The sequence below is a fragment of the Vipera ursinii genome (genome assembly GCF_947247035.1).
Source record: "Vipera ursinii genome assembly, chromosome: W".
In the NCBI taxonomy this organism is placed as follows: domain Eukaryota; kingdom Metazoa; phylum Chordata; class Lepidosauria; order Squamata; family Viperidae; genus Vipera; species Vipera ursinii.
The window spans coordinates 12109564-12181652 of record NC_139522.1 but is presented as its reverse complement, the minus strand read 5'-3'; positions in this window follow the sequence as shown (position 1 = coordinate 12181652).

The window sequence follows — 72089 nt, the reverse complement described above, 5'->3', positions numbered from 1 at the left end:
TTCCCGTTGTTGTCTTTTCCCCTTATTTTTATATACCTCTCATCACAGCCTTAGCTGTATCCCAATTGTTTTGTACTGAGGTGTCTATAGCTTTATTTTCCTTAAAGAAAAAACTTAGTTCTCTCTCCATCTTAGATTTGAATTCGTCTTCTTTTAAAATTACTCTTTGAAGCGTCCATCTGGATATTTTTTTGGAACCTTTCCAGATAAGTTTAATAGGATTGTGATCTGCCCAGGTACCTGTCGCTATATGTACCTCATCTATTTCTGAACTAATTTCTTTCGTCATCCACACCATGTCTATTCTAGACCATGAGTTATGTCGGTTGGAGTAATATGTATATTGTCTAGCCTTACGATTTCTTTCCCTCCAGACATCTTGGATATTTAGTTCCTCAGCCAAGTTAAGAAAAGATCTCGGTAGAGTTCTTCTCTTCTTTTTCCTAAGCGTCTTTCCCATATAATCCAAATTTATATCTAGGATAGCATTAAAATCTCCTATTAAACAAATCTCCTCATAATCAATGCTACATATCTTATTGTGAAGTGTTTTGAAAAATTGTTCTTGGTTATGGTTTGGGGCATATATCTCTACCATCATGACCTTCCTGTGATTTATTATAACCTCGACTATCAGTATTCTACCCTCTTTATCGTTATAAATTAGTTTTGCAGTCAATTTTGGGTTTACATATAGTGCCACTCCTCTCTTTTTCTTGTGTCGGTCTAAGGAAACGAATAGGTTCCCTATTCTTGGTTGTACTAACAAATATTTTTGTTGTTCCTTTATATGGACTTCTTGTATTGCCACGATATCCAATTGTTGGTGAATAAGCCTATTAAAAAATTTCCGCCTTTTCACTGGCGAATTCAATCCATTAATATTCACAGACATAATACTACACTCACCTCCCTTCATCTTACTTATTTCTGGTTTTTGTGGATCTCGTGATTCGGGGCTCTCTCTCTTCCTTGTCTCTAGTTCCATGTTTCTCTGTTAACTCACCGGATTTGTTCCTTCTATCCTCTGTAGCTAAGATCTTCCCATCCATTGCCACACGTATTGTATCTCTTTCTCTTACCTCCCTTCCATCTTGATCTTCTAAATCTACTTCCTCTTGGCTATGGAAGTGGCGTTTGTAAAAATCTTCTGCCTTCTCTATCGTGTCCAGTCTATGCCTTCTATCCTGCCACGTAACAAGAATACCCTCTGGAGTTAGCCATCTAAAGTTTACATTTTCTCTTATTAGTTTGGATGTTAAGAATTGATAGCCGCGTCTCAGATCCCTCATCCTTTTAGGTATCTGTTTAAGGATGGTGATTGGTTGGCCCCGAAATTCTAATGGTTCCTCTCTAGATCTATGCAGAAGCTCATCCCGAATTGATTTTTTAACTAACCTTACATGTACTTCTTTTGGGAGGTTGTGCCTTCTCGCATAATTAGTTTGGACCCTGTATGTTTCATCAATTTCCGCCAGCATTTCCTCCTTCCCTACACCGAGTGCCTTTGCCATCAGTTCTGCCATCATGACCAACAGATCTTCCCCTCTTTTTTCTTGAACGTTCTGGAAGCGTAGATAATGAGCAGCCTTTTCTGCTTCCAGAAAAATGACTGTTGTTTCTAATTCCTTATTAGCCTGAAGGAGTGTTTCATTTAAATCATCTACTCTCTTTTCCTCTTTTTCCATTCTAGCTTCCATATCTTGAAGTCTTTGTTCATTTTTGACTAATTGCTGTTGAATCCCTTCAAATTTATCATCTATCGCTTGGATTTTCCCCTTTAATTCACCAGTGTCGTTTCTTATTTGGCCTATTTCTCTCTTCATCTCCTCGTGGTTTTTGGCCATTGCCTCGTGTAGGTTTTGCAAAAGGGCATGTAAATCTTTAAAGGAATTCGAGTTAGATCTTTCCCTTTGCAGCATATCCTCTATAGATTTCTGATTGGAGGGACTTGAGGCCATCCCCTGTCCCTGTGCTGCTGCCTTTTTGCCAGCGCTAGGCTTAGTTGCTCCCGAGATACTTGTCATGTTTCCCCAATTTTAACAGCGTTTTATCAATGTATAATACCCTGAGTCTTATATAAACCTTTTAACTCTATGACAAAAGATATATAAAACAGTTACCACCAGATACTTATTACCAACTAAGCAATTTATATAATAAAATTCTATAGTATGAATATAATCAAAGTCACGTTCTTCTTCTTCCCCCCCCCCGTTTCCGGCGCAGAAATTGGCACCTTTTCCGTCTTCCTCTGCTGTCAAAGACCAGTAGGTGTCCCACTAAACAAACCTCCAGTTACTAAATTGCTATATCAAATGGCCGCCCGTGACAAGTAGAGTAGAATTTCAAAAGTTTCAAAAGTTCACAAATTCAAAATTTACCAGGATAGACCAGACTAGACCAAGCTGATCGCTTTCCACGCCCGACAATCCAGAGTTCAGTCTCTAAGGCTCCAAAGCTCAGACTTTGACTTGTTGTAGCTTTTTTCCAGCTAGAATACAGTCATATAGTCTTCGGCTTTCTTTCCCTTGCTGTTTTTGCCAAACGCCTCCCTCAAGACTTCTATCGCCGCTTATTCCCTCTCCGTGAGGCTCCCACTTCGAACCAGTACCTCTTTCACAAGCGCTTCCTATTTAATATTCGGATACACTCTCCGTCAGCTCCGCTCTACCGTTGTCCCGCTGCTTACGTGCTAGCTCCGTCCCTCTGTCAGATCTTCATGTCGGCCATTACTGGCCTCCTTCTCCCCGGTTCGCTCGCATCAGACTTTCTCCGGATCTTCAACACGAACTGCCGCTCATGAAGGTTCTCCGGGCTGCCTGCAACTTCGGATGTCCCTACAGGACCTCCTGAAGCTCCGAAAAGCCCCCGCGAACACTGGGTGAGAGGTTGTGCGAGGAGAGAGCTCCGTTCACACAGCCGCCCGCTCTGACAGTTGGCTCCGCCCCCCCGCAATTTGCACTTTTCATGGTATAAGGGATTTTTCCTAAGAAATGCGAGATATGCCCTGGGCCAACTCCACAGGGAAAGACCAGATCCAGAAAACTCTTTTTGGAGGGCTTCCCAGACCTGGGGGAACATAAATATGTGTTTGTTCTTCAAATTTGAGTTCAATCTGCAATTTGCACTTTTCATTGTATAAGGAATTTTTCCTAACAATTGCGAGATATGCTCTGGGGCAACTCCACAGGGACAGATCAGATGCTGAAAACTCATGTTTTTTGGGTTTCCCTGACCCAGGGGAATATGAATATGTCTTTCTTTTTCGAATTTCAGCTCTATCTGCAATTTGCACTATTGATGGTATACGCGATTTTTCCTAAGAAATGTGAGATATGCCCTGGGCCAACTCCACAGGGACACATCAGATCCAGGAAACCCATGTTTTTTGGGCTTCCCTGAACCGGGGAATGTGAATATGTCTTTCTTTTTCGAATTTGAGCTCTATCTCCAATTTCCACTTTTCATGGTATATAGGATTGTTCCTAACATATGCGAGATATGCTCTGGGCCAACTCCACAGGGACATATCCGAACCAGAAAACTCATATTTTTTTGGGCTTCCCTGAACAGGGGAACGTGAATATGTCTTTCTTTTTCGAATTTGAGCTCTATCTCCAATTTCCACTTTTCATGGATTTTTCCTAACAAATGTGAGTTATGCCCTGTGCCAACTCCACAGGGACAGATCAGATCCCAGAAACCCATGTTTTTTTTTTGTTTCCCTGACCAGGGTGCACATGAATATGTCTTTGTTTTTCAAATTTGACCTCTATCTGCAATTTGCACTATTGATGGTACAAGGGATTTTTCCTAAGAAATGTGAGATATGCCCTGGGCCAACTCCACAGGGAAAGACCAGATCCAGAAAACTCTTTTTGGAGGGCTTCCCAGACCTGGGGGAACATAAATATGTGTTTGTTCTTCAAATTTGAGTTCAATCTGCAATTTGCACTTTTCATTGTATAAGGAATTTTTCCTAACAAATGCGAGATATGCCCTGGGCCAACTCCAAAGGGAAAGATCAGGTCCCAAAAACTCATGTTTTTTTGGGTTTCCGAGACCCGGGGGAACATGAATATGCCTTTGTTTTTCGAATTTGACCACTATCTGCAATTTGCACTATTGATGGTATAAGGGATTTTTCCTAAGAAATGTGAGATATGCCCTGGGCCAACTCCACAGGGACAGATCAGATCCAGGAAACTCATGTTTTCTGGGCTTCCCTGAACCGGGGAATGTGAATATGTCTTTCTTTTTCGAATTTGAGCTCTATCTCCAATTTCCACTTTTCATGGATTTTTCCTAACAAATGTGAGTTATGCCCTGTGCCAACTCCACAGGGAAAGATCAGATCCCAGAAACTCATGGTTTTTTTGGTTTTTGTTTTTTGGGCTTCCCTGAACCGGGGAACGTGAATATGTCTTTCTTTTTCGAATTTGAGCTCTATCTGCAATTTGCACTATTGATGGTATAAGTGATTTTTCCTAAGAAATGCGAGTTATGCCCTGGGCCCACTCCAAAGGGAAAGATCAGATCCCAAAAACTCAAGTTTTTCTGGCTTCCTTGACCCAGGGGAACATGAATATGTGCTTGTTTTTCGAATTTGAGCTCTATCTGCAATTTCCACTTTTCATGGATTTTTCCTAAGAAATGTGAGTTACACCCTGTGGGACAGATCAGATCCCAGAAACTCACATTTTTTTTTCGTTTCCCTGACCAGGGGGCACATGAATATGTCTTTGTTTTTCAAATTTGACCTCTATCTGCAATTTTCAATATTGTTGGTACAAGGGATTTTTCCTAACAAATGCGAGATATGCTCTGGGCCAACTCCACAGGGACACATCAGATCCAGGAAACCCATGTTTTTTGGGCTTCCCTGAACCGGGGAATGTGAATATGTCTTTCTTTTTCGAATTTGAGCTCTATCTCCAATTTCCACTTTTCATGGTATATAGGATTGTTCCTAACATATGCGAGATATGCTCTGGGCCAACTCCACAGGGACATATCCGAACCAGAAAACTCATATTTTTTTGGGCTTCCCTGAACAGGGGAACGTGAATATGTCTTTCTTTTTCGAATTTGAGCTCTATCTCCAATTTCCACTTTTCATGGATTTTTCCTAACAAATGTGAGTTATGCCCTGTGCCAACTCCACAGGGACAGATCAGATCCCAGAAACCCATGTTTTTTTTGTTTCCCTGACCAGGGGGCACATGAATATGTCTTTGTTTTTCAAATTTGACCTCTATCTGCAATTTGCACTATTGATGGTACAAGGGATTTTTCCTAAGAAATGTGAGATATGCCCTGGGCCAACTCGACAGGGAGAGATCAGATCCGAAAAAGTCATTTTTGGGGGGGCTTCCCTGAACTGGTGGAACATAAATATGTCTTTGTTCTTCAAATTTGAGCTCTATCTGCAATTTGCACTTTTCATAGTATATGGGATTTTTCCTAACAAATGCGAGATATGCCATGGGCCAACTGCACAGGGACAGATAAGATCCAGAAAACTCATGTGTTTTTGGGTTTCCCTGACCCGACGGAACATGAATATATCTCTGTTTTTTGAATATGTGTTTGTTCTTCAAGTTTGAGCTCTATTTGGTACAGATCAGGTCCCGAAAACTCATGTTTTTTCCTAAAAAATGCGAGACATGCCCTCAGCTAACTCCACAGGGACAGATCAGATCTGGAGAATTCATGTTTTTTTGGGCTTCCCTGAAACGGGGGAATATGAATATGTCTTTGTTTTTTGAATTTGAGCTCTATCTCTTATGTGCACTTTTCCTGGTATATGGGATTTTTCCTAACAAATGCGAGTTATACCCTGGGCCAACTCCAAAGGGACAGATCAGATCCTAAATATTCATGTTTGTTTGGGCTTCCCTGACCCAGGGGAATATGAATATGTCTTTCTTTTTCGAATTTGAGCTCTATCTGCAATTTGCACTATTGATGGTATAAGTGATTTTTCCTAAGAAATGTGAGATATGCCCTTGGCCAACTCCACAGGGACAGATAAGATCCAGGAAACTCATGTTTTTTTGGGTTTCCCTGACCCGGGGGAACATGAATTTGTCTTTGTTTTTCGAATTTCAACTCTGTCTCCTATTTTTATGGTATAATGGCTTTTTCCTAACAAATGCGAGTTATACCCTGGGCAAAGTCGAAAGGGACAGATCAGATCCTAAATATTCATGTTTTTTGGGCTTCCCTGACGTAGGGGAATATGAATATGTGTTTGTTTTTCGAATTTCGAATTTGAACTAACTAACTATGTTCACTTTTCATGGTATAATGGAGTTTTCCAAACAAATGCGAGATATGTCCTGGGCCAACTGCACAGGGACAGATAAGATCCAGAAAACTCATGTATTTTTGGGTTTCCCTAACCGGGGGGAACATGAATATGTCTTTGTTTTTCGAATTTGAGTTCAATCTGCAATTTGCACTTTTGATTGTATTAGGAATTTTTCCTAACAAATGCGACATATGTTCTTGGACAACTCCACAGGGACAGATCAGATGCTGGGTTTTTTGGGTTTCCCTGACCCAGGGGAATATGAATATGTCTTTCTTTTTCGAATTTGAGCTCTATCAGCAATTTGCACTATTGATGGTATACGTGATTTTTCCTAAGAAATGTGAGATATGCCCTGGGCCAACTCCAAAAAGACAGATCAGATCCAGGAAACTCATTTTTTTTGGGTTTCCCTTACCCAGTGGAATATGAATATGTCTTTTTTTTTAATTTGAGCTCTATCTCCAATTTTCACTTTACATCATATAAGGGAATTTTTCCTAACAAAATAAAGTTATACCCCGGGCCATCTCCAAAGGGACAGATCAGATCCTAAATATTCATGTTTTTTGGGCTTCCCTGACCCAGGGGAATATGAATATGTGTTTGTTTTTCAAATTTGAGCTCTATCTCCTATGTGCACTTTTCAAGGTATAATGGATTTTTCCTAACAAATGCGAGATATGAGTTGGGCCAACTCCAAAGGGACAGACCAGATCCAGAAAACTCTATTTTGGAGGGTTTCCGTGACCTGCGGGAACATAAATATGTGTTTCTTCTTCAAATTTGAGCTCTATCTGTAATTTGCACTTTTCATGGTATATGGGATTTTTCCTAACATATGCAAGTTATGCCCTGGGCCAACTCCAAAGGGAAAGATCAGGTCCCAAAAACGCATGTTTTTCTGGGTTTCCGAGACCCGGGGGAACATGAATATGCCTTTGTTTTTCGAATTTGACCTCTATCTGCAATTTTCAATATTGTTGGTACAAGGGATTTTTCCTAACAAATGCGAGATATGCTCTAGGCCAACTCCACAGGGACAGATCAGATGCTGAAAACTCATGTTTTTTGGGTTTCCCTGACCCAGGAGAATATGAATATGTCTTTCTTTTTCGAATTTGAGCTCTATCTGCAATTTGCACTATTGATGGTATACGTGATTTTTCCTAAGAAATGTGAGATATGCCCTGGGCCAACTCCACAGGGACAGATCAGATCCAGGAAACTCATGTTTTTTGGGCTTCCCTGAACCGGGGAATGTGAATATGTCTTTCTTTTTTGAATTTGAGCTCTATCTCCAATTTCCACTTTTCATGGATTTTTCCTAAGAAATGTGAGTTATGCCCTGTGCCAACTCCACAGGGAAAGATCAGATCCCAGAAACTCATGGTTTTTTTGGTTTTTGTTTTTTGGGCTTCCCTGAACCGGGGAACATGAATATGTCTTTCTTTTTCGAATTTGAGCTCTATCTGCAATTTGCACTATTGATGGTATAAGTGATTTTTCCTAAGAAATGCGAGTTATGCCCTGGGCCCACTCCAAAGGGAAAGATCAGATCCCAAAAACTCAAGTTTTTCTGGCTTCCTTGACCCAGGGGAACATGAATATGTGCTTGTTTTTCGAATTTGAGCTCTATCTGCAATTTCCACTTTTCATGGATTTTTCCTAACAAATGTGAGTTACACCCTGTGGGACAGATCAGATCCCAGAAACTCACATTTTTTTTCGTTTCCCTGACCAGGGGGCACATGAATATGTCTTTGTTTTTCAAATTTGACCTCTATCTGCAATTTTCAATATTGTTGGTACAAGGGATTTTTCCTAACAAATGCGAGATATGCTCTAGGCCAACTCCACAGGGATAGATCAGATGCCGAAAACTCATGTTTTTTGGGTTTCCCTGACCCAGGGGAATATGAATATGTCTTTCTTTTTCGAATTTGAGCTCTATCTGCAATTTGCACTATTGATGGTATAAGTGATTTTTCCTAAGAAATGTGAGATATGCCCTTGGCCAACTCCACAGGGACAGATAAGATCCAGGAAACTCATGTTTTTTGGGCTTCCCTGACCCAGGGGAATAGGAATATGTCTTTTTTTTTAAATTTGAGCTCTATCTCCAATTTTCACTTTTCATCAAATATGGGATTTTTCCTAACAAAGATATGCCATGCGCCAACTGCACAGGGAAAGATCATGTCCCGAACATGAATATGTCTTTGTTTTTCGAATTTGACCTCTATCTGCAATTTTCAATATTGATGGTATAATGGATTTTTCCTAACAAATGCGAGTTATACCCTGGGCCAAGTCGAAAGGGACACATCAGATCCTAAATATTCATGTTTTTTGGGCTTCCCTGACGTAGGGGAATATGAATATGTGTTTGTTTTTCGAATTTGAGCTCTATCTCCTATGTGCACTTTTCAAGGTATAATGGATTTTTCCTAACAAATGCGAGATATGAGTTGGGCCAACCCCAAAGGGAGAGACCAGATCCAGAAAACTCTATTTTGGAGGGGTTCCGTGACCTGCGGGAACATATATATGTGTTTCTTCTTCAAATTTGAGCTCTATCTGTAATTTGCACTTTTCATGGTATATGGGATTTTTCCTAACATATGCAAGTTATGCTCTGGGCCAACTCCACAGGGACATATCCGAACCATAAAACTCATGTTTTTTGGGCTTCCCTGAACCGGGGAACGTGAATATGTCTTTCTTTTACGAATTTGACCTCTATCTGCAATTTGCAATATTGATGGTATAAGGGATTTTTCCTAAGAAATGTGAGATATGCCCTGGGCCAACTCCAGAGGAACAGATCAGATCAAGGAAACTAATGTGTTTTTTTTTTCCTCGACCTAGGGGAGCATGAATATGTCTTTCTTTTTTGAATTTGAGCTCTATCTGCAATTTGCACTATTGATGGTATAAGTGATTTTTCCTAAGAAATGTGAGATATGCCCTTGGCCAACTCCACAGGGACAGATCAGATCCCAGAAACCCATGTTTTTTTTTTGTTTCCCTGACCAGGGTGCACATGAATATGTCTTTGTTTTTCAAATTTGACCTCTATCTGCAATTTGCACTATTGATGGTACAAGGGATTTTTCCTAAGAAATGTGAGATATGCCCTGGGCCAACTCCAAAGGGAGAGACCAGATCCAGGAAACTCATGTATTTTTGGGTTTCCCTGACCCAGGGGAATATGAATATGTCTTTCTTTTTCGAATTTGAGCTCTATCTGCAATTTGCACGATTGATGGTATAAGGGATTTTTCCTAACAAATGCGAGTTATGCCCTGGGCCAACTCGACAGGGAGAGATCAGATCCGAAAAAGTCATTTTTGGGGGGGCTTCCCTGAACTGGTGGAACATAAATATGTCTTTGTTCTTCAAATTTGAGCTCTATCTGCAATTTGCACTTTTCATAGTATATGGGATTTTTCCTAACAAATGCGAGATATGCCATGGGCCAACTGCACAGGGACAGATAAGATCCAGAAAACTCATGTGTTTTTGGGTTTCCCTGACCCGACGGAACATGAATATATCTCTGTTTTTTGAATATGTGTTTGTTCTTCAAGTTTGAGCTCTATTTGGTACAGATCAGGTCCCGAAAACTCATGTTTTTTCCTAACAAATGCGAGACATGCCCTCAGCTAACTCCACAGGAACAGATCAGATCTGGAGAATTCATGTTTTTTTGGGCTTCCCTGAACCGGGGGAATATGAATATGTCTTTGTTTTTTGAATTTGAGCTCTATCTCTTATGTGCACTTTTCCTGGTATATGGGATTTTTCCTAACAAATGCGAGTTATACCCTGGGCCAACTCCAAAGGGACAGATCAGATCCTAAATATTCATGTTTGTTTGGGCTTCCCTGACCCAGGGGAATATGAATATGTCTTTCTTTTTCGAATTTGAGCTCTATCTGCAATTTGCACTATTGATGGTATAAGTGATTTTTCCTAAGAAATGTGAGATATGCCCTTGGCCAACTCCACAGGGACAGATAAGATCCAGGAAACTCATGTTTTTTTGGGTTTCCCTGACCCGGGGGAACATGAATTTGTCTTTGTTTTTCGAATTTCAACTCTGTCTCCTATTTTTATGGTATAATGGATTTTTCCTAACAAATGCGAGTTATACCCTGGGCAAAGTCGAAAGGGACAGATCAGATCCTAAATATTCATGTTTTTTGGGCTTCCCTGACGTAGGGGAATATGAATATGTGTTTGTTTTTCGAATTTCGAATTTGAACTAACTAACTATGTTCACTTTTCATGGTATAATGGAGTTTTCCAAACAAATGCGAGATATGTCCTGGGCCAACTGCACAGGGACAGATAAGATCCAGAGAACTCATGTATTTTTGGGTTTTCCTAACCGGGGGGAACATGAATATGTCTTTGTTTTTCGAATTTGAGTTCAATCTGCAATTTGCACTTTTGATTGTATAAGGAATTTTTCCTAACAAATGCGACATATGTTCTTGGCCAACTCCACAGGGACAGATCAGATGCTGGGTTTTTTGGGTTTCCCTGACCCAGGGGAATATGAATATGTCTTTCTTTTTCGAATTTGAGCTCTATCAGCAATTTGCACTATTGATGGAATAAGTGATTTTTCCTAACAAATGCGAGATATGCCCTGGGCCAACTCCAAAAAGACAGATCAGATCCAGGAAACTCATTTTTTTGGGTTTCCCTTACCCAGTGGAATATGAATATGTCTTTTTTTTTAATTTGAGCTCTATCTCCAATTTTCACTTTACATCATATAAGGGAATTTTTCCTAACAAAATAAAGTTATACCCCGGGCCATCTCCAAAGGGACAGATCAGATCCTAAATATTCATGTTTTTTGGGCTTCCCTGACCCAGGGGAATATGAATATGTGTTTGTTTTTCAAATTTGAGCTCTATCTCCTATGTGCACTTTTCAAGGTATAATGGATTTTTCCTAACAAATGCGAGATATGAGTTGGGCCAACTCCAAAGGGACAGACCAGATCCAGAAAACTCTATTTTGGAGGGTTTCCGTGACCTGCGGGAACATAAATATGTGTTGGTTCTTCAAATTTGAGCTCTATCTGTAATTTGCACTTTTCATGGTATATGGGATTTTTCCTAACATATGCAAGTTATGCCCTGGGCCAACTCCAAAGGGAAAGATCAGGTCCCAAAAACTCATGTTTTTTTGGGTTTCCGAGACCCGGGGGAACATGAATATGTCTTTGTTTTTCGAATTTGACCACTATATGCAATTTGCACTATTGATGGTATAAGTGATTTTTCCTAAGAAATGTGAGATATGCCCTGGGCCAACTCCACAGGGACAGATCAGATCCAGGAAACTCATGTTTTTTGGGCTTCCCTGAACCGGGGAATGTGAATATGTCTTTCTTTTTCGAATTTGAGCTCTATCTCCAATTTCCACTTTTCATGGATTTTTCCTAACAAATGTGAGTTACACCCTGTGGGACAGATCAGATCCCAGAAACTCACATTTTTTTTTCGTTTCCCTGACCAGGGGGCACATGAATATGTCTTTGTTTTTCAAATTTGACCTCTATCTGCAATTTTCAATATTGTTGGTACAAGGGATTTTTCCTAACAAATGCGAGATATGCTCTGGGCCAACTCCAAAGGGACATATCCGAACCAGAAAACTCATGTTTTTTTGGGCTTCCCTGAACCGGGGAACGTGAATATGTCTTTCTTTTTCGAATTTGAGCTCTATCTCCAATTTCCACTTTTCATGGATTTTTCCTAACAAATGTGAGTTATGCCCTGTGCCAACTCCACAGGGACAGATCAGATCCCAGAAACCCATGTTTTTTTTTTGTTTCCCTGACCAGGGTGCACATGAATATGTCTTTGTTTTTCAAATTTGACCTCTATCTGCAATTTGCACTATTGATGGTACAAGGGATTTTTCCTAAGAAATGTGAGATATGCCCTGGGCCAACTCCAAAGGGAGAGACCAGATCCAGGAAACTCATGTATTTTTGGGTTTCCCTAACCCGGGGGAACATGAATATGTCTTTTTTTTCGAATTTTAGCTCTATTTGCAATTTGCACTTTTCATGGTATAAGGGATTTTTCCTAAGAAATGCGAGATATGCCCTGGGCCAACTCCACAGGGAAAGACCAGATCCAGAAAACTCTTTTTGGAGGGCTTCCCAGACCTGGGGGAACATAAATATGTGTTTGTTCTTCAAATTTGAGTTCAATCTGCAATTTGCACTTTTCATTGTATAAGGAATTTTTCCTAACAATTGCGAGATATGCTCTGGGGCAACTCCACAGGGACAGATCAGATGCTGAAAACTCATGTTTTTTGGGTTTCCCTGACCCAGGGGAATATGAATATGTCTTTCTTTTTCGAATTTCAGCTCTATCTGCAATTTGCACTATTGATGGTATACGCGATTTTTCCTAAGAAATGTGAGATATGCCCTGGGCCAACTCCACAGGGACACATCAGATCCAGGAAACCCATGTTTTTTGGGCTTCCCTGAACCGGGGAATGTGAATATGTCTTTCTTTTTCGAATTTGAGCTCTATCTCCAATTTCCACTTTTCATGGTATATAGGATTGTTCCTAACATATGCGAGATATGCTCTGGGCCAACTCCACAGGGACATATCCGAACCAGAAAACTCATATTTTTTTGGGCTTCCCTGAACAGGGGAACGTGAATATGTCTTTCTTTTTCGAATTTGAGCTCTATCTCCAATTTCCACTTTTCATGGATTTTTCCTAACAAATGTGAGTTATGCCCTGTGCCAACTCCACAGGGACAGATCAGATCCCAGAAACCCATGTTTTTTTTGTTTCCCTGACCAGGGGGCACATGAATATGTCTTTGTTTTTCAAATTTGACCTCTATCTGCAATTTGCACTATTGATGGTACAAGGGATTTTTCCTAAGAAATGTGAGATATGCCCTGGGCCAACTCCACAGGGAGAGACCAGATCCAGGAAACTCATGTATTTTTGGGTTTCCCTAACCTGGGGGAACATGGATATGTCTTTGTTTTTCGAATTTTAGCTCTATTTGCAATTTGCACTTTTCATGGTATAAGGGATTTTTCCTAACAAATGCGAGATATGCCCTGGGCCAACTCCACAGGGAAAGACCAGATCCAGAAAACTCTTTTTGGAGGGCTTCCCAGACCTGGGGGAACATAAATATGTGTTTGTTCTTCAAATTTGAGTTCAATCTGCAATTTGCACTTTTCATTGTATAAGGAATTTTTCCTAACAAATGCGAGATATGCTCTGGGGCAACTCCACAGGGACAGATCAGATGCTGAAAACTCATGTTTTTTGGGTTTCCCTGACCCAGGGGAATATGAATATGTCTTTCTTTTTCGAATTTGAGCTCTATCTGCAATTTGCACGATTGATGGTATAAGGGATTTTTCCTAACAAATGCGAGTTATGCCCTGGGCCAACTCGAGAGGGAGAGATCAGATCCGAAAAAGTCATTTTTGGGGGGGCTTCCCTGAACTGGTGGAACATAAATATGTCTTTGTTCTTCAAATTTGAGCTCTATCTGTAATTTGCACTTTTCATGGTATATGGGATTTTTCCTAACATATGCAAGTTATGCCCTGGGCCAACTCCAAAGGGAAAGATCAGGTCCCAAAAACTCATGTTTTTTTGGGTTTCCGAGACCCGGGGGAACATGAATATGCCTTTGTTTTTCGAATTTGACCACTATCTGCAATTTGCACTATTGATGGTATAAGTGATTTTTCCTAAGAAATGTGAGATATGCCCTGGGCCAACTCCACAGGGACAGATCAGATCCAGGAAACTCATGTTTTCTGGGCTTCCCTGAACCGGGGAATGTGAATATGTCTTTCTTTTTCGAATTTGAGCTCTATCTCCAATTTCCACTTTTCATGGATTTTTCCTAACAAATGTGAGTTATGCCCTGTGCCAACTCCACAGGGAAAGATCAGATCCCAGAAACTCATGGTTTTTTTGGTTTTTGTTTTTTGGGCTTCCCTGAACCGGGGAACGTGAATATGTCTTTCTTTTTCGAATTTGAGCTCTATCTGCAATTTGCACTATTGATGGTATAAGTGATTTTTCCTAAGAAATGCGAGTTATGCCCTGGGCCCACTCCAAAGGGAAAGATCAGATCCCAAAAACTCAAGTTTTTCTGGCTTCCTTGACCCAGGGGAACATGAATATGTGCTTGTTTTTCGAATTTGAGCTCTATCTGCAATTTCCACTTTTCATGGATTTTTCCTAAGAAATGTGAGTTACACCCTGTGGGACAGATCAGATCCCAGAAACTCACATTTTTTTTTCGTTTCCCTGACCAGGGGGCACATGAATATGTCTTTGTTTTTCAAATTTGACCTCTATCTGCAATTTTCAATATTGTTGGTACAAGGGATTTTTCCTAACAAATGCGAGATATGCTCTGGGCCAACTCCACAGGGACACATCAGATCCAGGAAACCCATGTTTTTTGGGCTTCCCTGAACCGGGGAATGTGAATATGTCTTTCTTTTTCGAATTTGAGCTCTATCTCCAATTTCCACTTTTCATGGTATATAGGATTGTTCCTAACATATGCGAGATATGCTCTGGGCCAACTCCACAGGGACATATCCGAACCAGAAAACTCATATTTTTTTGGGCTTCCCTGAACAGGGGAACGTGAATATGTCTTTCTTTTTCGAATTTGAGCTCTATCTCCAATTTCCACTTTTCATGGATTTTTCCTAACAAATGTGAGTTATGCCCTGTGCCAACTCCACAGGGACAGATCAGATCCCAGAAACCCATGTTTTTTTTGTTTCCCTGACCAGGGGGCACATGAATATGTCTTTGTTTTTCAAATTTTACCTCTATCTGCAATTTGCACTATTGATGGTACAAGGGATTTTTCCTAAGAAATGTGAGATATGCCCTGGGCCAACTCGACAGGGAGAGATCAGATCCGAAAAAGTCATTTTTGGGGGGGCTTCCCTGAACTGGTGGAACATAAATATGTCTTTGTTCTTCAAATTTGAGCTCTATCTGCAATTTGCACTTTTCATAGTATATGGGATTTTTCCTAACAAATGCGAGATATGCCATGGGCCAACTGCACAGGGACAGATAAGATCCAGAAAACTCATGTGTTTTTGGGTTTCCCTGACCCGACGGAACATGAATATATCTCTGTTTTTTGAATATGTGTTTGTTCTTCAAGTTTGAGCTCTATTTGGTACAGATCAGGTCCCGAAAACTCATGTTTTTTCCTAACAAATGCGAGACATGCCCTCAGCTAACTCCACAGGGACAGATCAGATCTGGAGAATTCATGTTTTTTTGGGCTTCCCTGAAACGGGGGAATATGAATATGTCTTTGTTTTTTGAATTTGAGCTCTATCTCTTATGTGCACTTTTCCTGGTATATGGGATTTTTCCTAACAAATGCGAGTTATACCCTGGGCCAACTCCAAAGGGACAGATCAGATCCTAAATATTCATGTTTGTTTGGGCTTCCCTGACCCAGGGGAATATGAATATGTCTTTCTTTTTCGAATTTGAGCTCTATCTGCAATTTTCACTATTGATGGTATAAGTGATTTTTCCTAAGAAATGTGAGATATGCCCTTGGCCAACTCCACAGGGACAGATAAGATCCAGGAAACTCATGTTTTTTTGGGTTTCCCTGACCCGGGGGAACATGAATTTGTCTTTGTTTTTCGAATTTCAACTCTGTCTCCTATTTTTATGGTATAATGGCTTTTTCCTAACAAATGCGAGTTATACCCTGGGCAAAGTCGAAAGGGACAGATCAGATCCTAAATATTCATGTTTTTTGGGCTTCCCTGACGTAGGGGAATATGAATATGTGTTTGTTTTTCGAATTTCGAATTTGAACTAACTAACTATGTTCACTTTTCATGGTATAATGGAGTTTTCCAAACAAATGCGAGATATGTCCTGGGCCAACTGCACAGGGACAGATAAGATCCAGAAAACTCATGTATTTTTGGGTTTCCCTAACCGGGGGGAACATGAATATGTCTTTGTTTTTCGAATTTGAGTTCAATCTGCAATTTGCACTTTTGATTGTATTAGGAATTTTTCCTAACAAATGCGACATATGTTCTTGGACAACTCCACAGGGACAGATCAGATGCTGGGTTTTTTGGGTTTCCCTGACCCAGGGGAATATGAATATGTCTTTCTTTTTCGAATTTGAGCTCTATCAGCAATTTGCACTATTGATGGTATACGTGATTTTTCCTAAGAAATGTGAGATATGCCCTGGGCCAACTCCAAAAAGACAGATCAGATCCAGGAAACTCATTTTTTTTGGGTTTCCCTTACCCAGTGGAATATGAATATGTCTTTTTTTTTAATTTGAACTCTATCTCCAATTTTCACTTTACATCATATAAGGGAATTTTTCCTAACAAAATAAAGTTATACCCCGGGCCATCTCCAAAGGGACAGATCAGATCCTAAATATTCATGTTTTTTGGGCTTCCCTGACCCAGGGGAATATGAATATGTGTTTGTTTTTCAAATTTGAGCTCTATCTCCTATGTGCACTTTTCAAGGTATAATGGATTTTTCCTAACAAATGCGAGATATGAGTTGGGCCAACTCCAAAGGGACAGACCAGATCCAGAAAACTCTATTTTGGAGGGTTTCCGTGACCTGCGGGAACATAAATATGTGTTTCTTCTTCAAATTTGAGCTCTATCTGTAATTTGCACTTTTCATGGTATATGGGATTTTTCCTAACATATGCAAGTTATGCCCTGGGCCAACTCCAAAGGGAAAGATCAGGTCCCAAAAACGCATGTTTTTCTGGGTTTCCGAGACCCGGGGGAACATGAATATGCCTTTGTTTTTCGAATTTGACCTCTATCTGCAATTTTCAATATTGTTGGTACAAGGGATTTTTCCTAACAAATGCGAGATATGCTCTAGGCCAACTCCACAGGGACAGATCAGATGCTGAAAACTCATGTTTTTTGGGTTTCCCTGACCCAGGAGAATATAAATATGTCTTTCTTTTTCGAATTTGAGCTCTATCTGCAATTTGCACTATTGATGGTATACGTGATTTTTCCTAAGAAATGTGAGATATGCCCTGGGCCAACTCCACAGGGACAGATCAGATCCAGGAAACTCATGTTTTTTGGGCTTCCCTGAACCGGGGAATGTGAATATGTCTTTCTTTTTTGAATTTGAGCTCTATCTCCAATTTCCACTTTTCATGGATTTTTCCTAAGAAATGTGAGTTATGCCCTGTGCCAACTCCACAGGGAAAGATCAGATCCCAGAAACTCATGGTTTTTTTGGTTTTTGTTTTTTGGGCTTCCCTGAACCGGGGAACATGAATATGTCTTTCTTTTTCGAATTTGAGCTCTATCTGCAATTTGCACTATTGATGGTATAAGTGATTTTTCCTAAGAAATGCGAGTTATGCCCTGGGCCCACTCCAAAGGGAAAGATCAGATCCCAAAAACTCAAGTTTTTCTGGCTTCCTTGACCCAGGGGAACATGAATATGTGCTTGTTTTTCGAATTTGAGCTCTATCTGCAATTTCCACTTTTCATGGATTTTTCCTAACAAATGTGAGTTACACCCTGTGGGACAGATCAGATCCCAGAAACTCACATTTTTTTTCGTTTCCCTGACCAGGGGGCACATGAATATGTCTTTGTTTTTCAAATTTGACCTCTATCTGCAATTTTCAATATTGTTGGTACAAGGGATTTTTCCTAACAAATGCGAGATATGCTCTAGGCCAACTCCACAGGGATAGATCAGATGCCGAAAACTCATGTTTTTTGGGTTTCCCTGACCCAGGGGAATATGAATATGTCTTTCTTTTTCGAATTTGAGCTCTATCTGCAATTTGCACTATTGATGGTATAAGTGATTTTTCCTAAGAAATGTGAGATATGCCCTTGGCCAACTCCACAGGGACAGATAAGATCCAGGAAACTCATGTTTTTTGGGCTTCCCTGACCCAGGGGAATAGGAATATGTCTTTTTTTTTAAATTTGAGCTCTATCTCCAATTTTCACTTTTCATCAAATATGGGATTTTTCCTAACAAAGATATGCCATGCGCCAACTGCACAGGGAAAGATCATGTCCCGAACATGAATATGTCTTTGTTTTTCGAATTTGACCTCTATCTGCAATTTTCAATATTGATGGTATAATGGATTTTTCCTAACAAATGCGAGTTATACCCTGGGCCAAGTCGAAAGGGACACATCAGATCCTAAATATTCATGTTTTTTGGGCTTCCCTGACGTAGGGGAATATGAATATGTGTTTGTTTTTCGAATTTGAGCTCTATCTCCTATGTGCACTTTTCAAGGTATAATGGATTTTTCCTAACAAATGCGAGATATGAGTTGGGCCAACCCCAAAGGGAGAGACCAGATCCAGAAAACTCTATTTTGGAGGGGTTCCGTGACCTGCGGGAACATATATATGTGTTTCTTCTTCAAATTTGAGCTCTATCTGTAATTTGCACTTTTCATGGTATATGGGATTTTTCCTAACATATGCAAGTTATGCTCTGGGCCAACTCCACAGGGACATATCCGAACCATAAAACTCATGTTTTTTGGGCTTCCCTGAACCGGGGAACGTGAATATGTCTTTCTTTTACGAATTTGACCTCTATCTGCAATTTGCAATATTGATGGTATAAGGGATTTTTCCTAAGAAATGTGAGATATGCCCTGGGCCAACTCCAGAGGAACAGATCAGATCAAGGAAACTAATGTGTTTTTTTTTTCCTCGACCTAGGGGAGCATGAATATGTCTTTCTTTTTTGAATTTGAGCTCTATCTGCAATTTGCACTATTGATGGTATAAGTGATTTTTCCTAAGAAATGTGAGATATGCCCTTGGCCAACTCCACAGGGACAGATCAGATCCCAGAAACCCATGTTTTTTTTTTGTTTCCCTGACCAGGGTGCACATGAATATGTCTTTGTTTTTCAAATTTGACCTCTATCTGCAATTTGCACTATTGATGGTACAAGGGATTTTTCCTAAGAAATGTGAGATATGCCCTGGGCCAACTCCAAAGGGAGAGACCAGATCCAGGAAACTCATGTATTTTTGGGTTTCCCTGACCCAGGGGAATATGAATATGTCTTTCTTTTTCGAATTTGAGCTCTATCTGCAATTTGCACGATTGATGGTATAAGGGATTTTTCCTAACAAATGCGAGTTATGCCCTGGGCCAACTCGACAGGGAGAGATCAGATCCGAAAAAGTCATTTTTGGGGGGGCTTCCCTGAACTGGTGGAACATAAATATGTCTTTGTTCTTCAAATTTGAGCTCTATCTGCAATTTGCACTTTTCATAGTATATGGGATTTTTCCTAACAAATGCGAGATATGCCATGGGCCAACTGCACAGGGACAGATAAGATCCAGAAAACTCATGTGTTTTTGGGTTTCCCTGACCCGACGGAACATGAATATATCTCTGTTTTTTGAATATGTGTTTGTTCTTCAAGTTTGAGCTCTATTTGGTACAGATCAGGTCCCGAAAACTCATGTTTTTTCCTAACAAATGCGAGACATGCCCTCAGCTAACTCCACAGGAACAGATCAGATCTGGAGAATTCATGTTTTTTTGGGCTTCCCTGAACCGGGGGAATATGAATATGTCTTTGTTTTTTGAATTTGAGCTCTATCTCTTATGTGCACTTTTCCTGGTATATGGGATTTTTCCTAACAAATGCGAGTTATACCCTGGGCCAACTCCAAAGGGACAGATCAGATCCTAAATATTCATGTTTGTTTGGGCTTCCCTGACCCAGGGGAATATGAATATGTCTTTCTTTTTCGAATTTGAGCTCTATCTGCAATTTGCACTATTGATGGTATAAGTGATTTTTCCTAAGAAATGTGAGATATGCCCTTGGCCAACTCCACAGGGACAGATAAGATCCAGGAAACTCATGTTTTTTTGGGTTTCCCTGACCCGGGGGAACATGAATTTGTCTTTGTTTTTCGAATTTCAACTCTGTCTCCTATTTTTATGGTATAATGGATTTTTCCTAACAAATGCGAGTTATACCCTGGGCAAAGTCGAAAGGGACAGATCAGATCCTAAATATTCATGTTTTTTGGGCTTCCCTGACGTAGGGGAATATGAATATGTGTTTGTTTTTCGAATTTCGAATTTGAACTAACTAACTATGTTCACTTTTCATGGTATAATGGAGTTTTCCAAACAAATGCGAGATATGTCCTGGGCCAACTGCACAGGGACAGATAAGATCCAGAGAACTCATGTATTTTTGGGTTTTCCTAACCGGGGGGAACATGAATATGTCTTTGTTTTTCGAATTTGAGTTCAATCTGCAATTTGCACTTTTGATTGTATAAGGAATTTTTCCTAACAAATGCGACATATGTTCTTGGCCAACTCCACAGGGACAGATCAGATGCTGGGTTTTTTGGGTTTCCCTGACCCAGGGGAATATGAATATGTCTTTCTTTTTCGAATTTGAGCTCTATCAGCAATTTGCACTATTGATGGAATAAGTGATTTTTCCTAACAAATGCGAGATATGCCCTGGGCCAACTCCAAAAAGACAGATCAGATCCAGGAAACTCATTTTTTTGGGTTTCCCTTACCCAGTGGAATATGAATATGTCTTTTTTTTTAATTTGAGCTCTATCTCCAATTTTCACTTTACATCATATAAGGGAATTTTTCCTAACAAAATAAAGTTATACCCCGGGCCATCTCCAAAGGGACAGATCAGATCCTAAATATTCATGTTTTTTGGGCTTCCCTGACCCAGGGGAATATGAATATGTGTTTGTTTTTCAAATTTGAGCTCTATCTCCTATGTGCACTTTTCAAGGTATAATGGATTTTTCCTAACAAATGCGAGATATGAGTTGGGCCAACTCCAAAGGGACAGACCAGATCCAGAAAACTCTATTTTGGAGGGTTTCCGTGACCTGCGGGAACATAAATATGTGTTGGTTCTTCAAATTTGAGCTCTATCTGTAATTTGCACTTTTCATGGTATATGGGATTTTTCCTAACATATGCAAGTTATGCCCTGGGCCAACTCCAAAGGGAAAGATCAGGTCCCAAAAACTCATGTTTTTTTGGGTTTCCGAGACCCGGGGGAACATGAATATGTCTTTGTTTTTCGAATTTGACCACTATATGCAATTTGCACTATTGATGGTATAAGTGATTTTTCCTAAGAAATGTGAGATATGCCCTGGGCCAACTCCACAGGGACAGATCAGATCCAGGAAACTCATGTTTTTTGGGCTTCCCTGAACCGGGGAATGTGAATATGTCTTTCTTTTTCGAATTTGAGCTCTATCTCCAATTTCCACTTTTCATGGATTTTTCCTAACAAATGTGAGTTATGCCCTGTGCCAACTCCACAGGGAAAGATCAGATCCCAGAAACTCATGGTTTTTTTGGTTTTTGTTTTTTGGGCTTCCCTGAACCGGGGAACGTGAATATGTCTTTCTTTTTCGAATTTGAGCTCTATCTGCAATTTGCACTATTGATGGTATAAGTGATTTTTCCTAAGAAATGCGAGTTATGCCCTGGGCCCACTCCAAAGGGAAAGATCAGATCCCAAAAACTCAAGTTTTTCTGGCTTCCTTGACCCAGGGGAACATGAATATGTGCTTGTTTTTCGAATTTGAGCTCTATCTGCAATTTCCACTTTTCATGGATTTTTCCTAAGAAATGTGAGTTACACCCTGTGGGACAGATCAGATCCCAGAAACTCACATTTTTTTTTCGTTTCCCTGACCAGGGGGCACATGAATATGTCTTTGTTTTTCAAATTTGACCTCTATCTGCAATTTTCAATATTGTTGGTACAAGGGATTTTTCCTAACAAATGCGAGATATGCTCTGGGCCAACTCCAAAGGGACATATCCGAACCAGAAAACTCATGTTTTTTTGGGCTTCCCTGAACCGGGGAACGTGAATATGTCTTTCTTTTTCGAATTTGAGCTCTATCTCCAATTTCCACTTTTCATGGATTTTTCCTAACAAATGTGAGTTATGCCCTGTGCCAACTCCACAGGGACAGATCAGATCCCAGAAACCCATGTTTTTTTTTTGTTTCCCTGACCAGGGTGCACATGAATATGTCTTTGTTTTTCAAATTTGACCTCTATCTGCAATTTGCACTATTGATGGTACAAGGGATTTTTCCTAAGAAATGTGAGATATGCCCTGGGCCAACTCCAAAGGGAGAGACCAGATCCAGGAAACTCATGTATTTTTGGGTTTCCCTAACCCGGGGGAACATGAATATGTCTTTTTTTTCGAATTTTAGCTCTATTTGCAATTTGCACTTTTCATGGTATAAGGGATTTTTCCTAAGAAATGCGAGATATGCCCTGGGCCAACTCCACAGGGAAAGACCAGATCCAGAAAACTCTTTTTGGAGGGCTTCCCAGACCTGGGGGAACATAAATATGTGTTTGTTCTTCAAATTTGAGTTCAATCTGCAATTTGCACTTTTCATTGTATAAGGAATTTTTCCTAACAATTGCGAGATATGCTCTGGGGCAACTCCACAGGGACAGATCAGATGCTGAAAACTCATGTTTTTTGGGTTTCCCTGACCCAGGGGAATATGAATATGTCTTTCTTTTTCGAATTTCAGCTCTATCTGCAATTTGCACTATTGATGGTATACGCGATTTTTCCTAAGAAATGTGAGATATGCCCTGGGCCAACTCCACAGGGACACATCAGATCCAGGAAACCCATGTTTTTTGGGCTTCCCTGAACCGGGGAATGTGAATATGTCTTTCTTTTTCGAATTTGAGCTCTATCTCCAATTTCCACTTTTCATGGTATATAGGATTGTTCCTAACATATGCGAGATATGCTCTGGGCCAACTCCACAGGGACATATCCGAACCAGAAAACTCATATTTTTTTGGGCTTCCCTGAACAGGGGAACGTGAATATGTCTTTCTTTTTCGAATTTGAGCTCTATCTCCAATTTCCACTTTTCATGGATTTTTCCTAACAAATGTGAGTTATGCCCTGTGCCAACTCCACAGGGACAGATCAGATCCCAGAAACCCATGTTTTTTTTGTTTCCCTGACCAGGGGGCACATGAATATGTCTTTGTTTTTCAAATTTGACCTCTATCTGCAATTTGCACTATTGATGGTACAAGGGATTTTTCCTAAGAAATGTGAGATATGCCCTGGGCCAACTCCACAGGGAGAGACCAGATCCAGGAAACTCATGTATTTTTGGGTTTCCCTAACCTGGGGGAACATGGATATGTCTTTGTTTTTCGAATTTTAGCTCTATTTGCAATTTGCACTTTTCATGGTATAAGGGATTTTTCCTAACAAATGCGAGATATGCCCTGGGCCAACTCCACAGGGAAAGACCAGATCCAGAAAACTCTTTTTGGAGGGCTTCCCAGACCTGGGGGAACATAAATATGTGTTTGTTCTTCAAATTTGAGTTCAATCTGCAATTTGCACTTTTCATTGTATAAGGAATTTTTCCTAACAAATGCGAGATATGCTCTGGGGCAACTCCACAGGGACAGATCAGATGCTGAAAACTCATGTTTTTTGGGTTTCCCTGACCCAGGGGAATATGAATATGTCTTTCTTTTTCGAATTTGAGCTCTATCTGCAATTTGCACGATTGATGGTATAAGGGATTTTTCCTAACAAATGCGAGTTATGCCCTGGGCCAACTCGAGAGGGAGAGATCAGATCCGAAAAAGTCATTTTTGGGGGGGCTTCCCTGAACTGGTGGAACATAAATATGTCTTTGTTCTTCAAATTTGAGCTCTATCTGTAATTTGCACTTTTCATGGTATATGGGATTTTTCCTAACATATGCAAGTTATGCCCTGGGCCAACTCCAAAGGGAAAGATCAGGTCCCAAAAACTCATGTTTTTTTGGGTTTCCGAGACCCGGGGGAACATGAATATGCCTTTGTTTTTCGAATTTGACCACTATCTGCAATTTGCACTATTGATGGTATAAGTGATTTTTCCTAAGAAATGTGAGATATGCCCTGGGCCAACTCCACAGGGACAGATCAGATCCAGGAAACTCATGTTTTCTGGGCTTCCCTGAACCGGGGAATGTGAATATGTCTTTCTTTTTCGAATTTGAGCTCTATCTCCAATTTCCACTTTTCATGGATTTTTCCTAACAAATGTGAGTTATGCCCTGTGCCAACTCCACAGGGAAAGATCAGATCCCAGAAACTCATGGTTTTTTTGGTTTTTGTTTTTTGGGCTTCCCTGAACCGGGGAACGTGAATATGTCTTTCTTTTTCGAATTTGAGCTCTATCTGCAATTTGCACTATTGATGGTATAAGTGATTTTTCCTAAGAAATGCGAGTTATGCCCTGGGCCCACTCCAAAGGGAAAGATCAGATCCCAAAAACTCAAGTTTTTCTGGCTTCCTTGACCCAGGGGAACATGAATATGTGCTTGTTTTTCGAATTTGAGCTCTATCTGCAATTTCCACTTTTCATGGATTTTTCCTAAGAAATGTGAGTTACACCCTGTGGGACAGATCAGATCCCAGAAACTCACATTTTTTTTCGTTTCCCTGACCAGGGGGCACATGAATATGTCTTTGTTTTTCAAATTTGACCTCTATCTGCAATTTTCAATATTGTTGGTACAAGGGATTTTTCCTAACAAATGCGAGATATGCTCTGGGCCAACTCCACAGGGACACATCAGATCCAGGAAACCCATGTTTTTTGGGCTTCCCTGAACCGGGGAATGTGAATATGTCTTTCTTTTTCGAATTTGAGCTCTATCTCCAATTTCCACTTTTCATGGTATATAGGATTGTTCCTAACATATGCGAGATATGCTCTGGGCCAACTCCACAGGGACATATCCGAACCAGAAAACTCATATTTTTTTGGGCTTCCCTGAACAGGGGAACGTGAATATGTCTTTCTTTTTCGAATTTGAGCTCTATCTCCAATTTCCACTTTTCATGGATTTTTCCTAACAAATGTGAGTTATGCCCTGTGCCAACTCCACAGGGACAGATCAGATCCCAGAAACCCATGTTTTTTTTGTTTCCCTGACCAGGGGGCACATGAATATGTCTTTGTTTTTCAAATTTGACCTCTATCTGCAATTTGCACTATTGATGGTACAAGGGATTTTTCCTAAGAAATGTGAGATATGCCCTGGGCCAACTCGACAGGGAGAGATCAGATCCGAAAAAGTCATTTTTGGGGGGGCTTCCCTGAACTGGTGGAACATAAATATGTCTTTGTTCTTCAAATTTGAGCTCTATCTGCAATTTGCACTTTTCATAGTATATGGGATTTTTCCTAACAAATGCGAGATATGCCATGGGCCAACTGCACAGGGACAGATAAGATCCAGAAAACTCATGTGTTTTTGGGTTTCCCTGACCCGACGGAACATGAATATATCTCTGTTTTTTGAATATGTGTTTGTTCTTCAAGTTTGAGCTCTATTTGGTACAGATCAGGTCCCGAAAACTCATGTTTTTTCCTAACAAATGCGAGACATGCCCTCAGCTAACTCCACAGGGACAGATCAGATCTGGAGAATTCATGTTTTTTTGGGCTTCCCTGAAACGGGGGAATATGAATATGTCTTTGTTTTTTGAATTTGAGCTCTATCTCTTATGTGCACTTTTCCTGGTATATGGGATTTTTCCTAACAAATGCGAGTTATACCCTGGGCCAACTCCAAAGGGACAGATCAGATCCTAAATATTCATGTTTGTTTGGGCTTCCCTGACCCAGGGGAATATGAATATGTCTTTCTTTTTCGAATTTGAGCTCTATCTGCAATTTGCACTATTGATGGTATAAGTGATTTTTCCTAAGAAATGTGAGATATGCCCTTGGCCAACTCCACAGGGACAGATAAGATCCAGGAAACTCATGTTTTTTTGGGTTTCCCTGACCCGGGGGAACATGAATTTGTCTTTGTTTTTCGAATTTCAACTCTGTCTCCTATTTTTATGGTATAATGGCTTTTTCCTAACAAATGCGAGTTATACCCTGGGCAAAGTCGAAAGGGACAGATCAGATCCTAAATATTCATGTTTTTTGGGCTTCCCTGACGTAGGGGAATATGAATATGTGTTTGTTTTTCGAATTTCGAATTTGAACTAACTAACTATGTTCACTTTTCATGGTATAATGGAGTTTTCCAAACAAATGCGAGATATGTCCTGGGCCAACTGCACAGGGACAGATAAGATCCAGAAAACTCATGTATTTTTGGGTTTCCCTAACCGGGGGGAACATGAATATGTCTTTGTTTTTCGAATTTGAGTTCAATCTGCAATTTGCACTTTTGATTGTATTAGGAATTTTTCCTAACAAATGCGACATATGTTCTTGGACAACTCCACAGGGACAGATCAGATGCTGGGTTTTTTGGGTTTCCCTGACCCAGGGGAATATGAATATGTCTTTCTTTTTCGAATTTGAGCTCTATCAGCAATTTGCACTATTGATGGTATACGTGATTTTTCCTAAGAAATGTGAGATATGCCCTGGGCCAACTCCAAAAAGACAGATCAGATCCAGGAAACTCATTTTTTTTGGGTTTTCCTTACCCAGTGGAATATGAATATGTCTTTTTTTTTAATTTGAACTCTATCTCCAATTTTCACTTTACATCATATAAGGGAATTTTTCCTAACAAAATAAAGTTATACCCCGGGCCATCTCCAAAGGGACAGATCAGATCCTAAATATTCATGTTTTTTGGGCTTCCCTGACCCAGGGGAATATGAATATGTGTTTGTTTTTCAAATTTGAGCTCTATCTCCTATGTGCACTTTTCAAGGTATAATGGATTTTTCCTAACAAATGCGAGATATGAGTTGGGCCAACTCCAAAGGGACAGACCAGATCCAGAAAACTCTATTTTGGAGGGTTTCCGTGACCTGCGGGAACATAAATATGTGTTTCTTCTTCAAATTTGAGCTCTATCTGTAATTTGCACTTTTCATGGTATATGGGATTTTTCCTAACATATGCAAGTTATGCCCTGGGCCAACTCCAAAGGGAAAGATCAGGTCCCAAAAACTCATGTTTTTTTGGGTTTCCGAGACCCGGGGGAACATGAATATGCCTTTGTTTTTCGAATTTGACCTCTATCTGCAATTTTCAATATTGTTGGTACAAGGGATTTTTCCTAACAAATGCGAGATATGCTCTAGGCCAACTCCACAGGGACAGATCAGATGCTGAAAACTCATGTTTTTTGGGTTTCCCTGACCCAGGAGAATATAAATATGTCTTTCTTTTTCGAATTTGAGCTCTATCTGCAATTTGCACTATTGATGGTATACGTGATTTTTCCTAAGAAATGTGAGATATGCCCTGGGCCAACTCCACAGGGACAGATCAGATCCAGGAAACTCATGTTTTTTGGGCTTCCCTGAACCGGGGAATGTGAATATGTCTTTCTTTTTTGAATTTGAGCTCTATCTCCAATTTCCACTTTTCATGGATTTTTCCTAAGAAATGTGAGTTATGCCCTGTGCCAACTCCACAGGGAAAGATCAGATCCCAGAAACTCATGGTTTTTTTGGTTTTTGTTTTTTGGGCTTCCCTGAACCGGGGAACATGAATATGTCTTTCTTTTTCGAATTTGAGCTCTATCTGCAATTTGCACTATTGATGGTATAAGTGATTTTTCCTAAGAAATGCGAGTTATGCCCTGGGCCCACTCCAAAGGGAAAGATCAGATCCCAAAAACTCAAGTTTTTCTGGCTTCCTTGACCCAGGGGAACATGAATATGTGCTTGTTTTTCGAATTTGAGCTCTATCTGCAATTTCCACTTTTCATGGATTTTTCCTAACAAATGTGAGTTACACCCTGTGGGACAGATCAGATCCCAGAAACTCACATTTTTTTTCGTTTCCCTGACCAGGGGGCACATGAATATGTCTTTGTTTTTCAAATTTGACCTCTATCTGCAATTTTCAATATTGTTGGTACAAGGGATTTTTCCTAACAAATGCGAGATATGCTCTAGGCCAACTCCACAGGGATAGATCAGATGCCGAAAACTCATGTTTTTTGGGTTTCCCTGACCCAGGGGAATATGAATATGTCTTTCTTTTTCGAATTTGAGCTCTATCTGCAATTTGCACTATTGATGGTATAAGTGATTTTTCCTAAGAAATGTGAGATATGCCCTTGGCCAACTCCACAGGGACAGATAAGATCCAGGAAACTCATGTTTTTTGGGCTTCCCTGACCTAGGGGAATAGGAATATGTCTTTTTTTTTAAATTTGAGCTCTATCTCCAATTTTCACTTTTCATCAAATATGGGATTTTTCCTAACAAAGATATGCCATGCGCCAACTGCACAGGGAAAGATCATGTCCCGAACATGAATATGTCTTTGTTTTTCGAATTTGACCTCTATCTGCAATTTTCAATATTGATGGTATAATGGATTTTTCCTAACAAATGCGAGTTATACCCTGGGCCAAGTCGAAAGGGACACATCAGATCCTAAATATTCATGTTTTTTGGGCTTCCCTGACGTAGGGGAATATGAATATGTGTTTGTTTTTCGAATTTGAGCTCTATCTCCTATGTGCACTTTTCAAGGTATAATGGATTTTTCCTAACAAATGCGAGATATGAGTTGGGCCAACCCCAAAGGGAGAGACCAGATCCAGAAAACTCTATTTTGGAGGGGTTCCGTGACCTGCGGGAACATATATATGTGTTTCTTCTTCAAATTTGAGCTCTATCTGTAATTTGCACTTTTCATGGTATATGGGATTTTTCCTAACATATGCAAGTTATGCTCTGGGCCAACTCCACAGGGACATATCCGAACCATAAAACTCATGTTTTTTGGGCTTCCCTGAACCGGGGAACGTGAATATGTCTTTCTTTTACGAATTTGACCTCTATCTGCAATTTGCAATATTGATGGTATAAGGGATTTTTCCTAAGAAATGTGAGATATGCCCTGGGCCAACTCCAGAGGAACAGATCAGATCAAGGAAACTAATGTGTTTTTTTTTCCTCGACCTAGGGGAGCATGAATATGTCTTTCTTTTTTGAATTTGAGCTCTATCTGCAATTTGCACTATTGATGGTATAAGTGATTTTTCCTAAGAAATGTGAGATATGCCCTTGGCCAACTCCACAGGGACAGATCAGATCCCAGAAACCCATGTTTTTTTTTGTTTCCCTGACCAGGGTGCACATGAATATGTCTTTGTTTTTCAAATTTGACCTCTATCTGCAATTTGCACTATTGATGGTACAAGGGATTTTTCCTAAGAAATGTGAGATATGCCCTGGGCCAACTCCAAAGGGAGAGACCAGATCCAGGAAACTCATGTATTTTTGGGTTTCCCTGACCCAGGGGAATATGAATATGTCTTTCTTTTTCGAATTTGAGCTCTATCTGCAATTTGCACGATTGATGGTATAAGGGATTTTTCCTAACAAATGCGAGTTATGCCCTGGGCCAACTCGACAGGGAGAGATCAGATCCGAAAAAGTCATTTTTGGGGGGGCTTCCCTGAACTGGTGGAACATAAATATGTCTTTGTTCTTCAAATTTGAGCTCTATCTGCAATTTGCACTTTTCATAGTATATGGGATTTTTCCTAACAAATGCGAGATATGCCATGGGCCAACTGCACAGGGACAGATAAGATCCAGAAAACTCATGTGTTTTTGGGTTTCCCTGACCCGACGGAACATGAATATATCTCTGTTTTTTGAATATGTGTTTGTTCTTCAAGTTTGAGCTCTATTTGGTACAGATCAGGTCCCGAAAACTCATGTTTTTTCCTAACAAATGCGAGACATGCCCTCAGCTAACTCCACAGGAACAGATCAGATCTGGAGAATTCATGTTTTTTTGGGCTTCCCTGAACCGGGGGAATATGAATATGTCTTTGTTTTTTGAATTTGAGCTCTATCTCTTATGTGCACTTTTCCTGGTATATGGGATTTTTCCTAACAAATGCGAGTTATACCCTGGGCCAACTCCAAAGGGACAGATCAGATCCTAAATATTCATGTTTGTTTGGGCTTCCCTGACCCAGGGGAATATGAATATGTCTTTCTTTTTCGAATTTGAGCTCTATCTGCAATTTGCACTATTGATGGTATAAGTGATTTTTCCTAAGAAATGTGAGATATGCCCTTGGCCAACTCCACAGGGACAGATAAGATCCAGGAAACTCATGTTTTTTTGGGTTTCCCTGACCCGGGGGAACATGAATTTGTCTTTGTTTTTCGAATTTCAACTCTGTCTCCTATTTTTATGGTATAATGGATTTTTCCTAACAAATGCGAGTTATACCCTGGGCAAAGTCGAAAGGGACAGATCAGATCCTAAATATTCATGTTTTTTGGGCTTCCCTGACGTAGGGGAATATGAATATGTGTTTGTTTTTCGAATTTCGAATTTGAACTAACTAACTATGTTCACTTTTCATGGTATAATGGAGTTTTCCAAACAAATGCGAGATATGTCCTGGGCCAACTGCACAGGGACAGATAAGATCCAGAAAACTCATGTATTTTTGGGTTTCCCTAACCGGGGGGAACATGAATATGTCTTTGTTTTTCGAATTTGAGTTCAATCTGCAATTTGCACTTTTGATTGTATTAGGAATTTTTCCTAACAAATGCGACATATGTTCTTGGACAACTCCACAGGGACAGATCAGATGCTGGGTTTTTTGGGTTTCCCTGACCCAGGGGAATATGAATATGTCTTTCTTTTTCGAATTTGAGCTCTATCAGCAATTTGCACTATTGATGGTATACGTGATTTTTCCTAAGAAATGTGAGATATGCCCTGGGCCAACTCCAAAAAGACAGATCAGATCCAGGAAACTCATTTTTTTTGGGTTTCCCTTACCCAGTGGAATATGAATATGTCTTTTTTTTTAATTTGAACTCTATCTCCAATTTTCACTTTACATCATATAAGGGAATTTTTCCTAACAAAATAAAGTTATACCCCGGGCCATCTCCAAAGGGACAGATCAGATCCTAAATATTCATGTTTTTTGGGCTTCCCTGACCCAGGGGAATATGAATATGTGTTTGTTTTTCAAATTTGAGCTCTATCTCCTATGTGCACTTTTCAAGGTATAATGGATTTTTCCTAACAAATGCGAGATATGAGTTGGGCCAACTCCAAAGGGACAGACCAGATCCAGAAAACTCTATTTTGGAGGGTTTCCGTGACCTGCGGGAACATAAATATGTGTTTCTTCTTCAAATTTGAGCTCTATCTGTAATTTGCACTTTTCATGGTATATGGGATTTTTCCTAACATATGCAAGTTATGCCCTGGGCCAACTCCAAAGGGAAAGATCAGGTCCCAAAAACGCATGTTTTTCTGGGTTTCCGAGACCCGGGGGAACATGAATATGCCTTTGTTTTTCGAATTTGACCTCTATCTGCAATTTTCAATATTGTTGGTACAAGGGATTTTTCCTAACAAATGCGAGATATGCTCTAGGCCAACTCCACAGGGACAGATCAGATGCTGAAAACTCATGTTTTTTGGGTTTCCCTGACCCAGGAGAATATAAATATGTCTTTCTTTTTCGAATTTGAGCTCTATCTGCAATTTGCACTATTGATGGTATACGTGATTTTTCCTAAGAAATGTGAGATATGCCCTGGGCCAACTCCACAGGGACAGATCAGATCCAGGAAACTCATGTTTTTTGGGCTTCCCTGAACCGGGGAATGTGAATATGTCTTTCTTTTTTGAATTTGAGCTCTATCTCCAATTTCCACTTTTCATGGATTTTTCCTAAGAAATGTGAGTTATGCCCTGTGCCAACTCCACAGGGAAAGATCAGATCCCAGAAACTCATGGTTTTTTTGGTTTTTGTTTTTTGGGCTTCCCTGAACCGGGGAACATGAATATGTCTTTCTTTTTCGAATTTGAGCTCTATCTGCAATTTGCACTATTGATGGTATAAGTGATTTTTCCTAAGAAATGCGAGTTATGCCCTGGGCCCACTCCAAAGGGAAAGATCAGATCCCAAAAACTCAAGTTTTTCTGGCTTCCTTGACCCAGGGGAACATGAATATGTGCTTGTTTTTCGAATTTGAGCTCTATCTGCAATTTCCACTTTTCATGGATTTTTCCTAACAAATGTGAGTTACACCCTGTGGGACAGATCAGATCCCAGAAACTCACATTTTTTTTCGTTTCCCTGACCAGGGGGCACATGAATATGTCTTTGTTTTTCAAATTTGACCTCTATCTGCAATTTTCAATATTGTTGGTACAAGGGATTTTTCCTAACAAATGCGAGATATGCTCTAGGCCAACTCCACAGGGATAGATCAGATGCCGAAAACTCATGTTTTTTGGGTTTCCCTGACCCAGGGGAATATGAATATGTCTTTCTTTTTCGAATTTGAGCTCTATCTGCAATTTGCACTATTGATGGTATAAGTGATTTTTCCTAAGAAATGTGAGATATGCCCTTGGCCAACTCCACAGGGACAGATAAGATCCAGGAAACTCATGTTTTTTGGGCTTCCCTGACCCAGGGGAATAGGAATATGTCTTTTTTTTTAAATTTGAGCTCTATCTCCAATTTTCACTTTTCATCAAATATGGGATTTTTCCTAACAAAGATATGCCATGCGCCAACTGCACAGGGAAAGATCATGTCCCGAACATGAATATGTCTTTGTTTTTCGAATTTGACCTCTATCTGCAATTTTCAATATTGATGGTATAATGGATTTTTCCTAACAAATGCGAGTTATACCCTGGGCCAAGTCGAAAGGGACACATCAGATCCTAAATATTCATGTTTTTTGGGCTTCCCTGACGTAGGGGAATATGAATATGTGTTTGTTTTTCGAATTTGAGCTCTATCTCCTATGTGCACTTTTCAAGGTATAATGGATTTTTCCTAACAAATGCGAGATATGAGTTGGGCCAACCCCAAAGGGAGAGACCAGATCCAGAAAACTCTATTTTGGAGGGGTTCCGTGACCTGCGGGAACATATATATGTGTTTCTTCTTCAAATTTGAGCTCTATCTGTAATTTGCACTTTTCATGGTATATGGGATTTTTCCTAACATATGCAAGTTATGCTCTGGGCCAACTCCACAGGGACATATCCGAACCATAAAACTCATGTTTTTTGGGCTTCCCTGAACCGGGGAACGTGAATATGTCTTTCTTTTACGAATTTGACCTCTATCTGCAATTTGCAATATTGATGGTATAAGGGATTTTTCCTAAGAAATGTGAGATATGCCCTGGGCCAACTCCAGAGGAACAGATCAGATCAAGGAAACTAATGTGTGTTTTTTTTCCTCGACCTAGGGGAGCATGAATATGTCTTTCTTTTTTGAATTTGAGCTCTATCTGCAATTTGCACTATTGATGGTATAAGTGATTTTTCCTAAGAAATGTGAGATATGCCCTTGGCCAACTCCACAGGGACAGATCAGATCCCAGAAACCCATGTTTTTTTTTGTTTCCCTGACCAGGGTGCACATGAATATGTCTTTGTTTTTCAAATTTGACCTCTATCTGCAATTTGCACTATTGATGGTACAAGGGATTTTTCCTAAGAAATGTGAGATATGCCCTGGGCCAACTCCAAAGGGAGAGACCAGATCCAGGAAACTCATGTATTTTTGGGTTTCCCTGACCCAGGGGAATATGAATATGTCTTTCTTTTTCGAATTTGAGCTCTATCTGCAATTTGCACGATTGATGGTATAAGGGATTTTTCCTAACAAATGCGAGTTATGCCCTGGGCCAACTCGACAGGGAGAGATCAGATCCGAAAAAGTCATTTTTGGGGGGGCTTCCCTGAACTGGTGGAACATAAATATGTCTTTGTTCTTCAAATTTGAGCTCTATCTGCAATTTGCACTTTTCATAGTATATGGGATTTTTCCTAACAAATGCGAGATATGCCATGGGCCAACTGCACAGGGACAGATAAGATCCAGAAAACTCATGTGTTTTTGGGTTTCCCTGACCCGACGGAACATGAATATATCTCTGTTTTTTGAATATGTGTTTGTTCTTCAAGTTTGAGCTCTATTTGGTACAGATCAGGTCCCGAAAACTCATGTTTTTTCCTAACAAATGCGAGACATGCCCTCAGCTAACTCCACAGGAACAGATCAGATCTGGAGAATTCATGTTTTTTTGGGCTTCCCTGAACCGGGGGAATATGAATATGTCTTTGTTTTTTGAATTTGAGCTCTATCTCTTATGTGCACTTTTCCTGGTATATGGGATTTTTCCTAACAAATGCGAGTTATACCCTGGGCCAACTCCAAAGGGACAGATCAGATCCTAAATATTCATGTTTGTTTGGGCTTCCCTGACCCAGGGGAATATGAATATGTCTTTCTTTTTCGAATTTGAGCTCTATCTGCAATTTGCACTATTGATGGTATAAGTGATTTTTCCTAAGAAATGTGAGATATGCCCTTGGCCAACTCCACAGGGACAGATAAGATCCAGGAAACTCATGTTTTTTTGGGTTTCCCTGACCCGGGGGAACATGAATTTGTCTTTGTTTTTCGAATTTCAACTCTGTCTCCTATTTTTATGGTATAATGGATTTTTCCTAACAAATGCGAGTTATACCCTGGGCAAAGTCGAAAGGGACAGATCAGATCCTAAATATTCATGTTTTTTGGGCTTCCCTGACGTAGGGGAATATGAATATGTGTTTGTTTTTCGAATTTCGAATTTGAACTAACTAACTATGTTCACTTTTCATGGTATAATGGAGTTTTCCAAACAAATGCGAGATATGTCCTGGGCCAACTGCACAGGGACAGATAAGATCCAGAAAACTCATGTATTTTTGGGTTTCCCTAACCGGGGGGAACATGAATATGTCTTTGTTTTTCGAATTTGAGTTCAATCTGCAATTTGCACTTTTGATTGTATTAGGAATTTTTCCTAACAAATGCGACATATGTTCTTGGACAACTCCACAGGGACAGATCAGATGCTGGGTTTTTTGGGTTTCCCTGACCCAGGGGAATATGAATATGTCTTTCTTTTTCGAATTTGAGCTCTATCAGCAATTTGCACTATTGATGGTATACGTGATTTTTCCTAAGAAATGTGAGATATGCCCTGGGCCAACTCCAAAAAGACAGATCAGATCCAGGAAACTCATTTTTTTTGGGTTTCCCTTACCCAGTGGAATATGAATATGTCTTTTTTTTTAATTTGAACTCTATCTCCAATTTTCACTTTACATCATATAAGGGAATTTTTCCTAACAAAATAAAGTTATACCCCGGGCCATCTCCAAAGGGACAGATCAGATCCTAAATATTCATGTTTTTTGGGCTTCCCTGACCCAGGGGAATATGAATATGTGTTTGTTTTTCAAATTTGAGCTCTATCTCCTATGTGCACTTTTCAAGGTATAATGGATTTTTCCTAACAAATGCGAGATATGAGTTGGGCCAACTCCAAAGGGACAGACCAGATCCAGAAAACTCTATTTTGGAGGGTTTCCGTGACCTGCGGGAACATAAATATGTGTTTCTTCTTCAAATTTGAGCTCTATCTGTAATTTGCACTTTTCATGGTATATGGGATTTTTCCTAACATATGCAAGTTATGCCCTGGGCCAACTCCAAAGGGAAAGATCAGGTCCCAAAAACGCATGTTTTTCTGGGTTTCCGAGACCCGGGGGAACATGAATATGCCTTTGTTTTTCGAATTTGACCTCTATCTGCAATTTTCAATATTGTTGGTACAAGGGATTTTTCCTAACAAATGCGAGATATGCTCTAGGCCAACTCCACAGGGACAGATCAGATGCTGAAAACTCATGTTTTTTGGGTTTCCCTGACCCAGGAGAATATAAATATGTCTTTCTTTTTCGAATTTGAGCTCTATCTGCAATTTGCACTATTGATGGTATACGTGATTTTTCCTAAGAAATGTGAGATATGCCCTGGGCCAACTCCACAGGGACAGATCAGATCCAGGAAACTCATGTTTTTTGGGCTTCCCTGAACCGGGGAATGTGAATATGTCTTTCTTTTTTGAATTTGAGCTCTATCTCCAATTTCCACTTTTCATGGATTTTTCCTAAGAAATGTGAGTTATGCCCTGTGCCAACTCCACAGGGAAAGATCAGATCCCAGAAACTCATGGTTTTTTTGGTTTTTGTTTTTTGGGCTTCCCTGAACCGGGGAACATGAATATGTCTTTCTTTTTCGAATTTGAGCTCTATCTGCAATTTGCACTATTGATGGTATAAGTGATTTTTCCTAAGAAATGCGAGTTATGCCCTGGGCCCACTCCAAAGGGAAAGATCAGATCCCAAAAACTCAAGTTTTTCTGGCTTCCTTGACCCAGGGGAACATGAATATGTGCTTGTTTTTCGAATTTGAGCTCTATCTGCAATTTCCACTTTTCATGGATTTTTCCTAACAAATGTGAGTTACACCCTGTGGGACAGATCAGATCCCAGAAACTCACATTTTTTTTCGTTTCCCTGACCAGGGGGCACATGAATATGTCTTTGTTTTTCAAATTTGACCTCTATCTGCAATTTTCAATATTGTTGGTACAAGGGATTTTTCCTAACAAATGCGAGATATGCTCTAGGCCAACTCCACAGGGATAGATCAGATGCCGAAAACTCATGTTTTTTGGGTTTCCCTGACCCAGGGGAATATGAATATGTCTTTCTTTTTCGAATTTGAGCTCTATCTGCAATTTGCACTATTGATGGTATAAGTGATTTTTCCTAAGAAATGTGAGATATGCCCTTGGCCAACTCCACAGGGACAGATAAGATCCAGGAAACTCATGTTTTTTGGGCTTCCCTGACCCAGGGGAATAGGAATATGTCTTTTTTTTTAAATTTGAGCTCTATCTCCAATTTTCACTTTTCATCAAATATGGGATTTTTCCTAACAAAGATATGCCATGCGCCAACTGCACAGGGAAAGATCATGTCCCGAACATGAATATGTCTTTGTTTTTCGAATTTGACCTCTATCTGCAATTTTCAATATTGATGGTATAATGGATTTTTCCTAACAAATGCGAGTTATACCCTGGGCCAAGTCGAAAGGGACACATCAGATCCTAAATATTCATGTTTTTTGGGCTTCCCTGACGTAGGGGAATATGAATATGTGTTTGTTTTTCGAATTTGAGCTCTATCTCCTATGTGCACTTTTCAAGGTATAATGGATTTTTCCTAACAAATGCGAGATATGAGTTGGGCCAACCCCAAAGGGAGAGACCAGATCCAGAAAACTCTATTTTGGAGGGGTTCCGTGACCTGCGGGAACATATATATGTGTTTCTTCTTCAAATTTGAGCTCTATCTGTAATTTGCACTTTTCATGGTATATGGGATTTTTCCTAACATATGCAAGTTATGCTCTGGGCCAACTCCACAGGGACATATCCGAACCATAAAACTCATGTTTTTTGGGCTTCCCTGAACCGGGGAACGTGAATATGTCTTTCTTTTACGAATTTGACCTCTATCTGCAATTTGCAATATTGATGGTATAAGGGATTTTTCCTAAGAAATGTGAGATATGCCCTGGGCCAACTCCAGAGGAACAGATCAGATCAAGGAAACTAATGTGTTTTTTTTTTCCTCGACCTAGGGGAGCATGAATATGTCTTTCTTTTTTGAATTTGAGCTCTATCTGCAATTTGCACTATTGATGGTATAAGTGATTTTTCCTAAGAAATGTGAGATATGCCCTTGGCCAACTCCACAGGGACAGATCAGATCCCAGAAACCCATGTTTTTTTTTTGTTTCCCTGACCAGGGTGCACATGAATATGTCTTTGTTTTTCAAATTTGACCTCTATCTGCAATTTGCACTATTGATGGTACAAGGGATTTTTCCTAAGAAATGTGAGATATGCCCTGGGCCAACTCCAAAGGGAGAGACCAGATCCAGGAAACTCATGTATTTTTGGGTTTCCCTGACCCAGGGGAATATGAATATGTCTTTCTTTTTCGAATTTGAGCTCTATCTGCAATTTGCACGATTGATGGTATAAGGGATTTTTCCTAACAAATGCGAGTTATGCCCTGGGCCAACTCGACAGGGAGAGATCAGATCCGAAAAAGTCATTTTTGGGGGGGCTTCCCTGAACTGGTGGAACATAAATATGTCTTTGTTCTTCAAATTTGAGCTCTATCTGCAATTTGCACTTTTCATAGTATATGGGATTTTTCCTAACAAATGCGAGATATGCCATGGGCCAACTGCACAGGGACAGATAAGATCCAGAAAACTCATGTGTTTTTGGGTTTCCCTGACCCGACGGAACATGAATATATCTCTGTTTTTTGAATATGTGTTTGTTCTTCAAGTTTGAGCTCTATTTGGTACAGATCAGGTCCCGAAAACTCATGTTTTTTCCTAACAAATGCGAGACATGCCCTCAGCTAACTCCACAGGAACAGATCAGATCTGGAGAATTCATGTTTTTTTGGGCTTCCCTGAACCGGGGGAATATGAATATGTCTTTGTTTTTTGAATTTGAGCTCTATCTCTTATGTGCACTTTTCCTGGTATATGGGATTTTTCCTAACAAATGCGAGTTATACCCTGGGCCAACTCCAAAGGGACAGATCAGATCCTAAATATTCATGTTTGTTTGGGCTTCCCTGACCCAGGGGAATATGAATATGTCTTTCTTTTTCGAATTTGAGCTCTATCTGCAATTTGCACTATTGATGGTATAAGTGATTTTTCCTAAGAAATGTGAGATATGCCCTTGGCCAACTCCACAGGGACAGATAAGATCCAGGAAACTCATGTTTTTTTGGGTTTCCCTGACCCGGGGGAACATGAATTTGTCTTTGTTTTTCGAATTTCAACTCTGTCTCCTATTTTTATGGTATAATGGATTTTTCCTAACAAATGCGAGTTATACCCTGGGCAAAGTCGAAAGGGACAGATCAGATCCTAAATATTCATGTTTTTTGGGCTTCCCTGACGTAGGGGAATATGAATATGTGTTTGTTTTTCGAATTTCGAATTTGAACTAACTAACTATGTTCACTTTTCATGGTATAATGGAGTTTTCCAAACAAATGCGAGATATGTCCTGGGCCAACTGCACAGGGACAGATAAGATCCAGAGAACTCATGTATTTTTGGGTTTTCCTAACCGGGGGGAACATGAATATGTCTTTGTTTTTCGAATTTGAGTTCAATCTGCAATTTGCACTTTTGATTGTATAAGGAATTTTTCCTAACAAATGCGACATATGTTCTTGGCCAACTCCACAGGGACAGATCAGATGCTGGGTTTTTTGGGTTTCCCTGACCCAGGGGAATATGAATATGTCTTTCTTTTTCGAATTTGAGCTCTATCAGCAATTTGCACTATTGATGGAATAAGTGATTTTTCCTAACAAATGCGAGATATGCCCTGGGCCAACTCCAAAAAGACAGATCAGATCCAGGAAACTCATTTTTTTGGGTTTCCCTTACCCAGTGGAATATGAATATGTCTTTTTTTTTAATTTGAGCTCTATCTCCAATTTTCACTTTACATCATATAAGGGAATTTTTCCTAACAAAATAAAGTTATACCCCGGGCCATCTCCAAAGGGACAGATCAGATCCTAAATATTCATGTTTTTTGGGCTTCCCTGACCCAGGGGAATATGAATATGTGTTTGTTTTTCAAATTTGAGCTCTATCTCCTATGTGCACTTTTCAAGGTATAATGGATTTTTCCTAACAAATGCGAGATATGAGTTGGGCCAACTCCAAAGGGACAGACCAGATCCAGAAAACTCTATTTTGGAGGGTTTCCGTGACCTGCGGGAACATAAATATGTGTTGGTTCTTCAAATTTGAGCTCTATCTGTAATTTGCACTTTTCATGGTATATGGGATTTTTCCTAACATATGCAAGTTATGCCCTGGGCCAACTCCAAAGGGAAAGATCAGGTCCCAAAAACTCATGTTTTTTTGGGTTTCCGAGACCCGGGGGAACATGAATATGTCTTTGTTTTTCGAATTTGACCACTATATGCAATTTGCACTATTGATGGTATAAGTGATTTTTCCTAAGAAATGTGAGATATGCCCTGGGCCAACTCCACAGGGACAGATCAGATCCAGGAAACTCATGTTTTTTGGGCTTCCCTGAACCGGGGAATGTGAATATGTCTTTCTTTTTCGAATTTGAGCTCTATCTCCAATTTCCACTTTTCATGGATTTTTCCTAACAAATGTGAGTTATGCCCTGTGCCAACTCCACAGGGAAAGATCAGATCCCAGAAACTCATGGTTTTTTTGGTTTTTGTTTTTTGGGCTTCCCTGAACCGGGGAACGTGAATATGTCTTTCTTTTTCGAATTTGAGCTCTATCTGCAATTTGCACTATTGATGGTATAAGTGATTTTTCCTAAGAAATGCGAGTTATGCCCTGGGCCCACTCCAAAGGGAAAGATCAGATCCCAAAAACTCAAGTTTTTCTGGCTTCCTTGACCCAGGGGAACATGAATATGTGCTTGTTTTTCGAATTTGAGCTCTATCTGCAATTTCCACTTTTCATGGATTTTTCCTAAGAAATGTGAGTTACACCCTGTGGGACAGATCAGATCCCAGAAACTCACATTTTTTTTTCGTTTCCCTGACCAGGGGGCACATGAATATGTCTTTGTTTTTCAAATTTGACCTCTATCTGCAATTTTCAATATTGTTGGTACAAGGGATTTTTCCTAACAAATGCGAGATATGCTCTGGGCCAACTCCAAAGGGACATATCCGAACCAGAAAACTCATGTTTTTTTGGGCTTCCCTGAACCGGGGAACGTGAATATGTCTTTCTTTTTCGAATTTGAGCTCTATCTCCAATTTCCACTTTTCATGGATTTTTCCTAACAAATGTGAGTTATGCCCTGTGCCAACTCCACAGGGACAGATCAGATCCCAGAAACCCATGTTTTTTTTTTGTTTCCCTGACCAGGGTGCACATGAATATGTCTTTGTTTTTCAAATTTGACCTCTATCTGCAATTTGCACTATTGATGGTACAAGGGATTTTTCCTAAGAAATGTGAGATATGCCCTGGGCCAACTCCAAAGGGAGAGACCAGATCCAGGAAACTCATGTATTTTTGGGTTTCCCTAACCCGGGGGAACATGAATATGTCTTTTTTTTCGAATTTTAGCTCTATTTGCAATTTGCACTTTTCATGGTATAAGGGATTTTTCCTAAGAAATGCGAGATATGCCCTGGGCCAACTCCACAGGGAAAGACCAGATCCAGAAAACTCTTTTTGGAGGGCTTCCCAGACCTGGGGGAACATAAATATGTGTTTGTTCTTCAAATTTGAGTTCAATCTGCAATTTGCACTTTTCATTGTATAAGGAATTTTTCCTAACAATTGCGAGATATGCTCTGGGGCAACTCCACAGGGACAGATCAGATGCTGAAAACTCATGTTTTTTGGGTTTCCCTGACCCAGGGGAATATGAATATGTCTTTCTTTTTCGAATTTCAGCTCTATCTGCAATTTGCACTATTGATGGTATACGCGATTTTTCCTAAGAAATGTGAGATATGCCCTGGGCCAACTCCACAGGGACACATCAGATCCAGGAAACCCATGTTTTTTGGGCTTCCCTGAACCGGGGAATGTGAATATGTCTTTCTTTTTCGAATTTGAGCTCTATCTCCAATTTCCACTTTTCATGGTATATAGGATTGTTCCTAACATATGCGAGATATGCTCTGGGCCAACTCCACAGGGACATATCCGAACCAGAAAACTCATATTTTTTTGGGCTTCCCTGAACAGGGGAACGTGAATATGTCTTTCTTTTTCGAATTTGAGCTCTATCTCCAATTTCCACTTTTCATGGATTTTTCCTAACAAATGTGAGTTATGCCCTGTGCCAACTCCACAGGGACAGATCAGATCCCAGAAACCCATGTTTTTTTTGTTTCCCTGACCAGGGGGCACATGAATATGTCTTTGTTTTTCAAATTTGACCTCTATCTGCAATTTGCACTATTGATGGTACAAGGGATTTTTCCTAAGAAATGTGAGATATGCCCTGGGCCAACTCCACAGGGAGAGACCAGATCCAGGAAACTCATGTATTTTTGGGTTTCCCTAACCTGGGGGAACATGGATATGTCTTTGTTTTTCGAATTTTAGCTCTATTTGCAATTTGCACTTTTCATGGTATAAGGGATTTTTCCTAACAAATGCGAGATATGCCCTGGGCCAACTCCACAGGGAAAGACCAGATCCAGAAAACTCTTTTTGGAGGGCTTCCCAGACCTGGGGGAACATAAATATGTGTTTGTTCTTCAAATTTGAGTTCAATCTGCAATTTGCACTTTTCATTGTATAAGGAATTTTTCCTAACAAATGCGAGATATGCTCTGGGGCAACTCCACAGGGACAGATCAGATGCTGAAAACTCATGTTTTTTGGGTTTCCCTGACCCAGGGGAATATGAATATGTCTTTCTTTTTCGAATTTGAGCTCTATCTGCAATTTGCACGATTGATGGTATAAGGGATTTTTCCTAACAAATGCGAGTTATGCCCTGGGCCAACTCGAGAGGGAGAGATCAGATCCGAAAAAGTCATTTTTGGGGGGGCTTCCCTGAACTGGTGGAACATAAATATGTCTTTGTTCTTCAAATTTGAGCTCTATCTGTAATTTGCACTTTTCATGGTATATGGGATTTTTCCTAACATATGCAAGTTATGCCCTGGGCCAACTCCAAAGGGAAAGATCAGGTCCCAAAAACTCATGTTTTTTTGGGTTTCCGAGACCCGGGGGAACATGAATATGCCTTTGTTTTTCGAATTTGACCACTATCTGCAATTTGCACTATTGATGGTATAAGTGATTTTTCCTAAGAAATGTGAGATATGCCCTGGGCCAACTCCACAGGGACAGATCAGATCCAGGAAACTCATGTTTTCTGGGCTTCCCTGAACCGGGGAATGTGAATATGTCTTTCTTTTTCGAATTTGAGCTCTATCTCCAATTTCCACTTTTCATGGATTTTTCCTAACAAATGTGAGTTATGCCCTGTGCCAACTCCACAGGGAAAGATCAGATCCCAGAAACTCATGGTTTTTTTGGTTTTTGTTTTTTGGGCTTCCCTGAACCGGGGAACGTGAATATGTCTTTCTTTTTCGAATTTGAGCTCTATCTGCAATTTGCACTATTGATGGTATAAGTGATTTTTCCTAAGAAATGCGAGTTATGCCCTGGGCCCACTCCAAAGGGAAAGATCAGATCCCAAAAACTCAAGTTTTTCTGGCTTCCTTGACCCAGGGGAACATGAATATGTGCTTGTTTTTCGAATTTGAGCTCTATCTGCAATTTCCACTTTTCATGGATTTTTCCTAAGAAATGTGAGTTACACCCTGTGGGACAGATCAGATCCCAGAAACTCACATTTTTTTTTCGTTTCCCTGACCAGGGGGCACATGAATATGTCTTTGTTTTTCAAATTTGACCTCTATCTGCAATTTTCAATATTGTTGGTACAAGGGATTTTTCCTAACAAATGCGAGATATGCTCTGGGCCAACTCCACAGGGACACATCAGATCCAGGAAACCCATGTTTTTTGGGCTTCCCTGAACCGGGGAATGTGAATATGTCTTTCTTTTTCGAATTTGAGCTCTATCTCCAATTTCCACTTTTCATGGTATATAGGATTGTTCCTAACATATGCGAGATATGCTCTGGGCCAACTCCACAGGGACATATCCGAACCAGAAAACTCATATTTTTTTGGGCTTCCCTGAACAGGGGAACGTGAATATGTCTTTCTTTTTCGAATTTGAGCTCTATCTCCAATTTCCACTTTTCATGGATTTTTCCTAACAAATGTGAGTTATGCCCTGTGCCAACTCCACAGGGACAGATCAGATCCCAGAAACCCATGTTTTTTTTGTTTCCCTGACCAGGGGGCACATGAATATGTCTTTGTTTTTCAAATTTGACCTCTATCTGCAATTTGCACTATTGATGGTACAAGGGATTTTTCCTAAGAAATGTGAGATATGCCCTGGGCCAACTCGACAGGGAGAGATCAGATCCGAAAAAGTCATTTTTGGGGGGGCTTCCCTGAACTGGTGGAACATAAATATGTCTTTGTTCTTCAAATTTGAGCTCTATCTGCAATTTGCACTTTTCATAGTATATGGGATTTTTCCTAACAAATGCGAGATATGCCATGGGCCAACTGCACAGGGACAGATAAGATCCAGAAAACTCATGTGTTTTTGGGTTTCCCTGACCCGACGGAACATGAATATATCTCTGTTTTTTGAATATGTGTTTGTTCTTCAAGTTTGAGCTCTATTTGGTACAGATCAGGTCCCGAAAACTCATGTTTTTTCCTAACAAATGCGAGACATGCCCTCAGCTAACTCCACAGGGACAGATCAGATCTGGAGAATTCATGTTTTTTTGGGCTTCCCTGAAACGGGGGAATATGAATATGTCTTTGTTTTTTGAATTTGAGCTCTATCTCTTATGTGCACTTTTCCTGGTATATGGGATTTTTCCTAACAAATGCGAGTTATACCCTGGGCCAACTCCAAAGGGACAGATCAGATCCTAAATATTCATGTTTGTTTGGGCTTCCCTGACCCAGGGGAATATGAATATGTCTTTCTTTTTCGAATTTGAGCTCTATCTGCAATTTGCACTATTGATGGTATAAGTGATTTTTCCTAAGAAATGTGAGATATGCCCTTGGCCAACTCCACAGGGACAGATAAGATCCAGGAAACTCATGTTTTTTTGGGTTTCCCTGACCCGGGGGAACATGAATTTGTCTTTGTTTTTCGAATTTCAACTCTGTCTCCTATTTTTATGGTATAATGGCTTTTTCCTAACAAATGCGAGTTATACCCTGGGCAAAGTCGAAAGGGACAGATCAGATCCTAAATATTCATGTTTTTTGGGCTTCCCTGACGTAGGGGAATATGAATATGTGTTTGTTTTTCGAATTTCGAATTTGAACTAACTAACTATGTTCACTTTTCATGGTATAATGGAGTTTTCCAAACAAATGCGAGATATGTCCTGGGCCAACTGCACAGGGACAGATAAGATCCAGAAAACTCATGTATTTTTGGGTTTCCCTAACCGGGGGGAACATGAATATGTCTTTGTTTTTCGAATTTGAGTTCAATCTGCAATTTGCACTTTTGATTGTATTAGGAATTTTTCCTAACAAATGCGACATATGTTCTTGGACAACTCCACAGGGACAGATCAGATGCTGGGTTTTTTGGGTTTCCCTGACCCAGGGGAATATGAATATGTCTTTCTTTTTCGAATTTGAGCTCTATCAGCAATTTGCACTATTGATGGTATACGTGATTTTTCCTAAGAAATGTGAGATATGCCCTGGGCCAACTCCAAAAAGACAGATCAGATCCAGGAAACTCATTTTTTTTGGGTTTCCCTTACCCAGTGGAATATGAATATGTCTTTTTTTTTAATTTGAACTCTATCTCCAATTTTCACTTTACATCATATAAGGGAATTTTTCCTAACAAAATAAAGTTATACCCCGGGCCATCTCCAAAGGGACAGATCAGATCCTAAATATTCATGTTTTTTGGGCTTCCCTGACCCAGGGGAATATGAATATGTGTTTGTTTTTCAAATTTGAGCTCTATCTCCTATGTGCACTTTTCAAGGTATAATGGATTTTTCCTAACAAATGCGAGATATGAGTTGGGCCAACTCCAAAGGGACAGACCAGATCCAGAAAACTCTATTTTGGAGGGTTTCCGTGACCTGCGGGAACATAAATATGTGTTTCTTCTTCAAATTTGAGCTCTATCTGTAATTTGCACTTTTCATGGTATATGGGATTTTTCCTAACATATGCAAGTTATGCCCTGGGCCAACTCCAAAGGGAAAGATCAGGTCCCAAAAACTCATGTTTTTTTGGGTTTCCGAGACCCGGGGGAACATGAATATGCCTTTGTTTTTCGAATTTGACCTCTATCTGCAATTTTCAATATTGTTGGTACAAGGGATTTTTCCTAACAAATGCGAGATATGCTCTAGGCCAACTCCACAGGGACAGATCAGATGCTGAAAACTCATGTTTTTTGGGTTTCCCTGACCCAGGAGAATATAAATATGTCTTTCTTTTTCGAATTTGAGCTCTATCTGCAATTTGCACTATTGATGGTATACGTGATTTTTCCTAAGAAATGTGAGATATGCCCTGGGCCAACTCCACAGGGACAGATCAGATCCAGGAAACTCATGTTTTTTGGGCTTCCCTGAACCGGGGAATGTGAATATGTCTTTCTTTTTTGAATTTGAGCTCTATCTCCAATTTCCACTTTTCATGGATTTTTCCTAAGAAATGTGAGTTATGCCCTGTGCCAACTCCACAGGGAAAGATCAGATCCCAGAAACTCATGGTTTTTTTGGTTTTTGTTTTTTGGGCTTCCCTGAACCGGGGAACATGAATATGTCTTTCTTTTTCGAATTTGAGCTCTATCTGCAATTTGCACTATTGATGGTATAAGTGATTTTTCCTAAGAAATGCGAGTTATGCCCTGGGCCCACTCCAAAGGGAAAGATCAGATCCCAAAAACTCAAGTTTTTCTGGCTTCCTTGACCCAGGGGAACATGAATATGTGCTTGTTTTTCGAATTTGAGCTCTATCTGCAATTTCCACTTTTCATGGATTTTTCCTAACAAATGTGAGTTACACCCTGTGGGACAGATCAGATCCCAGAAACTCACATTTTTTTTCGTTTCCCTGACCAGGGGGCACATGAATATGTCTTTGTTTTTCAAATTTGACCTCTATCTGCAATTTTCAATATTGTTGGTACAAGGGATTTTTCCTAACAAATGCGAGATATGCTCTAGGCCAACTCCACAGGGATAGATCAGATGCCGAAAACTCATGTTTTTTGGGTTTCCCTGACCCAGGGGAATATGAATATGTCTTTCTTTTTCGAATTTGAGCTCTATCTGCAATTTGCACTATTGATGGTATAAGTGATTTTTCCTAAGAAATGTGAGATATGCCCTTGGCCAACTCCACAGGGACAGATAAGATCCAGGAAACTCATGTTTTTTGGGCTTCCCTGACCTAGGGGAATAGGAATATGTCTTTTTTTTTAAATTTGAGCTCTATCTCCAATTTTCACTTTTCATCAAATATGGGATTTTTCCTAACAAAGATATGCCATGCGCCAACTGCACAGGGAAAGATCATGTCCCGAACATGAATATGTCTTTGTTTTTCGAATTTGACCTCTATCTGCAATTTTCAATATTGATGGTATAATGGATTTTTCCTAACAAATGCGAGTTATACCCTGGGCCAAGTCGAAAGGGACACATCAGATCCTAAATATTCATGTTTTTTGGGCTTCCCTGACGTAGGGGAATATGAATATGTGTTTGTTTTTCGAATTTGAGCTCTATCTCCTATGTGCACTTTTCAAGGTATAATGGATTTTTCCTAACAAATGCGAGATATGAGTTGGGCCAACCCCAAAGGGAGAGACCAGATCCAGAAAACTCTATTTTGGAGGGGTTCCGTGACCTGCGGGAACATATATATGTGTTTCTTCTTCAAATTTGAGCTCTATCTGTAATTTGCACTTTTCATGGTATATGGGATTTTTCCTAACATATGCAAGTTATGCTCTGGGCCAACTCCACAGGGACATATCCGAACCATAAAACTCATGTTTTTTGGGCTTCCCTGAACCGGGGAACGTGAATATGTCTTTCTTTTACGAATTTGACCTCTATCTGCAATTTGCAATATTGATGGTATAAGGGATTTTTCCTAAGAAATGTGAGATATGCCCTGGGCCAACTCCAGAGGAACAGATCAGATCAAGGAAACTAATGTGTTTTTTTTTTCCTCGACCTAGGGGAGCATGAATATGTCTTTCTTTTTTGAATTTGAGCTCTATCTGCAATTTGCACTATTGATGGTATAAGTGATTTTTCCTAAGAAATGTGAGATATGCCCTTGGCCAACTCCACAGGGACAGATCAGATCCCAGAAACCCATGTTTTTTTTTTGTTTCCCTGACCAGGGTGCACATGAATATGTCTTTGTTTTTCAAATTTGACCTCTATCTGCAATTTGCACTATTGATGGTACAAGGGATTTTTCCTAAGAAATGTGAGATATGCCCTGGGCCAACTCCAAAGGGAGAGACCAGATCCAGGAAACTCATGTATTTTTGGGTTTCCCTGACCCAGGGGAATATGAATATGTCTTTCTTTTTCGAATTTGAGCTCTATCTGCAATTTGCACGATTGATGGTATAAGGGATTTTTCCTAACAAATGCGAGTTATGCCCTGGGCCAACTCGACAGGGAGAGATCAGATCCGAAAAAGTCATTTTTGGGGGGGCTTCCCTGAACTGGTGGAACATAAATATGTCTTTGTTCTTCAAATTTGAGCTCTATCTGCAATTTGCACTTTTCATAGTATATGGGATTTTTCCTAACAAATGCGAGATATGCCATGGGCCAACTGCACAGGGACAGATAAGATCCAGAAAACTCATGTGTTTTTGGGTTTCCCTGACCCGACGGAACATGAATATATCTCTGTTTTTTGAATATGTGTTTGTTCTTCAAGTTTGAGCTCTATTTGGTACAGATCAGGTCCCGAAAACTCATGTTTTTTCCTAACAAATGCGAGACATGCCCTCAGCTAACTCCACAGGAACAGATCAGATCTGGAGAATTCATGTTTTTTTGGGCTTCCCTGAACCGGGGGAATATGAATATGTCTTTGTTTTTTGAATTTGAGCTCTATCTCTTATGTGCACTTTTCCTGGTATATGGGATTTTTCCTAACAAATGCGAGTTATACCCTGGGCCAACTCCAAAGGGACAGATCAGATCCTAAATATTCATGTTTGTTTGGGCTTCCCTGACCCAGGGGAATATGAATATGTCTTTCTTTTTCGAATTTGAGCTCTATCTGCAATTTGCACTATTGATGGTATAAGTGATTTTTCCTAAGAAATGTGAGATATGCCCTTGGCCAACTCCACAGGGACAGATAAGATCCAGGAAACTCATGTTTTTTTGGGTTTCCCTGACCCGGGGGAACATGAATTTGTCTTTGTTTTTCGAATTTCAACTCTGTCTCCTATTTTTATGGTATAATGGATTTTTCCTAACAAATGCGAGTTATACCCTGGGCAAAGTCGAAAGGGACAGATCAGATCCTAAATATTCATGTTTTTTGGGCTTCCCTGACGTAGGGGAATATGAATATGTGTTTGTTTTTCGAATTTCGAATTTGAACTAACTAACTATGTTCACTTTTCATGGTATAATGGAGTTTTCCAAACAAATGCGAGATATGTCCTGGGCCAACTGCACAGGGACAGATAAGATCCAGAGAACTCATGTATTTTTGGGTTTTTCTAACCGGGGGGAACATGAATATGTCTTTGTTTTTCGAATTTGAGTTCAATCTGCAATTTGCACTTTTGATTGTATAAGGAATTTTTCCTAACAAATGCGACATATGTTCTTGGCCAACTCCACAGGGACAGATCAGATGCTGGGTTTTTTGGGTTTCCCTGACCCAGGGGAATATGAATATGTCTTTCTTTTTCGAATTTGAGCTCTATCAGCAATTTGCACTATTGATGGAATAAGTGATTTTTCCTAACAAATGCGAGATATGCCCTGGGCCAACTCCAAAAAGACAGATCAGATCCAGGAAACTCATTTTTTTGGGTTTCCCTTACCCAGTGGAATATGAATATGTCTTTTTTTTTAATTTGAGCTCTATCTCCAATTTTCACTTTACATCATATAAGGGAATTTTTCCTAACAAAATAAAGTTATACCCCGGGCCATCTCCAAAGGGACAGATCAGATCCTAAATATTCATGTTTTTTGGGCTTCCCTGACCCAGGGGAATATGAATATGTGTTTGTTTTTCAAATTTGAGCTCTATCTCCTATGTGCACTTTTCAAGGTATAATGGATTTTTCCTAACAAATGCGAGATATGAGTTGGGCCAACTCCAAAGGGACAGACCAGATCCAGAAAACTCTATTTTGGAGGGTTTCCGTGACCTGCGGGAACATAAATATGTGTTGGTTCTTCAAATTTGAGCTCTATCTGTAATTTGCACTTTTCATGGTATATGGGATTTTTCCTAACATATGCAAGTTATGCCCTGGGCCAACTCCAAAGGGAAAGATCAGGTCCCAAAAACTCATGTTTTTTTGGGTTTCCGAGACCCGGGGGAACATGAATATGTCTTTGTTTTTCGAATTTGACCACTATATGCAATTTGCACTATTGATGGTATAAGTGATTTTTCCTAAGAAATGTGAGATATGCCCTGGGCCAACTCCACAGGGACAGATCAGATCCAGGAAACTCATGTTTTTTGGGCTTCCCTGAACCGGGGAATGTGAATATGTCTTTCTTTTTCGAATTTGAGCTCTATCTCCAATTTCCACTTTTCATGGATTTTTCCTAACAAATGTGAGTTATGCCCTGTGCCAACTCCACAGGGAAAGATCAGATCCCAGAAACTCATGGTTTTTTTGGTTTTTGTTTTTTGGGCTTCCCTGAACCGGGGAACGTGAATATGTCTTTCTTTTTCGAATTTGAGCTCTATCAGCAATTTGCACTATTGATGGTATAAGTGATTTTTCCTAAGAAATGCGAGTTATGCCCTGGGCCCACTCCAAAGGGAAAGATCAGATCCCAAAAACTCAAGTTTTTCTGGCTTCCTTGACCCAGGGGAACATGAATATGTGCTTGTTTTTCGAATTTGAGCTCTATCTGCAATTTCCACTTTTCATGGATTTTTCCTAAGAAATGTGAGTTACACCCTGTGGGACAGATCAGATCCCAGAAACTCACATTTTTTTTTCGTTTCCCTGACCAGGGGGCACATGAATATGTCTTTGTTTTTCAAATTTGACCTCTATCTGCAATTTTCAATATTGTTGGTACAAGGGATTTTTCCTAACAAATGCGAGATATGCTCTGGGCCAACTCCAAAGGGACATATCCGAACCAGAAAACTCATGTTTTTTTGGGCTTCCCTGAACCGGGGAACGTGAATATGTCTTTCTTTTTCGAATTTGAGCTCTATCTCCAATTTCCACTTTTCATGGATTTTTCCTAACAAATGTGAGTTATGCCCTGTGCCAACTCCACAGGGACAGATCAGATCCCAGAAACCCATGTTTTTTTTTTGTTTCCCTGACCAGGGTGCACATGAATATGTCTTTGTTTTTCAAATTTGACCTCTATCTGCAATTTGCACTATTGATGGTACAAGGGATTTTTCCTAAGAAATGTGAGATATGCCCTGGGCCAACTCCAAAGGGAGAGACCAGATCCAGGAAACTCATGTATTTTTGGGTTTCCCTAACCCGGGGGAACATGAATATGTCTTTTTTTTCGAATTTTAGCTCTATTTGCAATTTGCACTTTTCATGGTATAAGGGATTTTTCCTAAGAAATGCGAGATATGCCCTGGGCCAACTCCACAGGGAAAGACCAGATCCAGAAAACTCTTTTTGGAGGGCTTCCCAGACCTGGGGGAACATAAATATGTGTTTGTTCTTCAAATTTGAGTTCAATCTGCAATTTGCACTTTTCATTGTATAAGGAATTTTTCCTAACAATTGCGAGATATGCTCTGGGGCAACTCCACAGGGACAGATCAGATGCTGAAAACTCATGTTTTTTGGGTTTCCCTGACCCAGGGGAATATGAATATGTCTTTCTTTTTCGAATTTCAGCTCTATCTGCAATTTGCACTATTGATGGTATACGCGATTTTTCCTAAGAAATGTGAGATATGCCCTGGGCCAACTCCACAGGGACACATCAGATCCAGGAAACCCATGTTTTTTGGGCTTCCCTGAACCGGGGAATGTGAATATGTCTTTCTTTTTCGAATTTGAGCTCTATCTCCAATTTCCACTTTTCATGGTATATAGGATTGTTCCTAACATATGCGAGATATGCTCTGGGCCAACTCCACAGGGACATATCCGAACCAGAAAACTCATATTTTTTTGGGCTTCCCTGAACAGGGGAACGTGAATATGTCTTTCTTTTTCGAATTTGAGCTCTATCTCCAATTTCCACTTTTCATGGATTTTTCCTAACAAATGTGAGTTATGCCCTGTGCCAACTCCACAGGGACAGATCAGATCCCAGAAACCCATGTTTTTTTTGTTTCCCTGACCAGGGGGCACATGAATATGTCTTTGTTTTTCAAATTTGACCTCTATCTGCAATTTGCACTATTGATGGTACAAGGGATTTTTCCTAAGAAATGTGAGATATGCCCTGGGCCAACTCCACAGGGAGAGACCAGATCCAGGAAACTCATGTATTTTTGGGTTTCCCTAACCTGGGGGAACATGGATATGTCTTTGTTTTTCGAATTTTAGCTCTATTTGCAATTTGCACTTTTCATGGTATAAGGGATTTTTCCTAACAAATGCGAGATATGCCCTGGGCCAACTCCACAGGGAAAGACCAGATCCAGAAAACTCTTTTTGGAGGGCTTCCCAGACCTGGGGGAACATAAATATGTGTTTGTTCTTCAAATTTGAGTTCAATCTGCAATTTGCACTTTTCATTGTATAAGGAATTTTTCCTAACAAATGCGAGATATGCTCTGGGGCAACTCCACAGGGACAGATCAGATGCTGAAAACTCATGTTTTTTGGGTTTCCCTGACCCAGGGGAATATGAATATGTCTTTCTTTTTCGAATTTGAGCTCTATCTGCAATTTGCACGATTGATGGTATAAGGGATTTTTCCTAACAAATGCGAGTTATGCCCTGGGCCAACTCGACAGGGAGAGATCAGATCCGAAAAAGTCATTTTTGGGGGGGCTTCCCTGAACTGGTGGAACATAAATATGTCTTTGTTCTTCAAATTTGAGCTCTATCTGCAATTTGCACTTTTCATAGTATATGGGATTTTTCCTAACAAATGCGAGATATGCCATGGGCCAACTGGACAGGGACAGATAAGATCCAGAAAACTCATGTGTTTTTGGGTTTCCCTGACCCGACGGAACATGAATATATCTCTGTTTTTTGAATATGTGTTTGTTCTTCAAGTTTGAGCTCTATTTGGTACAGATCAGGTCCCGAAAACTCATGTTTTTTCCTAACAAATGCGAGACATGCCCTCAGCTAACTCCACAGGGACAGATCAGATCTGGAGAATTCATGTTTTTTTGGGCTTCCCTGAAACGGGGGAATATGAATATGTCTTTGTTTTTTGAATTTGAGCTCTATCTCTTATGTGCACTTTTCCTGGTATATGGGATTTTTCCTAACAAATGCGAGTTATACCCTGGGCCAACTCCAAAGGGACAGATCAGATCCTAAATATTCATGTTTGTTTGGGCTTCCCTGACCCAGGGGAATATGAATATGTCTTTCTTTTTCGAATTTGAGCTCTATCTGCAATTTGCACTATTGATGGTATAAGTGATTTTTCCTAAGAAATGTGAGATATGCCCTTGGCCAACTCCACAGGGACAGATAAGATCCAGGAAACTCATGTTTTTTTGGGTTTCCCTGACCCGGAGGAACATGAATTTGTCTTTGTTTTTCGAATTTCAACTCTGTCTCCTATTTTTATGGTATAATGGCTTTTTCCTAACAAATGCGAGTTATACCCTGGGCAAAGTCGAAAGGGACAGATCAGATCCCAAATATTCATGTTTTTTGGGCTTCCCTGACGTAGGGGAATATGAATATGTGTTTGTTTTTCGAATTTCGAATTTGAACTAACTAACTATGTTCACTTTTCATGGTATAATGGAGTTTTCCAAACAAATGCGAGATATGTCCTGGGCCAACTGCACAGGGACAGATAAGATCCAGAAAACTCATGTATTTTTGGGTTTCCCTAACCGGGGGGAACATGAATATGTCTTTGTTTTTCGAATTTGAGTTCAATCTGCAATTTGCACTTTTGATTGTATTAGGAATTTTTCCTAACAAATGCGACATATGTTCTTGGACAACTCCACAGGGACAGATCAGATGCTGGGTTTTTTGGGTTTCCCTGACCCAGGGGAATATGAATATGTCTTTCTTTTTCGAATTTGAGCTCTATCAGCAATTTGCACTATTGATGGTATACGTGATTTTTCCTAAGAAATGTGAGATATGCCCTGGGCCAACTCCAAAAAGACAGATCAGATCCAGGAAACTCATTTTTTTTGGGTTTCCCTTACCCAGTGGAATATGAATATGTCTTTTTTTTTAATTTGAACTCTATCTCCAATTTTCACTTTACATCATATAAGGGAATTTTTCCTAACAAAATAAAGTTATACCCCGGGCCATCTCCAAAGGGACAGATCAGATCCTAAATATTCATGTTTTTTGGGCTTCCCTGACCCAGGGGAATATGAATATGTGTTTGTTTTTCAAATTTGAGCTCTATCTCCTATGTGCACTTTTCAAGGTATAATGGATTTTTCCTAACAAATGCGAGATATGAGTTGGGCCAACTCCAAAGGGACAGACCAGATCCAGAAAACTCTATTTTGGAGGGTTTCCGTGACCTGCGGGAACATAAATATGTGTTTCTTCTTCAAATTTGAGCTCTATCTGTAATTTGCACTTTTCATGGTATATGGGATTTTTCCTAACATATGCAAGTTATGCCCTGGGCCAACTCCAAAGGGAAAGATCAGGTCCCAAAAACTCATGTTTTTTTGGGTTTCCGAGACCCGGGGGAACATGAATATGCCTTTGTTTTTCGAATTTGACCTCTATCTGCAATTTTCAATATTGTTGGTACAAGGGATTTTTCCTAACAAATGCGAGATATGCTCTAGGCCAACTCCACAGGGACAGATCAGATGCTGAAAACTCATGTTTTTTGGGTTTCCCTGACCCAGGAGAATATAAATATGTCTTTCTTTTTCGAATTTGAGCTCTATCTGCAATTTGCACTATTGATGGTATACGTGATTTTTCCTAAGAAATGTGAGATATGCCCTGGGCCAACTCCACAGGGACAGATCAGATCCAGGAAACTCATGTTTTTTGGGCTTCCCTGAACCGGGGAATGTGAATATGTCTTTCTTTTTTGAATTTGAGCTCTATCTCCAATTTCCACTTTTCATGGATTTTTCCTAAGAAATGTGAGTTATGCCCTGTGCCAACTCCACAGGGAAAGATCAGATCCCAGAAACTCATGGTTTTTTTGGTTTTTGTTTTTTGGGCTTCTCTGAACCGGGGAACATGAATATGTCTTTCTTTTTCGAATTTGAGCTCTATCTGCAATTTGCACTATTGATGGTATAAGTGATTTTTCCTAAGAAATGCGAGTTATGCCCTGGGCCCACTCCAAAGGGAAAGATCAGATCCCAAAAACTCAAGTTTTTCTGGCTTCCTTGACCCAGGGGAACATGAATATGTGCTTGTTTTTCGAATTTGAGCTCTATCTGCAATTTCCACTTTTCGTGGATTTTTCCTAACAAATGTGAGTTACACCCTGTGGGACAGATCAGATCCCAGAAACTCACATTTTTTTTTCGTTTCCCTGACCAGGGGGCACATGAATATGTCTTTGTTTTTCAAATTTGACCTCTATCTGCAATTTTCAATATTGTTGGTACAAGGGATTTTTCCTAACAAATGCGAGATATGCTCTAGGCCAACTCCACAGGGATAGATCAGATGCCGAAAACTCATGTTTTTTGGGTTTCCCTGACCCAGGGGAATATGAATATGTCTTTCTTTTTCGAATTTGAGCTCTATCTGCAATTTGCACTATTGATGGTATAAGTGATTTTTCCTAAGAAATGTGAGATATGCCCTTGGCCAACTCCACAGGGACAGATAAGATCCAGGAAACTCATGTTTTTTGGGCTTCCCTGACCCAGGGGAATAGGAATATGTCTTTTTTTTTAAATTTGAGCTCTATCTCCAATTTTCACTTTTCATCAAATATGGGATTTTTCCTAACAAAGATATGCCATGCGCCAACTGCACAGGGAAAGATCATGTCCCGAACATGAATATGTCTTTGTTTTTCGAATTTGACCTCTATCTGCAATTTTCAATATTGATGGTATAATGGATTTTTCCTAACAAATGCGAGTTATACCCTGGGCCAAGTCGAAAGGGACACATCAGATCCTAAATATTCATGTTTTTTGGGCTTCCCTGACGTAGGGGAATATGAATATGTGTTTGTTTTTCGAATTTGAGCTCTATCTCCTATGTGCACTTTTCAAGGTATAATGGATTTTTCCTAACAAATGCGAGATATGAGTTGGGCCAACCCCAAAGGGAGAGACCAGATCCAGAAAACTCTATTTTGGAGGGGTTCCGTGACCTGCGGGAACATATATATGTGTTTCTTCTTCAAATTTGAGCTCTATCTGTAATTTGCACTTTTCATGGTATATGGGATTTTTCCTAACATATGCAAGTTATGCTCTGGGCCAACTCCACAGGGACATATCCGAACCATAAAACTCATGTTTTTTGGGCTTCCCTGAACCGGGGAACGTGAATATGTCTTTCTTTTACGAATTTGACCTCTATCTGCAATTTGCAATATTGATGGTATAAGGGATTTTTCCTAAGAAATGTGAGATATGCCCTGGGCCAACTCCAGAGGAACAGATCAGATCAAGGAAACTAATGTGTTTTTTTTTTCCTCGACCTAGGGGAGCATGAATATGTCTTTCTTTTTTGAATTTGAGCTCTATCTGCAATTTGCACTATTGATGGTATAAGTGATTTTTCCTAAGAAATGTGAGATATGCCCTTGGCCAACTCCACAGGGACAGATCAGATCCCAGAAACCCATGTTTTTTTTTTTTGTTTCCCTGACCAGGGTGCACATGAATATGTCTTTGTTTTTCAAATTTGACCTCTATCTGCAATTTGCACTATTGATGGTACAAGGGATTTTTCCTAAGAAATGTGAGATATGCCCTGGGCCAACTCCAAAGGGAGAGACCAGATCCAGGAAACTCATGTATTTTTGGGTTTCCCTGACCCAGGGGAATATGAATATGTCTTTCTTTTTCGAATTTGAGCTCTATCTGCAATTTGCACGATTGATGGTATAAGGGATTTTTCCTAACAAATGCGAGTTATGCCCTGGGCCAACTCGACAGGGAGAGATCAGATCCGAAAAAGTCATTTTTGGGGGGGCTTCCCTGAACTGGTGGAACATAAATATGTCTTTGTTCTTCAAATTTGAGCTCTATCTGCAATTTGCACTTTTCATAGTATATGGGATTTTTCCTAACAAATGCGAGATATGCCATGGGCCAACTGCACAGGGACAGATAAGATCCAGAAAACTCATGTGTTTTTGGGTTTCCCTGACCCGACGGAACATGAATATATCTCTGTTTTTTGAATATGTGTTTGTTCTTCAAGTTTGAGCTCTATTTGGTACAGATCAGGTCCCGAAAACTCATGTTTTTTCCTAACAAATGCGAGACATGCCCTCAGCTAACTCCACAGGAACAGATCAGATCTGGAGAATTCATGTTTTTTTGGGCTTCCCTGAACCGGGGGAATATGAATATGTCTTTGTTTTTTGAATTTGAGCTCTATCTCTTATGTGCACTTTTCCTGGTATATGGGATTTTTCCTAACAAATGCGAGTTATACCCTGGGCCAACTCCAAAGGGACAGATCAGATCCTAAATATTCATGTTTGTTTGGGCTTCCCTGACCCAGGGGAATATGAATATGTCTTTCTTTTTCGAATTTGAGCTCTATCTGCAATTTGCACTATTGATGGTATAAGTGATTTTTCCTAAGAAATGTGAGATATGCCCTTGGCCAACTCCACAGGGACAGATAAGATCCAGGAAACTCATGTTTTTTTGGGTTTCCCTGACCCGGGGGAACATGAATTTGTCTTTGTTTTTCGAATTTCAACTCTGTCTCCTATTTTTATGGTATAATGGATTTTTCCTAACAAATGCAAGTTATACCCTGGGCAAAGTCGAAAGGGACAGATCAGATCCTAAATATTCATGTTTTTTGGGCTTCCCTGACGTAGGGGAATATGAATATGTGTTTGTTTTTCGAATTTCGAATTTGAACTAACTAACTATGTTCACTTTTCATGGTATAATGGAGTTTTCCAAACAAATGCGAGATATGTCCTGGGCCAACTGCACAGGGACAGATAAGATCCAGAGAACTCATGTATTTTTGGGTTTTCCTAACCGGGGGGAACATGAATATGTCTTTGTTTTTCGAATTTGAGTTCAATCTGCAATTTGCACTTTTGATTGTATAAGGAATTTTTCCTAACAAATGCGACATATGTTCTTGGCCAACTCCACAGGGACAGATCAGATGCTGGGTTTTTTGGGTTTCCCTGACCCAGGGGAATATGAATATGTCTTTCTTTTTCGAATTTGAGCTCTATCAGCAATTTGCACTATTGATGGAATAAGTGATTTTTCCTAACAAATGCGAGATATGCCCTGGGCCAACTCCAAAAAGACAGATCAGATCCAGGAAACTCATTTTTTTGGGTTTCCCTTACCCAGTGGAATATGAATATGTCTTTTTTTTTAATTTGAGCTCTATCTCCAATTTTCACTTTACATCATATAAGGGAATTTTTCCTAACAAAATAAAGTTATACCCCGGGCCATCTCCAAAGGGACAGATCAGATCCTAAATATTCATGTTTTTTGGGCTTCCCTGACCCAGGGGAATATGAATATGTGTTTGTTTTTCAAATTTGAGCTCTATCTCCTATGTGCACTTTTCAAGGTATAATGGATTTTTCCTAACAAATGCGAGATATGAGTTGGGCCAACTCCAAAGGGACAGACCAGATCCAGAAAACTCTATTTTGGAGGGTTTCCGTGACCTGCGGGAACATAAATATGTGTTGGTTCTTCAAATTTGAGCTCTATCTGTAATTTGCACTTTTCATGGTATATGGGATTTTTCCTAACATATGCAAGTTATGCCCTGGGCCAACTCCAAAGGGAAAGATCAGGTCCCAAAAACTCATGTTTTTTTGGGTTTCCGAGACCCGGGGGAACATGAATATGTCTTTGTTTTTCGAATTTGACCACTATATGCAATTTGCACTATTGATGGTATAAGTGATTTTTCCTAAGAAATGTGAGATATGCCCTGGGCCAACTCCACAGGGACAGATCAGATCCAGGAAACTCATGTTTTTTGGGCTTCCCTGAACCGGGGAATGTGAATATGTCTTTCTTTTTCGAATTTGAGCTCTATCTCCAATTTCCACTTTTCATGGATTTTTCCTAACAAATGTGAGTTATGCCCTGTGCCAACTCCACAGGGAAAGATCAGATCCCAGAAACTCATGGTTTTTTTGGTTTTTGTTTTTTGGGCTTCCCTGAACCGGGGAACGTGAATATGTCTTTCTTTTTCGAATTTGAGCTCTATCAGCAATTTGCACTATTGATGGAATAAGAGATTTTTCCTAACAAATGCGAGATATGCCCGGGGCCAAGTCCAAAAAGACAGATCAGATTCCAAAAACTCAACTTTTTTGGGCTTCCCTGACCTATTGGAACATGAATATGTGCTTGTTTTTCGAATTTGAGCTCTATTTTCAATTTTCACTTTTCATGGTATATGGGATTTTTCCTAACAAATGCAAGATATGCCATGCGCCAACTGCACAGGGAAAGATCAGGTCCCAAAAATTCATGTTTCTTTGGGTTTCCGTGACCCGGGGGAACATGAATATGTCTTTGTTTTTCGAATTTGAGCTCTATCTCCAATTTCCACTTTTCATGGTATATAGGATTTTTCCTAAGATATGCGAGATATGCTCTGGGCCAACTCCACAGGGACATATCCGAACCAGAAAACTCATGTTTTTTTGGGCTTCCCTGAACCGGGGAACGTGAATATGTCTTTCTTTTTCGAATTTGAGCTCTATCTCCAATTTCCACTTTTCATGGATTTTTCCTAACAAATGTGAGTTATGCCCTGTGCCAACTCCACAGGGACAGATCAGATCCCAAAAACTCATGTTTTTTTTGTTTCCCTGACCAGGGTGCACATGAATATGTCTTTGTTTTTCAAATTTGACCTCTATCTGCAATTTGCACTATTGATGGTACAAGGGATTTTTCCTAAGAAATGTGAGATATGCCCTGGGCCAACTCCAAAGGGAGAGACCAGATCCAGGAAACTCATGTATTTTTGGGTTTCCCTAACCCGGGGGAACATGAATATGTCTTTTTTTTCGAATTTTAGCTCTATTTGCAATTTGCACTTTTCATGGTATAAGGGATTTTTCCTAAGAAATGCGAGATATGCCCTGGGCCAACTCCACAGGGAAAGACCAGATCCAGAAAACTCTTTTTGGAGGGCTTCCCAGACCTGGGGGAACATAAATATGTGTTTGTTCTTCAAATTTGAGTTCAATCTGCAATTTGCACTTTTCATTGTATAAGGAATTTTTCCTAACAATTGCGAGATATGCTCTGGGGCAACTCCACAGGGACAGATCAGATGCTGAAAACTCATGTTTTTTGGGTTTCCCTGACCCAGGGGAATATGAATATGTCTTTCTTTTTCGAATTTCAGCTCTATCTGCAATTTGCACTATTGATGGTATACGCGATTTTTCCTAAGAAATGTGAGATATGCCCTGGGCCAACTCCACAGGGACACATCAGATCCAGGAAACCCATGTTTTTTGGGCTTCCCTGAACCGGGGAATGTGAATATGTCTTTCTTTTTCGAATTTGAGCTCTATCTCCAATTTCCACTTTTCATGGTATATAGGATTGTTCCTAACATATGCGAGATATGCTCTGGGCCAACTCCACAGGGACATATCCGAACCAGAAAACTCATATTTTTTTGGGCTTCCCTGAACAGGGGAACGTGAATATGTCTTTCTTTTTCGAATTTGAGCTCTATCTCCAATTTCCACTTTTCATGGATTTTTCCTAACAAATGTGAGTTATGCCCTGTGCCAACTCCACAGGGACAGATCAGATCCCAGAAACCCATGTTTTTTTTGTTTCCCTGACCAGGGGGCACATGAATATGTCTTTGTTTTTCAAATTTGACCTCTATCTGCAATTTGCACTATTGATGGTACAAGGGATTTTTCCTAAGAAATGTGAGATATGCCCTGGGCCAACTCCACAGGGAGAGACCAGATCCAGGAAACTCATGTATTTTTGGGTTTCCCTAACCTGGGGGAACATGGATATGTCTTTGTTTTTCGAATTTTAGCTCTATTTGCAATTTGCACTTTTCATGGTATAAGGGATTTTTCCTAACAAATGCGAGATATGCCCTGGGCCAACTCCACAGGGAAAGACCAGATCCAGAAAACTCTTTTTGGAGGGCTTCCCAGACCTGGGGGAACATAAATATGTGTTTGTTCTTCAAATTTGAGTTCAATCTGCAATTTGCACTTTTCATTGTATAAGGAATTTTTCCTAACAAATGCGAGATATGCTCTGGGGCAACTCCACAGGGACAGATCAGATGCTGAAAACTCATGTTTTTTGGGTTTCCCTGACCCAGGGGAATATGAATATGTCTTTCTTTTTCGAATTTGAGCTCTATCTGCAATTTGCACGATTGATGGTATAAGGGATTTTTCCTAACAAATGCGAGTTATGCCCTGGGCCAACTCGAGAGGGAGAGATCAGATCCGAAAAAGTCATTTTTGGGGGGGCTTCCCTGAACTGGTGGAACATAAATATGTCTTTGTTCTTCAAATTTGAGCTCTATCTGTAATTTGCACTTTTCATGGTATATGGGATTTTTCCTAACATATGCAAGTTATGCCCTGGGCCAACTCCAAAGGGAAAGATCAGGTCCCAAAAACTCATGTTTTTTTGGGTTTCCGAGACCCGGGGGAACATGAATATGCCTTTGTTTTTCGAATTTGACCACTATCTGCAATTTGCACTATTGATGGTATAAGTGATTTTTCCTAAGAAATGTGAGATATGCCCTGGGCCAACTCCACAGGGACAGATCAGATCCAGGAAACTCATGTTTTCTGGGCTTCCCTGAACCGGGGAATGTGAATATGTCTTTCTTTTTCGAATTTGAGCTCTATCTCCAATTTCCACTTTTCATGGATTTTTCCTAACAAATGTGAGTTATGCCCTGTGCCAACTCCACAGGGAAAGATCAGATCCCAGAAACTCATGGTTTTTTTGGTTTTTGTTTTTTGGGCTTCCCTGAACCGGGGAACGTGAATATGTCTTTCTTTTTCGAATTTGAGCTCTATCTGCAATTTGCACTATTGATGGTATAAGTGATTTTTCCTAAGAAATGCGAGTTATGCCCTGGGCCCACTCCAAAGGGAAAGATCAGATCCCAAAAACTCAAGTTTTTCTGGCTTCCTTGACCCAGGGGAACATGAATATGTGCTTGTTTTTCGAATTTGAGCTCTATCTGCAATTTCCACTTTTCATGGATTTTTCCTAAGAAATGTGAGTTACACCCTGTGGGACAGATCAGATCCCAGAAACTCACATTTTTTTTTCGTTTCCCTGACCAGGGGGCACATGAATATGTCTTTGTTTTTCAAATTTGACCTCTATCTGCAATTTTCAATATTGTTGGTACAAGGGATTTTTCCTAACAAATGCGAGATATGCTCTGGGCCAACTCCACAGGGACACATCAGATCCAGGAAACCCATGTTTTTTGGGCTTCCCTGAACCGGGGAATGTGAATATGTCTTTCTTTTTCGAATTTGAGCTCTATCTCCAATTTCCACTTTTCATGGTATATAGGATTGTTCCTAACATATGCGAGATATGCTCTGGGCCAACTCCACAGGGACATATCCGAACCAGAAAACTCATATTTTTTTGGGCTTCCCTGAACAGGGGAACGTGAATATGTCTTTCTTTTTCGAATTTGAGCTCTATCTCCAATTTCCACTTTTCATGGATTTTTCCTAACAAATGTGAGTTATGCCCTGTGCCAACTCCACAGGGACAGATCAGATCCCAGAAACCCATGTTTTTTTTGTTTCCCTGACCAGGGGGCACATGAATATGTCTTTGTTTTTCAAATTTGACCTCTATCTGCAATTTGCACTATTGATGGTACAAGGGATTTTTCCTAAGAAATGTGAGATATGCCCTGGGCCAACTCGACAGGGAGAGATCAGATCCGAAAAAGTCATTTTTGGGGGGGCTTCCCTGAACTGGTGGAACATAAATATGTCTTTGTTCTTCAAATTTGAGCTCTATCTGCAATTTGCACTTTTCATAGTATATGGGATTTTTCCTAACAAATGCGAGATATGCCATGGGCCAACTGCACAGGGACAGATAAGATCCAGAAAACTCATGTGTTTTTGGGTTTCCCTGACCCGACGGAACATGAATATATCTCTGTTTTTTGAATATGTGTTTGTTCTTCAAGTTTGAGCTCTATTTGGTACAGATCAGGTCCCGAAAACTCATGTTTTTTCCTAACAAATGCGAGACATGCCCTCAGCTAACTCCACAGGGACAGATCAGATCTGGAGAATTCATGTTTTTTTGGGCTTCCCTGAAACGGGGGAATATGAATATGTCTTTGTTTTTTGAATTTGAGCTCTATCTCTTATGTGCACTTTTCCTGGTATATGGGATTTTTCCTAACAAATGCGAGTTATACCCTGGGCCAACTCCAAAGGGACAGATCAGATCCTAAATATTCATGTTTGTTTGGGCTTCCCTGACCCAGGGGAATATGAATATGTCTTTCTTTTTCGAATTTGAGCTCTATCTGCAATTTGCACTATTGATGGTATAAGTGATTTTTCCTAAGAAATGTGAGATATGCCCTTGGCCAACTCCACAGGGACAGATAAGATCCAGGAAACTCATGTTTTTTTGGGTTTCCCTGACCCGGGGGAACATGAATTTGTCTTTGTTTTTCGAATTTCAACTCTGTCTCCTATTTTTATGGTATAATGGCTTTTTCCTAACAAATGCGAGTTATACCCTGGGCAAAGTCGAAAGGGACAGATCAGATCCTAAATATTCATGTTTTTTGGGCTTCCCTGACGTAGGGGAATATGAATATGTGTTTGTTTTTCGAATTTCGAATTTGAACTAACTAACTATGTTCACTTTTCATGGTATAATGGAGTTTTCCAAACAAATGCGAGATATGTCCTGGGCCAACTGCACAGGGACAGATAAGATCCAGAAAACTCATGTATTTTTGGGTTTCCCTAACCGGGGGGAACATGAATATGTCTTTGTTTTTCGAATTTGAGTTCAATCTGCAATTTGCACTTTTGATTGTATTAGGAATTTTTCCTAACAAATGCGACATATGTTCTTGGACAACTCCACAGGGACAGATCAGATGCTGGGTTTTTTGGGTTTCCCTGACCCAGGGGAATATGAATATGTCTTTCTTTTTCGAATTTGAGCTCTATCAGCAATTTGCACTATTGATGGTATACGTGATTTTTCCTAAGAAATGTGAGATATGCCCTGGGCCAACTCCAAAAAGACAGATCAGATCCAGGAAACTCATTTTTTTTGGGTTTTCCTTACCCAGTGGAATATGAATATGTCTTTTTTTTTAATTTGAACTCTATCTCCAATTTTCACTTTACATCATATAAGGGAATTTTTCCTAACAAAATAAAGTTATACCCCGGGCCATCTCCAAAGGGACAGATCAGATCCTAAATATTCATGTTTTTTGGGCTTCCCTGACCCAGGGGAATATGAATATGTGTTTGTTTTTCAAATTTGAGCTCTATCTCCTATGTGCACTTTTCAAGGTATAATGGATTTTTCCTAACAAATGCGAGATATGAGTTGGGCCAACTCCAAAGGGACAGACCAGATCCAGAAAACTCTATTTTGGAGGGTTTCCGTGACCTGCGGGAACATAAATATGTGTTTCTTCTTCAAATTTGAGCTCTATCTGTAATTTGCACTTTTCATGGTATATGGGATTTTTCCTAACATATGCAAGTTATGCCCTGGGCCAACTCCAAAGGGAAAGATCAGGTCCCAAAAACGCATGTTTTTCTGGGTTTCCGAGACCCGGGGGAACATGAATATGCCTTTGTTTTTCGAATTTGACCTCTATCTGCAATTTTCAATATTGTTGGTACAAGGGATTTTTCCTAACAAATGCGAGATATGCTCTAGGCCAACTCCACAGGGACAGATCAGATGCTGAAAACTCATGTTTTTTGGGTTTCCCTGACCCAGGAGAATATAAATATGTCTTTCTTTTTCGAATTTGAGCTCTATCTGCAATTTGCACTATTGATGGTATACGTGATTTTTCCTAAGAAATGTGAGATATGCCCTGGGCCAACTCCACAGGGACAGATCAGATCCAGGAAACTCATGTTTTTTGGGCTTCCCTGAACCGGGGAATGTGAATATGTCTTTCTTTTTTGAATTTGAGCTCTATCTCCAATTTCCACTTTTCATGGATTTTTCCTAAGAAATGTGAGTTATGCCCTGTGCCAACTCCACAGGGAAAGATCAGATCCCAGAAACTCATGGTTTTTTTGGTTTTTGTTTTTTGGGCTTCCCTGAACCGGGGAACATGAATATGTCTTTCTTTTTCGAATTTGAGCTCTATCTGCAATTTGCACTATTGATGGTATAAGTGATTTTTCCTAAGAAATGCGAGTTATGCCCTGGGCCCACTCCAAAGGGAAAGATCAGATCCCAAAAACTCAAGTTTTTCTGGCTTCCTTGACCCAGGGGAACATGAATATGTGCTTGTTTTTCGAATTTGAGCTCTATCTGCAATTTCCACTTTTCATGGATTTTTCCTAACAAATGTGAGTTACACCCTGTGGGACAGATCAGATCCCAGAAACTCACATTTTTTTTCGTTTCCCTGACCAGGGGGCACATGAATATGTCTTTGTTTTTCAAATTTGACCTCTATCTGCAATTTTCAATATTGTTGGTACAAGGGATTTTTCCTAACAAATGCGAGATATGCTCTAGGCCAACTCCACAGGGATAGATCAGATGCCGAAAACTCATGTTTTTTGGGTTTCCCTGACCCAGGGGAATATGAATATGTCTTTCTTTTTCGAATTTGAGCTCTATCTGCAATTTGCACTATTGATGGTATAAGTGATTTTTCCTAAGAAATGTGAGATATGCCCTTGGCCAACTCCACAGGGACAGATAAGATCCAGGAAACTCATGTTTTTTGGGCTTCCCTGACCCAGGGGAATAGGAATATGTCTTTTTTTTTAAATTTGAGCTCTATCTCCAATTTTCACTTTTCATCAAATATGGGATTTTTCCTAACAAAGATATGCCATGCGCCAACTGCACAGGGAAAGATCATGTCCCGAACATGAATATGTCTTTGTTTTTCGAATTTGACCTCTATCTGCAATTTTCAATATTGATGGTATAATGGATTTTTCCTAACAAATGCGAGTTATACCCTGGGCCAAGTCGAAAGGGACACATCAGATCCTAAATATTCATGTTTTTTGGGCTTCCCTGACGTAGGGGAATATGAATATGTGTTTGTTTTTCGAATTTGAGCTCTATCTCCTATGTGCACTTTTCAAGGTATAATGGATTTTTCCTAACAAATGCGAGATATGAGTTGGGCCAACCCCAAAGGGAGAGACCAGATCCAGAAAACTCTATTTTGGAGGGGTTCCGTGACCTGCGGGAACATATATATGTGTTTCTTCTTCAAATTTGAGCTCTATCTGTAATTTGCACTTTTCATGGTATATGGGATTTTTCCTAACATATGCAAGTTATGCTCTGGGCCAACTCCACAGGGACATATCCGAACCATAAAACTCATGTTTTTTGGGCTTCCCTGAACCGGGGAACGTGAATATGTCTTTCTTTTACGAATTTGACCTCTATCTGCAATTTGCAATATTGATGGTATAAGGGATTTTTCCTAAGAAATGTGAGATATGCCCTGGGCCAACTCCAGAGGAACAGATCAGATCAAGGAAACTAATGTGTTTTTTTTTTCCTCGACCTAGGGGAGCATGAATATGTCTTTCTTTTTTGAATTTGAGCTCTATCTGCAATTTGCACTATTGATGGTATAAGTGATTTTTCCTAAGAAATGTGAGATATGCCCTTGGCCAACTCCACAGGGACAGATCAGATCCCAGAAACCCATGTTTTTTTTTTGTTTCCCTGACCAGGGTGCACATGAATATGTCTTTGTTTTTCAAATTTGACCTCTATCTGCAATTTGCACTATTGATGGTACAAGGGATTTTTCCTAAGAAATGTGAGATATGCCCTGGGCCAACTCCAAAGGGAGAGACCAGATCCAGGAAACTCATGTATTTTTGGGTTTCCCTGACCCAGGGGAATATGAATATGTCTTTCTTTTTCGAATTTGAGCTCTATCTGCAATTTGCACGATTGATGGTATAAGGGATTTTTCCTAACAAATGCGAGTTATGCCCTGGGCCAACTCGACAGGGAGAGATCAGATCCGAAAAAGTCATTTTTGGGGGGGCTTCCCTGAACTGGTGGAACATAAATATGTCTTTGTTCTTCAAATTTGAGCTCTATCTGCAATTTGCACTTTTCATAGTATATGGGATTTTTCCTAACAAATGCGAGATATGCCATGGGCCAACTGCACAGGGACAGATAAGATCCAGAAAACTCATGTGTTTTTGGGTTTCCCTGACCCGACGGAACATGAATATATCTCTGTTTTTTGAATATGTGTTTGTTCTTCAAGTTTGAGCTCTATTTGGTACAGATCAGGTCCCGAAAACTCATGTTTTTTCCTAACAAATGCGAGACATGCCCTCAGCTAACTCCACAGGAACAGATCAGATCTGGAGAATTCATGTTTTTTTGGGCTTCCCTGAACCGGGGGAATATGAATATGTCTTTGTTTTTTGAATTTGAGCTCTATCTCTTATGTGCACTTTTCCTGGTATATGGGATTTTTCCTAACAAATGCGAGTTATACCCTGGGCCAACTCCAAAGGGACAGATCAGATCCTAAATATTCATGTTTGTTTGGGCTTCCCTGACCCAGGGGAATATGAATATGTCTTTCTTTTTCGAATTTGAGCTCTATCTGCAATTTGCACTATTGATGGTATAAGTGATTTTTCCTAAGAAATGTGAGATATGCCCTTGGCCAACTCCACAGGGACAGATAAGATCCAGGAAACTCATGTTTTTTTGGGTTTCCCTGACCCGGGGGAACATGAATTTGTCTTTGTTTTTCGAATTTCAACTCTGTCTCCTATTTTTATGGTATAATGGATTTTTCCTAACAAATGCGAGTTATACCCTGGGCAAAGTCGAAAGGGACAGATCAGATCCTAAATATTCATGTTTTTTGGGCTTCCCTGACGTAGGGGAATATGAATATGTGTTTGTTTTTCGAATTTCGAATTTGAACTAACTAACTATGTTCACTTTTCATGGTATAATGGAGTTTTCCAAACAAATGCGAGATATGTCCTGGGCCAACTGCACAGGGACAGATAAGATCCAGAGAACTCATGTATTTTTGGGTTTTCCTAACCGGGGGGAACATGAATATGTCTTTGTTTTTCGAATTTGAGTTCAATCTGCAATTTGCACTTTTGATTGTATAAGGAATTTTTCCTAACAAATGCGACATATGTTCTTGGCCAACTCCACAGGGACAGATCAGATGCTGGGTTTTTTGGGTTTCCCTGACCCAGGGGAATATGAATATGTCTTTCTTTTTCAAATTTGAGCTCTATCAGCAATTTGCACTATTGATGGAATAAGTGATTTTTCCTAACAAATGCGAGATATGCCCTGGGCCAACTCCAAAAAGACAGATCAGATCCAGGAAACTCATTTTTTTGGGTTTCCCTTACCCAGTGGAATATGAATATGTCTTTTTTTTTAATTTGAGCTCTATCTCCAATTTTCACTTTACATCATATAAGGGAATTTTTCCTAACAAAATAAAGTTATACCCCGGGCCATCTCCAAAGGGACAGATCAGATCCTAAATATTCATGTTTTTTGGGCTTCCCTGACCCAGGGGAATATGAATATGTGTTTGTTTTTCAAATTTGAGCTCTATCTCCTATGTGCACTTTTCAAGGTATAATGGATTTTTCCTAACAAATGCGAGATATGAGTTGGGCCAACTCCAAAGGGACAGACCAGATCCAGAAAACTCTATTTTGGAGGGTTTCCGTGACCTGCGGGAACATAAATATGTGTTGGTTCTTCAAATTTGAGCTCTATCTGTAATTTGCACTTTTCATGGTATATGGGATTTTTCCTAACATATGCAAGTTATGCCCTGGGCCAACTCCAAAGGGAAAGATCAGGTCCCAAAAACTCATGTTTTTTTGGGTTTCCGAGACCCGGGGGAACATGAATATGTCTTTGTTTTTCGAATTTGACCACTATATGCAATTTGCACTATTGATGGTATAAGTGATTTTTCCTAAGAAATGTGAGATATGCCCTGGGCCAACTCCACAGGGACAGATCAGATCCAGGAAACTCATGTTTTTTGGGCTTCCCTGAACCGGGGAATGTGAATATGTCTTTCTTTTTCGAATTTGAGCTCTATCTCCAATTTCCACTTTTCATGGATTTTTCCTAACAAATGTGAGTTATGCCCTGTGCCAACTCCACAGGGAAAGATCAGATCCCAGAAACTCATGGTTTTTTTGGTTTTTGTTTTTTGGGCTTCCCTGAACCGGGGAACGTGAATATGTCTTTCTTTTTCGAATTTGAGCTCTATCTGCAATTTGCACTATTGATGGTATAAGTGATTTTTCCTAAGAAATGCGAGTTATGCCCTGGGCCCACTCCAAAGGGAAAGATCAGATCCCAAAAACTCAAGTTTTTCTGGCTTCCTTGACCCAGGGGAACATGAATATGTGCTTGTTTTTCGAATTTGAGCTCTATCTGCAATTTCCACTTTTCATGGATTTTTCCTAAGAAATGTGAGTTACACCCTGTGGGACAGATCAGATCCCAGAAACTCACATTTTTTTTTCGTTTCCCTGACCAGGGGGCACATGAATATGTCTTTGTTTTTCAAATTTGACCTCTATCTGCAATTTTCAATATTGTTGGTACAAGGGATTTTTCCTAACAAATGCGAGATATGCTCTGGGCCAACTCCAAAGGGACATATCCGAACCAGAAAACTCATGTTTTTTTGGGCTTCCCTGAACCGGGGAACGTGAATATGTCTTTCTTTTTCGAATTTGAGCTCTATCTCCAATTTCCACTTTTCATGGATTTTTCCTAACAAATGTGAGTTATGCCCTGTGCCAACTCCACAGGGACAGATCAGATCCCAGAAACCCATGTTTTTTTTTTGTTTCCCTGACCAGGGTGCACATGAATATGTCTTTGTTTTTCAAATTTGACCTCTATCTGCAATTTGCACTATTGATGGTACAAGGGATTTTTCCTAAGAAATGTGAGATATGCCCTGGGCCAACTCCAAAGGGAGAGACCAGATCCAGGAAACTCATGTATTTTTGGGTTTCCCTAACCCGGGGGAACATGAATATGTCTTTTTTTTCAAATTTTAGCTCTATTTGCAATTTGCACTTTTCATGGTATAAGGGATTTTTCCTAAGAAATGCGAGATATGCCCTGGGCCAACTCCACAGGGAAAGACCAGATCCAGAAAACTCTTTTTGGAGGGCTTCCCAGACCTGGGGGAACATAAATATGTGTTTGTTCTTCAAATTTGAGTTCAATCTGCAATTTGCACTTTTCATTGTATAAGGAATTTTTCCTAACAATTGCGAGATATGCTCTGGGGCAACTCCACAGGGACAGATCAGATGCTGAAAACTCATGTTTTTTGGGTTTCCCTGACCCAGGGGAATATGAATATGTCTTTCTTTTTCGAATTTCAGCTCTATCTGCAATTTGCACTATTGATGGTATACGCGATTTTTCCTAAGAAATGTGAGATATGCCCTGGGCCAACTCCACAGGGACACATCAGATCCAGGAAACCCATGTTTTTTGGGCTTCCCTGAACCGGGGAATGTGAATATGTCTTTCTTTTTCGAATTTGAGCTCTATCTCCAATTTCCACTTTTCATGGTATATAGGATTGTTCCTAACATATGCGAGATATGCTCTGGGCCAACTCCACAGGGACATATCCGAACCAGAAAACTCATATTTTTTTGGGCTTCCCTGAACAGGGGAACGTGAATATGTCTTTCTTTTTCGAATTTGAGCTCTATCTCCAATTTCCACTTTTCATGGATTTTTCCTAACAAATGTGAGTTATGCCCTGTGCCAACTCCACAGGGACAGATCAGATCCCAGAAACCCATGTTTTTTTTGTTTCCCTGACCAGGGGGCACATGAATATGTCTTTGTTTTTCAAATTTGACCTCTATCTGCAATTTGCACTATTGATGGTACAAGGGATTTTTCCTAAGAAATGTGAGATATGCCCTGGGCCAACTCCACAGGGAGAGACCAGATCCAGGAAACTCATGTATTTTTGGGTTTCCCTAACCTGGGGGAACATGGATATGTCTTTGTTTTTCGAATTTTAGCTCTATTTGCAATTTGCACTTTTCATGGTATAAGGGATTTTTCCTAACAAATGCGAGATATGCCCTGGGCCAACTCCACAGGGAAAGACCAGATCCAGAAAACTCTTTTTGGAGGGCTTCCCAGACCTGGGGGAACATAA